Below are 72,089 nucleotides of genomic sequence, written 5' to 3' on the forward strand. Positions count from 1 at the left end.
GATAGTTATAATTAAAAGGGGGCGAAACCTATAATGCAGTTTTAAATTGTTGACAATTGCAGATGATCTTCCACTTCTATTATAACATATCTTGCACAACTCTAAAACCATAAACCTTGACTGCACCCATTTAAGTATTTATTATTATTGGATAATATTAACATACATAATACGATTATCAAACCATCTCTTGCACGTCAAAAATTTTCTCCTTATACAAATCAAGGGCGTGGCTCCATTTGTGATTTCATTATTTAATTATTCCAAAAAAAAATCCTTATTTAAACATTGAAGTAATGAATAATTTTTACTTAACCAAACATAAAATTGATAAACTTAGAAAATGTTGAAAATAAAATGATACATACATGGATAATCGTTGCCTTCATTTTTTTATAGTAGTGATGAAATTAATAACCTTAACAATGTATGATTAGAGTTTTCTAAATTAAGATCTGACATATTATAAAGGAGTATTGTTTAAAGATGATTTTTAGTTATCAATTTTAAAGAGATTGATTTCTAGAAGATCAATCTCTCAAACTTTTTATCATATGGATTTTGAGAAAATCAATTTCTCAAGTTCTTTTAATACATTTTGAAATATTTGACTAAGATTTTACAAGAATTTTAAGAATCAACCAACTAGTTTGCGATTTTTTAAAACAGTTTTCAAAGTTTCGCATTATGAGAAAATATTTTCTCCTATAAAGATTTTTCTTTTGAATTGATTAGAAAAAAAAAACAAACTCTTTAAACATAATTATAAATCACTTTTTAAATAAAAAATATTATTTTTATTATTTATAGATAAAACACAGATGCGACAACATCCGTATATCTGATTTTTTATTTTTATATACACATATAATATATTTAATATTAAAAATTTATATATATTTATACTTTTTAATATATTATTACAAATTTATATTGAAATATTGTAATTTATCATAGACTTATGTATTTTTATTTTTTAAATATGTGAATCCATATTCTTAAACTTATTTATGTATACATATTATGAGATGTAATAATAAAAAAAATAAAAAATAAATTGTTATTATTATTGTTATTATTAATGGAGGAGACAAGAGAGGTACGACTCTGAGAAGAATGATTTATGATGAGATATTTGGTCAACCTTTGAACATCGTGCATGCTTCTTCTTTCTTCCATCTGTGCAAATTTCCACCGGCTAACTTCTACTAATTGCCAATTCGCCTAACATCGTAACACATGTTTTTCGATTTAAACAGGCCTTCCGGTCAAACAGTATGGATTAGAATATGAAAATAAAGTAAAAATAAAAAATAATTGAAATTAATACTTTATAAATAAAATCAAAATATTCATTATTTTTTTTAACTTTTAATCAGTTTTTATAATAGTTAAAACATAAATATTTTATTCATACTTATACAATTTACATAATAATTATATCAATATATATAATTAGAGTTGCATTTACCGATTTGGAATTTTAGATTGAAATTAAGATAAAAAATTATTTTATTTTATTTTTTCTAGTTTAATCAAACATTTTTAACTTCTAGCTCTCGTAATATAAATGATGCATTCAATTTATTTTGTAATATAGTTAATTCTAAATATGATTTAATAAACTTTAAATAAGAGAAAATATTACTTCATACCCATTCAGTGATTTCTTTATAAATAAGTAATTATCACAGGAAAATAAATGTAAAGAGTTTTATAAAATATTGTGTGCCTTGTTTTAAAAATGAATATTTTTTCTAATATTTTATGTTAATAAAATTATTAAAAAAATTCGGACCTTATAAAAATTTCGGGCTTAGAAAATTGTAATTGAATATACATTATTCTGCACAGTTAACTATGTCCCCTTGTAACCATTGTTATTTTGTAGTATGATTCATTTCAAATATGATTTAATAAATTTTAATTCCAAATTTTTTCTTTCAGCGATCAAGATAATCACATGTTATAAATATTTTTTAAACAGTGTATGTATTTGAAAAATAACCTCATTTTATTTTATTTTCATTTTTTCATCTATAAACCTATAATAAATCATTATTATTCTTATTTTCATTAAATAGAGATTATATAAATAAATCGATTTCTATAATTTTGATTATTTGTATTAAAAAAGGATTGCATGAAGGAATAAATAACTTCATATTTATACCCTCCAAAATCGTTTTATGATAACGTATCTTATTTGGAAGAATGATATAATTGTTTTATGATGTGTTTATACATATATCGATTTTGTTATATTTATATCATTCTTATTGATGTTTTGTAGAGTATGTTAGATCTCTAATTGGTTGGATGTTAAGAAGTTTGGTTTGAATTTTTTTATAAAGGTTGAGACACTCCTGAAATATCTTATTTTATTATATATATTTTTTATTGAAAAAAAAAACTCTCCAATCATTTTCTTGAAATTTTACTATTTTATTTTTCAATTCAAAGAGTGTGTAGGTGAAACATTTAAGTAATAAAATTGTAATATTTATTACTAATGAACTTTTATCTACATTATCAATTGAGTGAAATTCTCGTCAATTAAGTAGTAGGATTAATTAGTGTTGTAATCGAAATATTGAGATAAGTAATCATCAACATGTAATCATGATATTAAAATCTTACTTAGAATATTAACTCGACCCCAATATATTCTCAATTGTATATCCGTATATTAAGGATTTCTAAATATAATAAGGATGAAATAAAAATTTGAGCAAATAAAAAATATAAGTTAATCTAAAACATAAAATATAAGTTAAATTTTTTCTTACAAACGATTATATCACTGAATTAAGTTTTAAATGTCACAATATTACTCGCACAGCCGTTTTAAAAATGTTAAAATAAATATAACAAAATAATTACGCCTTCAAATAATTTAAAAAATATTTATAGTATTAAACATAAATAATCCTCTTTGTGTTTAATGATAGAAACAGAAACGCAATGTTTTCAGCCATATTCTAGATACAAAACACTATACATTAATAAACTGCTAATATTTATAATTTAAATATTGAGAGTTTGGTAATATTTTTCAAAGTTTGAGAAAAATACACAATGCTATTTAGTAAGATTACTGTGAGAAAATTTATTGATTGGGACTTAACATAATTCAAATATTTGTACACGAATTAATATAAAATATCTCTTTGTGTAGTATTATTGTTGACTTTTGAAACCTTTTTTACTTGTTTTAGCTTCTAAACAATTTCTATTTTTAGATTCTATCCCTTTCTGGCAACACAAAGTTTTGATAGTAAAAAATACATTTCATTGAGACATTTATTGAATTTGGAAAATGTGAATTAAAACAAAATTGGTGATAAATGCATCTTCATTGTTTACTATGTTAGGGAAACTAATAACTCGCGAAGCATGCTTAATTAATAAACTTTGAAAGTATAATTTCACAGAAGCGGGGATAGCTCAGTTGGGAGAGCGTCAGACAGAAGATCTGAAGGTCACGTGTTCGATCCACGTTCACCGCAATTCTTAATTTTTTTACTTATTAATATATTTTTGTTTAGAAATACAAACTTTATTTAATAATAAAACTTATGCAGTTATATCTTTTTATATTATTTACTATTTATTAAAAAAATCATCAGATAAAAAATTATAAACGATGAAGTTATTGAGTTGCAGATAATTTATTATTATTATTTAAAAATAAATAATTTTTTTAACTAGTTTTTATGAACAAAACTCTTAATAATTTTATATTAATATAATGTAGCTAGTGGTGGTGAGCGAAGAGAAGTTGAGCATCATGAAACTTTTATAAATAAAATTTGAATCCAAGAATTTTGACTCCTAATATTGGTCTCACAAATAGAAACACTATTCCAATGCATGAGAAATGGACATGGTTTGTTTTTTCTTTTTGATTTTTATGTACCAAAGATTAATACCATTCTCATTCTTTCTTATAACACTGCATCTTTGAATTGAGACCAGATGTTAAGTTCTTCCAATGCTTCCTTTGATTTCAAAATCAAAATGTATTCTAAGTGTTTTTTTCAACACGTGCGAAATTAATACTCTACGACCAAATAAAGACCTGGAATTTTGACGACCAAATTCCAATTCGTTGATCCATCAAACTATTTCTCCGCAAGATCCACTTAGACCGCAGCCATATTCTCAGTAAATGTTAATTAATGGGTCGAATTCATTAATAATTGTGGTGGTCAAAGTTTTTGAGGTGGTTTAAGAGAATTCCAACCAAACCTCTTACTTTGTTATTTAGCATGAATTTTTAGTAAATAATGGACTTTCTCACTTCCTGCACTCGTATGTATTTACGACATCACGGTCAAACCTTGATCTTGTCTCACCACACAGAACAAGTCACTTAAACAAAAAACATAGCAGCCACGGTGGCTGTAAAATCTACTCATATACTAAAATTAAAATAATTTAGTAAATTGTTTTATATAAAATATTTTATATGCTCATAAATTAATGTAAATATAGAATAATAATAATAATAATAATATACACTAATAGTTTTTTTTTTATCTCAAAGAACAAAAATTTTCGGCGTAATGTTTGGAGAAATTAAAATTTTAGAATAAAAGAAGTTTTGAAAAGGTCCATAATACAATTTCACTCATTTTAATTTTTTTGTTGTCTTTCTTCGTTTCATTTTCTATTTCTCTACTTTCCATCACATCATTTAAACAAAACATAAAGGAGTTGAAATTTCTTCTCCATCCTCACATCAAAACTTGTTTGAGTATTTTTTTTTTTTAAGCTTCCCAGGGTCAATGTCCCTGGAATTAACCTCGAATTAACAATCTTTAGGTTGAGTGATCAAACTATTAATAAGGTAATAAAAAATGAAAACAAAAGGTTAAATAAAATAAAAATGACAAACAACTAAAAAAATTAAATTATAAAATTACACGAGATAAAAGGTGAATATTTTTTAATAAAATAGTATTAGTTTGAGTTTCATGTTAATCAACTCTAATGAAAGGTATTCATCAAGTTCAATGATAATCAATCTCTGCCAAAACAAATTTACGGGCTTTTTAACCAATAAATAAGTGAAAAGTTTCATTAATTAAAATAACAAGTGACAGTGTAAATTTTGTGTGCTGAGAATGTGTATGAGAGTGAGAATTAAGCAAATAAATATTTAATTTTCATTTTTTGTTTCAGTGAACAATTTAATAAATTTTATGTTTTCTGTGACGTACCTGGACTTTTCATTCTAGTTTTAACATGGGAAACTGGAAGCAGTCCTCAGTAACAACGCAGACAACAATGTTGTAAAGGTTTTTGCATCCTGCACTCCCAGAATCACTAAGTGTACCCCGTACTAAGATTGAAAAGACTAAAATACCTTTTATCATCGCCATCTCCAAGTTGCACCTACAACTACGCTTTTATTCTCCGTTGTCATTGCACTCTTTTAGAGGAAGAAGAATACGAGAGATAGTTGTCATGGAAAACTAATGTGAGTTGATTAGGAGATGATTCATTAGTTGACACTTTAAAGAATTAGGATCAAGATTATCAAACAATTCAAGAACACAAAACTAAAGAGATATTCCGATTAAACCGAATAGAAACACCTTTTAAATAAAATGAACGGATTGAAATATCAAACAAACAATTCAAATTGAATAAAAACTCATTTTATGGAAGATGAACCGATTGAAACATCAAACAAACAATTCAAACTGAAGAGAAACAAACACAAACTACCGATTGAAATCAAGAACAAATGAACAAGACATGTTTATAATTTGTTATGAAATGGAAATAGAAGAAGAAGATGAAAGGTTGAAAAACTTATGTGGTTGAAGCAAGGGAAGAGGAACATGTCACTTGGAAGGTGAATAGTCTCCAAGATGAGTGAAGAATGACGCTACTTGAGAGTTCCCAAAGACTCACAAGATAAGACTAGGAAAAGAAGAACAAGTCTCACAAATTCTCACTCAATTCGAGAAAAGTAACTTTACTTCAAAATTCAATATGTCTTTACAAGAGCTAAACACAGGGCCGGTCATATATAAAGACAAAGGAGGCAAATGAAAAGGCATTTGAAATGCCGTCCCAAACAAATGTGTCTTTTTTACTACTTCTCATAAGTCCTTTTCTCCTATTCCTACTTCTCTTGTTCTATTTTAAATCTATTATAATTCTAAGTATATTACAAAAAGAGACATCAATAGATGTTCATCTCCTAACTCCTAGTAATTCTCTAAGGCATGGTGGAAAATGTAATCATAGGTTGGACTTGGGTCTCAGATTGATCTTAGATTTGTTGGACCTCAGACGTCCTCTATCATTGCTCTATGAAAATTTTATTTAAAAAATTTATGTTCCATAACACATCTCATATGTTATAAAAATTTATTATAGAAACATTGTTCTGAAAGCTCATTTAAAAAACATCTCATATATTTTGAAAAGTTTGTTGTAAAAATCTTATTCTGAATTTTTTTTTCTAAAGTATATTTCATATGTTTTGAAAATCTTATTCTGAGAGTGCAGAAAGAAAAAGCCGATTGTGTAAAGAGTGATATGGACCGAGAGAAGCCCATGAACCAACCGAGTGAGGCCCATGAACCAACCGAGTGAAGCCTAACCCATAACAAAAAAAACCGAAAACCCTGAGCGCGTAGTGGTTGGTAGGAGAGGCTTTGTCTGGGGTTTCTAAAGGAAAGCACTCGAAAGAGAAGAAGTGAAAGAAAAGAAGGTAGCAGCGGCAGTGTACGGTGGGAGCCATGGCGGCGCCCGAATCCCCTCTCTGTTACGTCGGTGTTGCCAGGCAATCCGCTGCTTTTCGCCTCATGAAGCAAATGGTGAACCCTCCGTCTCTGCTTCCACCTTTCAATTTATTCTATACTTTTCACATATATATTGAATTCAACTATATTATGTATAATGTTAGGGTTGGGAAGAAGGAGAAGGTCTCGGAAAAGATAAGCAGGGGATCAAAGGACACGTTCGAGTCCAAAACAAACAAGACACTACTGGTTTCTTCTTTCTCTTTATTCTTCAATTTTACATTTCCTTTCTATCTCTCTTGCAATCGTTATGCTTATTCGCTTCTAAATTCGATTACAGGTGTTGGCCTTGAGAAGCCAAACCAATGGGCCTTCGACACCACTCAATTTGATAATATACTCAAGAGATTGAAAGTTGTATGTTTCTTCCTCACTCTTTTTTTTTTTTTTTCGTGTTCGTTCAAATTTTTTTGCTCTTCGCTGAGATCTTTTTTTTTTTTCTCCGTGTGATGTGTATAGCAAGCGCCTCAATCCCATGACACAGGTATAATCATATCATATTCGTACCCGTCTGTGATTTTCCCACTTGATTGTGTTTGAGGTTTGTGTTTTGCGAACTTTGTTAGACATTGAGGATAACTCACCTAAGAAGGAAACCAAGGCTAATGTTCTTGTTGACAATGATGATTCTGTCTCCAAAACTACAAGGCCACAGGGAAGGTGTGTTTCTTTTTTTATTTGATTTTACTTATGTTGTTGTGTAGTTTTGATTTAGTTGTGCACGATTTTAATTTTACTTTGTTTCAGATACCAGAGAAGAGAGAGGGGGAAGCTTGTCTCGCAGTATTCCATGAAGGATCTCGAAGGAATTCTTGTTAGTTCCTACTCTCGATACTAAATACACCATTCGCTCTACATTTAACAACCTGAGTGGCGATGCTGAATTGAACGAATTTCTATCACTAAAATTGTGGGAATAGGATTGGGGTCTGATATTCTCTAGAGTATTTATCTATCCATGTTCGTTTGTGCATTTCTACTTTGTTATTTTAGTTTTTTTATTCTCTCAATATATTTGCTTTTTATGTTTTATTCGATGAACCTGGAACACCTATTACTACTAAAGATTTTTTTTTTTTGAATTGTAACTCCAATATTCGAGGAAGCTCAATTTTGTTCCATTATACTTAATTTAGACAGAGGCTAACCGTAGATTGCAATCTTCTCAAATTTCATTGCATGAATGGATGCTTGAATATTAGATGCCCCTGCGTTTCTTTTTTCTTTTTGAAAAGTCTTGATACTTTAAATCTTTAAAATTGATATATTAAGCTAATGGTGGTAGCATTTTCTATATTCTAGCTTCTTAAATGTGTTTTGCAGTTTTATTTCATCCAAGCTTGTTGTTTGTTTACTTCTATGATGTTGGTAATAGGTTAAAAAGGGAGACATATCTGGGGTTACTGATAACTCTGATGGTGAGCTGGACATGTCGAAGGCATCTGAAATTCAAATTGTTGAAGTTGAAGGTACACACTACCGAAATGTAGTTTGTGCTACTTATGTTGATTGGCATCATATATGATCTTTGGTTACTGCATTGGTACAGAAAGCAAATATCCTGCTATACCTCCAGACTGGTGGGGCTACAAGTATGGTTTTATCTCTGGTGGATTTCTTGGAGCTGAATTGAAGAAGAAAAAGTCTATTACATCTGAAACTGTAAGAAATAGGGCAGAGAGAACTGCTTTTCATGAAGAGGATCAAGAAAACCTTTATAATCTAGTCCAGGTATGTGACCTCTTTGCTATTCTACTTGTTATACATGTAATGGTAATATAGTCATTTCTGTTTATTTCATTTTGTCAAATGATAACAGTAGTATAGTCGCATGTGATGTTCAATCTTAAGAAGGTTTTGGTGATACTCGACTGATATTAGGGGTGTTAATGGTTAGGGTTGGGTTTGGTTGGGCTGGATTGTCACCTTTCTATCAAGTCCAAAATGTACCAACTTTCATCAATGGCAGATCGAGTTGGATTGGATCAATTGGTACGCAGAGAATAAAAAATGTTTTACAATTTAAAAAATACACTATTCTTTCTTTACCAATTCAGTTTTATACAAATTTCAAATATTTATATTATATATGTATTTTGTTTGACGTATAGATATGAGAAAACGTTACATCTTTTGTAGACTGTTCAAAATTTAGTTTGTAAACTATGAACTTGTTTTACATGACATTTGCTTTGGAGTTCGATAGTGTAAAAGAACTATTTATGTGAAAGATCATGTTCTTACAAATGAAAAAATTATTTTCCTTTTGTACAAAAACTATTAGTTTGAGAGAAAGTTATACTAATAGCGAGTTTATCATTGAAGTTAAAATTAGATGGAGTTCTTAAATATGGCATGGAAGACTAAGATTTGCAAAGAGTAGTTAAATAACCTATGGATGTTCTCTACTATAGATGCTCTAAGGAATGTTTGAGCAAGGAGAGTAGGACAAGAGAGAAAGAAAATGATGTTTAATATATGTGATTTATATCAATCTTTATTTTGTATATAAGTATACAAATATTAAATTAAAGTTAAGAATATTATATAATGATGGGTTGAATTGGGTTGGATCGGTTTGAGTTAATGGGACCCATGAACACTCCTAATCGATATCTTAAAACCCTTGGGCTATATTGTGGTAATAATTTCGTAGCCAAACCTGTAGGATGAAATAATTAATTATATAGCAGTATAGTTAACTATACAGTAATTGTTCTACCAGGAGAAAGCCACAACGGGGAAGCAGGGACTAGGTATCAAGGACAGACCCAAGAAAGTAGCTGGCTGCTATTATCAGGGGAAGAAGACATCCTTTGATGATAGTGATGAAGATTCTGCTGACATGGATTCCCTTGAAAAACAAGACCATGATGACTTGGTTAAAGTAGAAAAGATCGTTGAATGCAAAGTGAAGCTGAAAAAGTTGTGCAAAAAGATTTTACAGCAGGTGAGTACTATTTTTTGCGTTGCAAATATTTTTTCCCCTTGATAAATCCGTGATGGATCACTTCCTGCTTAACTACAGGTGCCTGGAGAATCGTTGAAACTGAAACAGCTCAAAGTTCTTATTGATGAACATTCACCTTCGGTTTTGTCTGACCTTTCTTCGAAAAAAGAGGGTATTGCTTACTTACGGCAAAAGGTAGTGCTACTGGCAACCTTTTCTTGATAGAGTCAAATGTTGTGCTAATGGCAACCTCTTTTTGACAGAAGAAATATATGATGCTTGAAATAATGTTGCACTCATCTAATAATTGTATATCTGGGATTTGGAATCATTAGATATTATTCTTGACATTCCATGCTTTGGTAATATCCATCATATTATTATTATTATTTCTTGCATCGTTCCCGTTTTGACCTGATTTGTTCCTTGATTGCAGCTGACAGGTAGTAGGAAGTTTTGTATTGAAGGGAAAAGAGTGCGATTGGCATCAAAGAAAAACTGAAATTTTGATACGTCTTTTTCTTGGCCTTTTCTAATTCATTATATTATTTAAAGGGTTTAGGTAACTTTTCATTTGTTAGCTTTACCAAGTATGTTGTATTAAGTCAATAGCATTTTATGAAATATAATTTACATTTTTTTGCAACCTGGATTGCAAAGTAAAATTGTGTGTGCTCATCAGAGTGATGGATGAACGTGGAAATGTCAACATAATTCGTACTTAATTTTTATTTCAGGAAGCTTGATACATATTCTTTTGAATGAAGATCAGGGAAGTTTTTTTCTTTCATGTCTACTCGTCCCTTAAATTAATTAGACCTACCATTGAATGCACTAGAAAACTTGTGCATGATTATTATTATTTTCTAAAATAGCATTTTTGTCATTTAGATTTAGTAATTTCCATTTTAGTCTATTTTTAAAATAATATATTTTAATATAGTTGCGGTTAGAACATTTCATTAATTTAAATGCAAATACTAGAATCTTTTTCCTTTTCAATTTTTAATATAGATGAAACCAACATAATGGGTTCCTGCACAGAAACAACTCTAGAAATAAAAACGCGGCACCACACCATTGCCAAAGTGAAGCCATTTTCAAAATTTTAGACTTCAATAAAGCAAAATTTCCAAATATTATGGTCTTTTAAAACCTTATTCTATTTATTCGCTGAGAATAGAGAAGGAATAAAGAATCAAGCTGAGGGGCATGACTCACGTTTGGAGAGGAGGTCGATAGAGTCGGTGATCAAGTGTGTAACGCTTTACGATGTCGTCTTGAGAAGAAGATTTTTGCCATTCAACTTTATCATTTTTTTTTCAACGTGACGACTTATTATTACTTTAAAAGAAATATCATTTTAAAAAAATTGGAAAAACAATATTTTATAAACTTGATGATTAGAAAAGTGCGTCAGGGTTAAAAAAGTTTGACAATCAAATACATGAAAAATAATATATTAAGAATGTCTAAACCAACACATCATAATAATCACAACTTAATAACATTATTGGCAGGGATGAGTACAAGACACGTCACAATAAATTTATCTTTATTCTTATTGACCCAAAATTGTTAGGATTATTAAATAAGACCTTTCATATATTAAGAAATATATTAAGAAGTGAGTCATAAAACTTATGGAAACCTACAACATTAAGATTGAGATTCAATTTTTTTTCCTTGTATTTTCATTAAATTTCAATTATTAATAAAGAGCATGTTCAATCAAATCTGCAAGAAAATGAATTGCTAACATTTCTCTTTAAATGTCATAACATTCAAATATAGTATCACTAAGCAATTATTCTATTATTCGAGACATGATTGAACCAATCTGTTAACTAGTTTCTAAATGTACGGACAACTAACTAACTGTGATTTAAATTATATTATCTCATTGTGCTGGTGAGATGAATGAGGAAGTGTATGAAGAAGACATTTAAGATTTAAAAATAACTTAAATATTTTGTTAATTTAAATTGATGAAAAAATATTTTGTTTTTTATTCTTTAAAAAACTTTATTGAAGCATAGAAAGCAGGGTGGTAGAGGGGAAGAAGTAATCCCATAAGATAATAAAAAATGTGTTGTGAAGAGAATAAGCAGAAGCAGTAAAGTCATAAAATTGGGCTATATGATGAAAATGTTACGTTTGATTTGATAGTTTTGAAGTGTACTAGACGGACCACTTTGCTCGTAAAAGTCCACATTTGCATGTACCACTTTCCCTGCGTTTTACGAAACAAAGAACGTTTCAGCTTTTAAGATGCTTCTTTTTTCTTTGCTCTACTTTGTCCTTCTCAATTTAACACTCTATTCAACACCACCCCCAATATTACAACTTGCAAAACCTATTTACTTTCTTTTACTATTAATTCATCAACCTATTTACTTCAAAACTTACTTCCCAATTAATTGCCAAAATTATATACTTTTTTATAAACACGTATAAAAGAATCCATTGAATTGGGAACATCTTAAAAGTGTAAAATGAAAAAAAAAAAGTGATTAAGTTGGGTTTTGCTAGATTCCTGGCTAGGATTTGTAGTATACGGTATAGTGAGGAGATGTGGTCTCAAATCTAAGGAAGGAGTGGAGCTACTTACAGTGACAACCCTAACATCCTATATCAAGAAAGAGCTAGAAACGTGTGCGTTATGTAACTAATTATTAGCCACTTCAACTCACTGCATCAAATATCACCAAATCAATTCCCTCTAACTCAAACGTAATCAAATAGACACCAACCTTTTTGGCTACAACAATACCACTCAGATATTACTTAGATTCAATCAAATTCATCTAGGACCAAACATCAAAATAAGAGGAATTTTTCTGTGATGTTAAAATATTTTGACTTATAATTGAAATTGTTCTAATATCAAATCAGCGTTAGGGTCAATCACCGCATCCGCATCCGAAGTATTGTCCGTTTTGGAAGTCGGTGTTCTGTCACAGTTTTGTCCTTAAAAGGTACATCGATTGATTGAAGGAGTATATAAACTGTCATTGACTTCAACTCCTGAGCAATATGAAACTATATTGACATACAGAAACAAACATGAATGTTCACGTTGAAAATTGTTTATGTAAAAAAAACTAATTATAATATATTTTTTTCTATAATTACTTAGAAGGTATAAAGTTTTAAGACAAAAATTATATATTCAATTTTCCATGTGAAAAATTTCCTTAGGTGTATAAGAATCACAGTATCACAATATTTATGATTTAGAAGATGAAGAAAAATAGGGAAAAAAATCAAATAAAAAAAGTGATTTTGAAAGAAAGTTCAAGTTTTTAACTAATATTTTGGCAATCATTATTTTGTAAATAGTTAATTGAAAACCTTATTATAATATTTAAAAACTACCTTGTTAATTTAGGTATATATTACTATAATTAGTTGTGAAATAAAAGTAATAAAAAATATCTAACTAAACTCACATGCACGCATGACGTAACATGATCTAATATCCCAGTGGAGTTTACATTATAACTTGTAGAATAAAAAATGGATAAACAGAGAAGAGAGATGAAAAGGTATTAAAATATAATGAATGTGAAGGAAGTGTTACATAAGATATTATATAAACATACTATATAAGTAATCCTAGCTAACTGCATTCATACCACCACCTTAATCACTTTCAGCCGTAAGAGAAAAACGGCCATGTGAAGACTTATAAAGCTTCATCCACATCTCTCTCTCTCCTCTCTCTCTCTCTCTATATATATATAAAATAATGTGTAAACTTGAAATTATTGGCCCTTCCAACCAAATTGCATGTATTGAATTGACTTAACCGCTAGCAAAGACTGATTCACTCGTCTACGAACACAAACAAAGGAAAGGTTGGGCAATATATTAATTGAATCAGCACCGAATTGCTGAAAAAAAATCCCTTCTACACATCCACTTGCTCTCATTTTGACTTTACAGTTAGTCAACCCCTTTGAAATACTATTGCTATTGCCAACCAACAACAAGAAGCAAGAACATCCATTTCATCTCTCTATATATAGCCAAACATTTCTTCAAACCCTCTTCACTTAGCAAAAAAAATTCTGACTTTCATTTCACCTTGAACTCTCACCGTCCAACAACCACTCTTTCTTTTCATTTCTTATACTTGGTACTTGGTTCATGGATGAATTTGCGTGCTTGAGGGATTGGGATTTGGAGGCTATTGTGAGAGGAAGCAGTGGTGAAGCCACCGCCATGGACGATCCAAATCCTCATTTTTCTTATTTCTTCTCTCACCAAGATGAGCTACTTGACAGCTTTCCAGAATTCTCAGAAACCACCAGGGTCCTTGATGATCTCGAAGATCTTTACAAACCTTTCTACCCAGTTTTGCACCCTCTTTCACCTCACACCATCGTCACAACTTCTCTCTCTATCCCCATAGAACCCCAACAAGTCAAAGAACTCAAAGCATCAGAAGAGAAGCTAGCTCTACAAGGCTTGAAAGTCCCCCCAACACCAAAGTGTAAAAAAGGGTATGTTTATTTGCAATCAATCAAACGCAAAATTTCACTTTTGTTTAAAATGAGTTTAGACAGATGATGTTTTTGTTTTGTTGAACTGGTGTTTGTACAAGAGTTGTATCAGTAAAGTGGTTCATATTTTTTTTTTTCGTTTCTGAATGATGATACTAAAACTCTTATTTACTTTTTTAGGATAGAGTAGAATTTGTGTATTTTGTTTACATAATAGAGTTAAAATTGTGTGACGTTTTTTGAAGGGGGTGTGGTAGGGCATAGTGAATAACGATGTGAGTGTTGTTGCAGGAAGAAGAACCAGAACAAGAGTGTGGTGAAGCAGGTAACAACAGCAGAAGGTCTTGACGATGCATGGGCATGGCGTAAATATGGACAGAAACCAATAAAGGGTTCTCCCTATCCAAGAAGCTACTATAGGTGCAGCAGTTCGAAAGGGTGTTTGGCGAGGAAACAGGTTGAAAGGAGCCACTTAGATCCTGCAGTTTTTCTGGTTACCTACACTGCTGAACACAGCCATCCCCACCCAACTCGAAGAAACTCTCTTGCTGGGACCACTAGAAAGAACAATTCCCTCATTCCCCCTCCAACCACTTCTTGTTCCTCAAGGACACCTTTGGTGGTGCAATCCATTCAAGATAAACTTGTAACAAGTGACTTGAAGAAAGAGGAAGATTTTCTTGAGTGGTTGGATGATAGTGCTCAATTTGGTGATGGTTGGATTCCAAGCTCAGATCTAGAGAAGCTTATTGGATTTGAGTGCCAACATTTTGCACTAGATGGAGGTTTCACTGATGCTTATGCACACTCTTGATTACTTCCTTTATCAAACTAATACCCCAAATTTCAGATTTTGATGTAGATCCAGGCCTTCCATCACCCTCCTCACTTTCCTGGGTGTTTTAAATTCTAGTTATGTTTATATACCACCATTTTACATTGCCTTTCATACACTCTAATCTTGCAATAGCAATTATGGTGTAGATATGGCGACTTCAAACAATCTTTTCCCTTTCTTTTCTTTTTCTCATTTCCATCTTTAATTAGTCAATCTTTCATTCTTCATCCCAGATCTGATTAAGGTTTTTGGGCTATCTTTAGATTTTTTTGAAGGTTCCTCTTGTGATATTTGTTTGTCATCTTCTAACTATTTGCCCTTATTGACTTGAAATATACTCAGGCTAGGTTTTTAGTTTGTAACAAATTGATAAAATATTTAGGTTTTTAACATACAATGAGACAAAAAAAATAAAATTAATCAACTGTATTTACTGATTTAGAAATTAAAAAATTATTTATATTTAATGTGATTTCTATTATTAATAAAATATTATAAAATAATTTTAAAATGGATATCTAAATTAACTACCAAGGTTTTAGCTACTAATATTTTAGATTTTAATTAGCATCTATAGAACTAATAAAAATTAATTTAGAACATAAGTACTTAAGACTAATAGAGACTAATTTAAACCACAAGTAGTTAGTAGCTACTTGGTAGCTAATAGTTAGATATCAATTTAGAAACTATTTTATAAATTTTTATTAATAATAGAAACTATTTTAGATACTAATAAATTTTTAAGTTTATAACATGTCTCTAATTTAGTTAATATAGTGACTAATTTGCTACCAAATTTAGAAACTAAATAATTGGTAGTTAAAATCTTTGTTGCTAATTAGATACCAATTTAGAAACTGTTTAACAATAATATAAACTAATTTAGAAACCAATTTTTTTTTAGTTTCTAAAATGATCTCTAATTTAATTACTATTGCAACTAATTATTTTGGTTTCTAAAAATTGATTTCTAGTTCATGATTTGATTGTAGTGTTCACTAATATTTGTTTTTAATAAAATTTAGTTTTGAACTAAATATTTTTAACAACTTGTTCTAGTATGCAAGTTTCTTCTTTTTACACTTTGATAGGATTCCGGCCATTATCGTCATTCTCACTCTTGTTTTTCATGTAAAACTCATTTTTTGGTTTCTCTTTGCTCTTTTTGTAGATGTTTTGGGTAAGATTGGAGCTTGTATTCAACAGTCACCTTAAATGGCTTCACCGAATATTTGAGGGTAAAGTTCCTTTCATCATATATCACCTTCAGAAGTGTGTCAACAACAAAAGAATATTTACAGTGAGTATTGGAAGAATTTTCATATAGTATTTTAGTTTTTAGAGATTATATACCTTTTTTTTTATCGTCCCTCATGATATATATATATATATATATATATATATATATATATATATATATATATATATATATATATTTATATACAATTTAAAGTTTGTCTTTTAGGCTGTGGTCCCACTTAGACTATATGCTTCTGTATGAAACTATAATAAAAGAGATAATAGATCCTTTTCAAAGAACAATTACATAATATAAAGATCTAAATAATTTATCCGATAATTAAGCAAATGTATTCATTGTTAAATTTTAGTTACTAATGAGTTTGGACTATTAAGGAGAATCAGTACTTTTAAAAGAAATATTTTAATTAACTAATAATCAAGATAATCAATAGTTTAATTGTTAGAAGAGAAAATAAAGAATTATGTACTCGGAACCCATAAAAAGGAAGAATATAAATACTTTATCTTAAAGTCTTTGTATCTTTTGATTAGAAGATATTGAATTCATATATTTTATGGGTATTTTAAGCTATCATAAATTTCATTGAAATATTGTAATTTATGTGTCATTTTTTCATACTCATTTGTAATATTCAGTAGACTTACTAAATTAAAAGAGAATACTTACTAAATTGAAAGAAAACAAATATAATAAGTAAGTTTTGATTTATGTTTTTGCTAGGTACAGAATTTTGTTTTAGGTTCATTTTAAATTATAAAAATACATTTTCATTTCACATTAAAAGGAATAGAATAAAAAAGAATATTGGAATAAAATAAGTTGTTGAATTTTATTCTACTCGTACGCCAAAAGTTACCAATATTTCCCCAAGCCACGCACACGGGGCAATTCATACTAGATTTCATTTCACTGTGTTTAGATTAAAGGAAATTAAAAAAAAAAACAGAAAAAAATAATATATAAACCGTGGTTATTTGGACTAAAAAAAGTAAGAGAAAATAAATAAATAAATTGTAATTAATTTGATTATTGTAATAGAATAATTTTTTTATATTAATATAATTAAATATATATGTAAAATAAATATTTAGAAATAATTTGATGTAAAAATAATTTAAAAAATATAAATTAGATTTAAAATAAAGTTCAATTAAAATGAATTTTTTTTTATAAAATTTAACAAATAAAAATTATATTTAAAATAATAATATATTAAAATAAATTACTTTACAAATTGCTGAAATTTAAATTAATTAATTTTATTTCATTTACTATTTAAATATTTTATTTTAATTATTTATATAAAAATTAATTATTAAAAAATAATAAGTATATAATTAATTAGAGTTTTTTATTCCTATCCTTCCCTATAAATCTTCCAATTTAGTGAAAGAGGATATTTTTTCATTTAATTGGGTAATATAGTAAATTACAAAATTTAAATAAAAATTAATATAAATTAAAATTGAAAGATGATTATTATAAATTAAATAATTTATAAAATTAATAATATTTAAATTTTTTATGTTAATAACATTTCATAAAATTACATTGATTTAAAGAATAATACATTTTTAATATAATTTTATACTTCTATATAAATTTAATTATTTTATTAATATTTATTTACAAGGAATAAAAAATCCCTAATATTTAATTAAACTTAATTTTGTTTCAATTTAAATAAAAAAACGGTTAAAATAACAATGAATAAACATATTAATTATTGTGACCATTTGAGTTATTCATCAATATAACTTTTTCAATTTATTTATCATATTTAATTTACCTTTTAGTTTGTGATATTTTTTATTTAAATTCAAAATAAATATAAACTAACTTTTCTAAGAAAAAAATTAAATAATTAAGAATCACATTCATAATTAAATTAATTACGTTTGACCGTATTTAATATTATATAGAATGAGGTACATAATCAATCATGTGTTTCTGTTTGAACATAATTGAGACTGGAAGACATAATCCATATTGTTTCCCATTCTTAAGTATTAATGGCATACACTTATAAAATACAATTAATTTAATTAAGGAATGTAATTAATTTTTCCCAGTTTTTCAAATTTTAGTTCAATTCATAGTTACTCACATTCAAATTCTAAGATTAAATTCTATTTCAGAATTATAACTGGCTTTCATCCCATAACTAAAATAATGTAACATTTTCAATTTTTAATTTAAATTTTGTCAAATAATATATGTTGGAAAACAATTTTTAGATTTAATTGATGAACTTAATGTTTTATACCAATTGTTTGGAGTATTAACTAATTTTAAAACTTTTCTTTATAACTAAAATTATTTTTTTTTATCTTTTAAAAGTTAAATATCTTGTCTTGAATTGAGTATACATATTTAAATTGGAGAATAGTAAATTTATATTTTCAATAGAAAATAGTTATTTACACTGATGTTGAATATACATTGTTTGGGGGAAACTTACTTTTCTTTTTCATTCATGGTGGTTGAAGGTAAAAAACCTCATATCCCCTTCTTTTTCTATAAACAGTAAATTAAGGAAAACAAACGCAGTATTAGAGAAACACATTTTGTATTTGAAGATATATCTAAAAGGATTAAGTATGTTTTGATTTGACACCAGTTGTTGTGAATGATGTCAGAACCATATGTCTAAGAAATTGAGGTTATCTTGTAAGATTAGTAATTGTCAATGTTATTTGCTCTGTTTTTCACTATTTGATTTTAGTATTGGAAATATTGTTTTCAAATTATTTTATTTATCCACTCAGTAGTAGTTTATTTTTCTGTATTTGTTGAACGAAGATTCACAATTTAAGTTAAAAATAACAGTAGTTTTTATTTTAAAAAATCATTAAAATGTTATAAGTAATGGTAAAGTTAATAGTTATAAAAAAGTGATATGCCTTTTATATATTATTATAAACTATCTTTCAATTGGTGAAAAGAGGTATTACATCCACAAAACTATTACACATTCATATTTTTATATTTTTTTTCTTCTACCCATTATCCCCACATTCTATTTTATTCATATTTAATTATAAGTTCTATCCAAACTCAATGTAGGCAGTAAGAAACATTCAATCTCAATCCTTGGATAAGTAGAAATAGCACCAGTTGATGTGTGTTCCTGCTAAGTAATTTAATATAAAAGGTTAAACAAATTACAATTAAATTGTAGGTTGTAGGAGAGATCTCTCTGGTTATAATCATTTGCACTTGTAATAATTGTGTTGTAGAAGGTTGATTTGAAGAAAAAATCATTCAAAAGGGTATAGCTTTATAGGTATAGTTTTCACAAAAGTTAAGAGTAGGTGACATTTTATTAAAATGAGAAAGAACAGGTAAACAATTCCATGTTACAACCATGCCTTTCAGTGACAAGCCATAACAGCGGGATGTTGACTTAAAAGGTTTTTTTTAAAACTAAATATCACAGAAATCACGGTTGAACAAAGACCATTGACTTTACCCTTGGGTTTTCCAAAAGGAACTATTGGACTTTTGAATTGGCCATTAGGCTATAGCCACATAACAGTCCGCAACAGTTCATCCCTTGTTTCTGTACATAACTAAAAACTATATCATTGAGATTCATCTATGATGAATTACTAATATGTAAAATAATACTTCTTGGTATCTCCTTTTCTCACTATTCTTGGACAATTCTGCATGTTCAAGCAGTTCCTCTTAAAAGTGTCTCACCTGAAATCTCACAGAATTCTTGTATTCAATCACGGTGGAGTTCATCATTCTTTCACTCTTTCATTATAGTAATTCAACTTGTCCAACTGAAGGAGGTATAAATAAAGCTACACTACATTGATATATAATAATCTTGTTATTTTTACATATAATATAACTAGCACACGGAACCTTGGTCTTCTTGTCTTATTTGCTTTCCTTTCGTTTAATCAAATATTACGTGAGCATGATCAAATCAATGTGATCCTCAGAAAAAGAAAAAAAAAAACTCAAATAAACTGCATCATGAGAAGCCAGAGATCTATACAAAATTTAAGGGGATGCTCTCTGAACAATTGGGGACAGATTAACGTAATTTCTGTCCACATATATATAAAGATTACACAATCTGTGAAGACCTTTTTACAGATTATTCTTCGGGGACTTCAGAAACTACTTAACTTATTCATAGATAGAGACCAAATAGTCAACCATAATGGTTATTCCTTCCCTAACTGCAAATAATTTCGTAGTTACTATGTTGTATGGCTTACTTCTTCCTTTTCCCGGTATTTCATCTAAAAGATAGCCAAAGTATCTCAACTCATACTAACACCATCCAATTGGCTCCTTGTAGTGGTATCATCAAGTCAAGCTTACATTAAAAATTCCTCAAAAAATGCGGTGTCTCAAATTATAAGAGCTCCGTTGAATAACTTTTCAATTTGTATGGAAGTATGAGCTAATAAAAAATCTTCTGTTGCTAGCTTGGGCTGGCTATAGAACCTAAAGTGTCGTTTCATGAGAGCCTCAACTAAATATGGAATCAATGAATTCTCAGCAAGAATTTCAAAGAATAGGCACTAGTAGACGCTTATAACTGAAAAGTGCCCAATTCATGACCGTGTCTTGTAAGAAGTACTTTCCGCCCCTCAACCCATTCAAGTCTATAGGAGAGATCCAAATTATGAAGCAATTGTCTTGGACTGTCCCCGTGATTTGAATCCTTCGCATTATCCTACAAAAGGAAATATAGGTGGCATTTCTCAATATAAGAAATAAATTTGCTCACATAGTAGATGACTTAATTAATTAGTGACCTTATGACTCCTAATAAAGATGGTGAAATGTAGAAACATTTTCATCCGATCTATTTACCATTTATATTCGTGCATCTCAACCAATTATGTATTTTAGTATGCTTTCAACCAACTTTTTATTATGTTTTCATCATGTACTTAGTTAAACTAATTACTAATAAGGAGTATCCACCTTAGCGGTTGAATTTTCCTGCTAATTATAACTTTATACAACTCATTGTATCTTCCCCTCAGGTATCGGTTTCAGTTCGAGACTGATTCTAGGCTCATTCGCTGGATGTAAATAGCTTCAGTAAAAAAAAAGAAAAAAAAGATATATAAAGATTACCTGAAAGTTCAGCAACCTATCAGTTTCCAAAATATTGGCCATTATGCTTGATCTTGAAAAATTAGGTGAAAATCCTTCCCAAGGAGGAACAAATATTAGTTTGGTGCACTGGACAGGAACAAAGTTCCGGCTTAGTTTCTCCCACCAGAAAGATCCCAGTGACCACCATCTAATCAGTAGCCCATTATCAGAAAAAGCCACCAGCCCCTATCAGTGAAGAATATTTGGGGTATAGGAGGGAAAGAAATATCAGTTTGAGATACTTACACTAAGTACCAATCTTGAAGCAAATAATCGATAAAGAAGAAACACTATTTGGCATAAAATGGGGTCATGCAGAAATTAAAAGTGGTATTGAATAATCAGGAAAAAGAAATACTAGCAGCACATTCTCTTCTGGACACACTACTCATTGATATTTATTGAAAATCGAATTATTTTGAGGGTTTTACTTCTTATTTAACAAATTCAGCTCCTGATTTTGTAGGCAATAATAGGAAGTGTAGCACTCGTTAGGAATCCTTTTATTTGTCCAGAAGGATAAGAACTAAAGAATTTATCCCTTTCTTGATCATTACTTCCAAAAAGTTCACAAATATCTCTTTCTCCAATAGAAAGAGTATGGATGTTCGTGTGATCCTAATCCTGATCCTTGCAGAGTGAAACAGAGACTAAAGCAAACCTTTATAAACTTCCTAATAATATCCATACAGGACTTGTTTTTGGAAAGATTTGGAAATTATTACACCTAAATTCTGGAGCATGGTACACATACTCCGATGCATTTCTCCTTCTGCATAAAAAATAAACAAGTTTTCAAACATTTTCTATTAAATTCAAAGTGTATGTTCCAGCAGAAAACAACAATCCAGCCTTTCCTCACCAGAATGGGTCAACTCCATGGATCAAGTGATTTATGACGCTATAATGTTCTGTCATGAAACATTTCTATATATCTAAATTCTTTTGAATGGTTTTGCCTATAGTTTTTTCTGAGTTTAATTCTATCTCTAGCAATTTGGTTACTCTTTTAGACCAGAAATAAAAAAAAATAAGTACAAGTTTGAATGGAAATGACAACTTCATTATCTTACTAAGAGAGGAGAAATATACTGATTATTGTTAGAGATCTCACATCGATTAGAGATTAGAGACTTTCATTGTATATAAGTGGGTGCAAACCTCACCTCATGAGCCGGTTTTATGGGGTTGAGTTAGGCTTAAAGTTCACTCTCTAATATGGTATCAGAGCCATTTCGAGCCTATTCTAGCTAGTGTTTGTGTTGGGCCTATCGTGCCACCCGCTATCGAGCCGCTATCGGACCACCCATAATATATAGTCCCACGCACGAGTTGGCAGTCTCGGCGTGAGGGGGGTGTGTTGGAGATCCCACATCGATTAGATATTAGAGCCTTTCATTGTATATAAGTGGGTGCAAACCTCACCTCATGAGCCGGTTTTATAGGGTTGAGTTAGGCTTAAAGTCCACTCTCTAATAATTATATAGCGATATTCTGAACCAATTTCAAAGTAAGGAGGACAGGAGAGGGGGAAGAGAAACCCAACTGTTTTATGAGTAATACTTGCGTGAGCTGATTTCCTAAAGGCAAATCAATCAAAAGTTCAAAATCTATCAAAATAATAATAATTCTGATAAAATCTATGGAAATTATGCGCATACAAGTTGATTGTACCTATAGGCACTATGACCATACAAGATTGCTTTCTCTGGTTAACACCACACTCAGATTTTGGGAAAAGAATACATGTGAAAGAAAGGTTTTCGTCTTATTTAAATAGGTCGAATCAAGTATAGTGAAGTGAACCAATGTGAAAAGCTTACTTAAATCATAAAAAACAATATAGTGAACAAAATTGGGTGGGAGCCACAAGGAAGTCTGTCAGGAAGTTAAGTTGTGAGGATTCCCTGTTAGTCTTTTGAGCAGTCTAACTAATTCCCAACTGATTTTATTAATCACATTATCATAGTAACATATGATCTGAAGCCAGTAGCAGCGCATATTTCAGTCACAGATATATCAGAGTTTATAGTTCGTTTAATATAATTAAGATTCTGAATAAGATCAACTCTTTATATATAATTATTTGGTTAGCTAATCCAAAACCTACCAACTAAATCATATCATGAAACACCATGTAGTCAAGGTTTTTATCAGCAAAATTTGTCAGTACCTCTCCATCTGGTGAAAAGCTCAGTGCTGAAATAGCAGTGGTCAACATTGTTCCTGATGATGATGCTGGGAGTAGAGTAGGAAGTCCAGGAGGCCCACTTGCATCCAAAACCTTTATCATTGTCACACTGCATAAAAAAACGAAGGCTCTCCATTTAGGAAATTTTTATCTCTTCAGATTTCTGAGAGAAGAAACACATGACAACATTTCGAATTAGGAAAAAGGGAACCACAGAAGGGCAAGAGCAAGAAAGAAAGAAAGAAATAAATGTTATTACAGTATAAACTGGGGACGTAGGTTAGGTCCATAATAAATTTCTAATTCATTTCATCAAACCTTTAAAGTTCTTAAAAAATTGTCTATCTCATCATACATAGCTTAACCATGGTAACGACGGTACAACTTATTAAATGATAATTTTAGTCACAAATTATTTGAAAATGGAAACTAAAACCATGTTTTGTTGAAGTGATTTTCTCCATCATTTTCTGATATGATCTTGAAGAATACCATCACAGCAAAGAAAAATACCAGTCAGCTGCTTAGGAAGATATAATCAGGGGGGTAAGACTAAGAAGTCAGTATAGACCCCCAAAACCTCTCTTTCCCCCCTTAAATATACTATTATTGTTATTCTTTCCTTTCAAAATTTTAATTAATTCTACTTGGTACTTCTAATGGTTTTTATTGCTTTGACCTTCCCACCCAGCATATAATATATAAATGACACAAAATCAAGCGCACTTTCCTCAAGTACAAGAGAGACAGAAATTGGAGGATATTTCAACATTTCGGCCTGAATCCATTCTGAACTAATAATTATAATCTATCTCTGAATCCTAATACCTTTGCATATCATAAACCCTGATGTTTGCGGTGTTAATTTCTCCAATCACATCTCCAACTGCTAGTTTGGTCCATGAATCATTGACAGCCACCATGGGATATACACGTACAAGTTCCTTGAAAGTTGTCATTGAACTCTGGAAGCATGCCTTCCGCATGACTGAGTTGCTAGGATCTATAGTCTGTAAAATGAAGTTGACCACCTGCAGATCTGACAAACTGTCACAAAAATTCATGTTTCAATGTTTCAAAACAAATAAGCGGTATGGATTTAAATCTTAAGGAGAAGACAGAAATACTAGCAGATCTTATGTTGCACATGTTTCAGTACAAAAATATGATAGCCTCTCTAAATAGAGAATCAATCCACTCCCAACCATCAGGAATAGAAAAGAACAGAAATAAGTAATGAAAGAGATAATAATAGGAAATTCATTATAAGAAAGTACACAAAAACCCATATGAAACAAACGTATATCTAAAATGAAGAACTGAGAGATACCGATAAGATTCAGTTTGCACAGCATAAATACCAAATAGTTCTAGCTGTCAAAATTAGTATATAAGTAAGAAAACAACACCCAAGGTTTATCCCGCTAGTGAGCTTAGTTACATGGACCAAAGGATGCCCTAATGTTTTGTCATAAATCATGCCTGTTTATTATTAACGTTTAAATCTTTCTTAATAATTTTGCCTATAACTTTTTCAGTGTCTCCCTTTACCACAGCAATAAAACATATGATATCAAAATGTTAAAGATATTTTATTTTCTAAAAAGTAAAATTCACATTTAAATAATAAAGTATCATTATTGAAAAGCAAATGCTCCTTGGATATAATTCTCTCCAAATAATAGTCATTCTCTGAAGGAGTATATGCTAAAATGTTTAATTTCAAGGATTCACATCTAGCAAACGGAAATTGAACAATAATAAAACAAGAAAAGAAATAGACTTAACGACTTTTGGTCCCCATAGATATGCAAAGATGCAAATTTTGGTCCCTATAAAATTTAATTGCACATTTAGTCCTCTAATTTTTCCAAATTAAGCAATTTTGCTCCACCACTGAATGTAATTCAAGTGCTAACAGAAAAATGTTGGTCTGTCCGGTTATGATAACATTGTTAGCTATTTATTCACGCATAATATTAATAGCAAGGTTTAATGACAAGTGTTAACACCTAATATCACTAACAGACACATTAGTGTTTTTTGTTAGCGATTGAATGACATATTAGTAAGGGACCAAAATTAATTTTTTATAGGGTCCAAAATTTGCAAAGTCGCAAAACAATGAGGATCAAAGGTGGATATAAGCCAAAAAAAATAAATATAAATGAACACCCTGAGGTAGATATTGAACCAAAAACATGAAGTCAGGTGAAAAATCAACCCAGAATTAGAAGCAGTAAGATTTCTACCCGAAAGAATTATAAAAATAAGGTTAGTCTTAGCAACAAGTATTTTCACAAACCTTGTCAAGGTATTGAGCCAAATGCTTTGGAGAACCATGCATGATCCTTATAAGAGTCAACAACGACACCATATGGACAGGTGAATCAGATGCAGTAGACCAAATTTGACTTTCAATCACAGCCAAAAAGCCTGCTATATCAGCCATAGCTAAACTTGGAAGAAGAACCTCCACCAAAGTCTTTTTAATAGAAAAAGATGCATCTGAAATTTCTTTCACTGACTTGGAAGATGGGCCACTCAACTCTACTTGAAAAAAAATATCCCCAATCAGACGTGGAATCTCAGAGACAATGCATTCTTTCCATGTACTCTCCATGCCCTCTGCAAGGAGCTCAGCAGCAGTGGAGCTATACTTCTCATTCATAGCCATAGCCAACTTCATTAACGGATGAACAACTAACCTGGCAAGACCTGGCTTTATAAGACTAGGATACCAGATAGCCAGTGCACCAGCAACAGTAATGTGAGATGTCATTGCATCCTGACTAGTTCCACCAACACAAGAAATCCAATCATGCACTTCAAATGATTCTAGCCAAGCAAGTATCTTGGATTCCTCATCTTGGGAAATTCCTTGTTTTTCTACCTTAGGAGATATACTATCTTCCCTCATATTTCCTAGATTATGCTCGTCTATACTTCCAGTATGAAAACTCATATTGTGTGACTCGGTAGGTTTCAAATTGCGTAGAGGTAGAGGAATAACATGAGAGGCAGCACAATGAAATATAGAGCGTGCAGCCATACGCACATGTTCACTTTCATCTTGCCAAAAAGCCACCAAGAGCTGCAAAAAGAGGAGATAGCCTTCAGAAGGTGATATCAAGTAATTGGGAAGTTTTTAATAACCCAATGCATGGGCACTGTCCACCACCCATAATGACAAACTACAAACAATACTAATCAACATTGGAATTGATCATCCTAGTAATATCATCTTATGGAACAAATATATAAATAAAAATAGCTTTCGTAAAATGTTATGCTGCAGCATAGAGAATGGGCTAGACTGCCAGATTTTAAGCTATCTCAAGAACACAAGAAACATGGACAAAGCTCCTCTAAATTTGTTTCTTAAGTGAGAAAGTAAATCTCCCTTTAGAGGAGCTTATTATAAAAAACATAATGGACAACGTTCAATGGCCAATTAGTTATTTGAAACCAAAATTTGTCCTCGAAAGGAAATTTTAGACAAGCAAGAAAGAGGAATGATCACACTATGAAGGCAAAACAATTGAGGATTTTCTCCTTGCTTTAATCTATTTCCTCCAACTACCTAATTTTTTTTGTTTTAGAGAATATTGCAGCATAATGATGCAATTTTTATGAGGAGTGTAGGAGGAGAGGATTATAACTTGTGTTCCAGTCAGTTGTACCCTTAAAAGTACCAAACATATATATGGTACTATTTCTGCAATACTCGTTCCTCACGGCTAGGGCAGTTAAAAAATTGAACTGAATTACAATTGTTTTGAAAAAAGCTGAACTATTATTTTAATTTAGTTTTTTAAAAAACTGAATTACTTCTAAATCGAACTGCTTGAGCTAAACTGAATTGTAACTCTTTTCCTCTTTGAGAAATGAATTTACAAGATACATTTGTGAAGATGTGCAGCACTATGCCAAAAAATTGACTAAAAAGAATGCAAATTAAAGAAAATAGAAATAACAGATATTGCAAAAGAAATAAAAGATAAGATTCTAAAACAGAACAAAGGCTAAGGATTCACAAGAACTAAAAGGAATAGGAAAGAAAGAGAAAGGTAGAAAGATTAATATCGGTATTCAAAGTGTAGAATACAAGAGGAAGAATCCTTGGCACTCCCTTCTCCCACTGAAAATCTTAGTTTTGGTTATTTACCAAAAAGATACATTCGTATTACAATTTGCCAAATTTAACTACGTAACCTCCTTTGCCCCTGAAACCACCTAAACATAACCACTAGTCTCCTATTATTTATTTCGTTTGAAATATTCCTCCAAATCTTATTCTCTTATTAAGAGTTGGCTCATGTCTAATGCAGTGTGATGCATCCCAAGTTATTATATATTCTACACAAATCACACCACAAATAACATAGGACATGCATAAAATCAATTGCAAATAAAATTATAAAGCTATAAAGCACATTTACATATTACAACCTGTAATGAAGGTGGCTTCACATCTGGAAAATTTTCCAGGAAATTCCGAGTATAAAAGGCTGCTAAACCACTGCATGCATATGATACTACCAATCATCAGCACATTTTTTTGAACTGAGTACATTTTTAGAAAATAATTTAAGAATAATTATCTAATAAATTAAAGAATTCGGCTTTTTAAAAAGGGAAAAACACATTACAAACTGCAACAAAACACCATTACCCAAACAGTAAAAGTCAAATTAGTAAGAGGGCAAAAATATATGATAATAGCAAACCAGAGGACAGAATCTTAGCAAGCATCATGAAAACAGCATTTAAAACCTACTATTATTTATGCTACACGTAATGAATACTTTCTATTCAGAATATTACAAACATATCAAACTTGTCTGGCTGATTGACCAGCAGACTGATAAGCAAATGTAGGATCAAAAATATCTTGTTGGCCATGATAATCTGGGCATTTTTCTTTCTTCTTATTATTTTCATGTTGCAAGAAAAACTTCAAGAAGATGATAAGTTTCTAATAATACCAAGAATCCATCTGTAGCACGAGATCCACAACACGTGGAACTATTTAAGTAAATGGATGGTTATTCCAGTTTGTGAAGAACATCTAATAGGATTTGGAAACTTTGTAGCGTTTAAAAAAACATCTCATGTGGTTTGTAAATTTTAAATTTAAAGTACATTTCTAAGAAAAGTTCAGTTTAGGAAAAAAGGGTTTCCTCCGTGGAAAAAATTATCAAAAGCTGTAATTAAAAGATTTATTAAAAACTAAAGAAAATGTACAAGTAGAAATAACTGGATTTGTGCAGGGTGTTTTCCTTTCCTATTAATGTAACTGACACTATACCTGCTGGCTGCTGAACCAGAGTGAGACAAGCTAATCAAACGTTGGGCAAGGGACACCATTGTCAATGATCTCATTGCACAAAACTCGGATGATGATTTCCAGAGCTGAAATGAAATTTTTAATGTCTCAGGAATGACTGAAAACAGAGATAGAAGAAATATGTCCCAACATAATGTCCAAAATATTACCTCAGGAGTAGCACTCTGAGCAGGAAATGTCAATGTCAATGACCCTTTATCCCCCTGCAGACCAGAACCTACTATGAAATTTTCTGGTCTCTTCAGCTTCATGTCACTTATCAACAAATTATCAAGCTCTATGTCTACACTCCATGAATGTAGATATGACAAGCTATATCGAAGTAAGTATTCTTCAAATAGGTTAACCAAGTCATGCCCCTCTAAAGTTTCTGAATTATGGTAGCTGGTATTTTTCTCCTGGACTCCCTGCTGCTTCAAATTGATATTCACTGGCTTGCCACCACCATTTTTGGTGGACTCATTCTTTTGAAATAATAACATCAAGGATGAAAGATCAAAACACAGCGACACAATCCCTGGGAAAGGGCAAGCGCATTTGATAGGAAGCTTGCTACTCAAAAGACCAATCAGAGAGGATGAATCTGGCTTCACTGAAATTTCTTTACCTGCATTTGTTTTGGAAGAATTCAGCTCAGTCATATTTGAAATATTTGGTGACGACCTTGATGATGTAAGCAAGTTGTCTGAACGATTTAAGTGAGAGTTAGAGAACCTTGCATCATCAACTATCGGAAGGAGTAAGGAAGAGACTGATGTGTTTCCATTCAGCAATGTGCCAGATATGGAATTCATGCTGATGCTTTTACAAAAATGGTCAAACATTGAATGTGCAGCTGTCCCACGTAAGACTCGTTCACGTGAGCCTGTCTTTACATCCCAAATGTATAATACATCAGTAGCATCAGAAGTTCCATAATGTGTTGGACAGAGACAAGAAATATAACCTCTTGCTCCATCCCATAAAACTTTAGAAGGATAGTTAATGTGTCCAGGAAAGATTCTCTCCACTCTCAGAGTCTCTAGAGAAACAAGAGCAACACACGCATCCTCTCCTACTGAAAGGAAGCAATTACTCCAAGGATGCACAGTCAAAGATGGAGGAAGAATAATTTGACGCACAGGAGCCACATGATGATGCATTACCATGATAAGGCTGCCAGTGTCAAGATCCCATATTCGAATCGTGCAATCCATACTTCCAGACACCAAAACCTGCTTAAAAGTCCAGCTTTTGGCACTACCCATCATTTGATGAGCTGCCAAACAAAGTACAGCATTTGTATGTCCTGAGAAGAACTGTTTGCATGCAGTTGGCTTTTCATCAGGATTGGAACCTGCATCTTCCAAGCTAATCCCTTGAAACAGATCAAACCTTACAACCTCTATTTCTCCACTTAAAAAACCGTATACAACAGCATAAGGAGTAAAAAGGTTCTCAGAGATGATCATGGAGGAAGTAACGACCTTCCCATTGTATGCATAATAACTACTTCCAGTATCAACAAGTTCGTTGTCTACATTATCAGAACTTGGACTAACACCAAAAGTAGTAGTCTCAAGACCATCCAGCCCCTTGAGCTGAGTCGATTTCTCAAACCATTCGGTGAACGATACACCATAACCGATCATTCTGCATTGACGATACAATCTACCAGGTTCATCACCAAAATCATGCAATGACCAGATTGTGGCAAGTGGTCTCCAAAGTAAAGGCTCCTCATAATTAAAGCAAATTGACTTGATGCATACAAGATACTGATTTACTTGTTGAAAAAAAACAGATAATCTCATATCAGGTTGATAACGAGTACCAGGAATCTCAGAAAGAGGTTCACATTGGAAAACATCATTCTGATACAACACATTATATATAACTGCATAACCTACATTATTCCACACAACAAATTGTACTGTAATCGAGTTTCCATATTCATTGCCATTGCACACATTCCCCACATCATCATTTTCAAGAAAAATGCCACCAATGGCATGTGTTTGAGTAGAACCCTGATCCAAACTGAATAAGCTATCGACAAAAGAAACTTCTCCAATCACACTATGATTCAGCAACCTGAAGACACACCGATCTTCCAATATTGAAGCAACAACATTCCCATACGTTACAACCGAAACAATCTGCTCCACATCACTCAATCCCTCATCGCAAAAAGAGGTCTCCAATTGACCTTTATCTCCAAGTGAACCCGCCAAGCTCTCCCCTCGATCCTCTGATATCGGAACCATCTGCTGCCTCCCAGCCGAATCAGCCACAAACACGGAGTTTCTCTTCTCGTCATCACCCAACACCAGTGCCATAAACTTAATTGGACCAATGGATAGACTTCCATGAAACACAGTTTGAGTAATGGAAAGCGAATACGAGTCCACAATAAGGATAGTGCACTTAGGAGGCTTCCTAGGCTGAGTCTCTCTATCAATTAATCCTTCGTTCCCCTCTACAGAACACGCTATACACACATATCTCGGTGTCGAAGGCAAGGTTCTAATTAAGCGAGGAGTGCCAACCCAAGGCGGCAATTTCCTCCGGCACCGGCAATGGCCACTGTTTTTGCTCCACACACAGAGAAAACCATCACAACACGCACTTATCAACGCACTGAACTTACTTGCACTCGAAGTATAACCGTTTCCTGCATCAGCAATGGGCCTACAGACAGCGAGATCGGTAACCGGTGCGCCGTGACCGCACAACACGCCGACCGCCTTAACTTGCTGCAAAATCGACACTGCTCTTAGCGATTGAAGGAGAAATAGTTGTTATAATTATTTGATAATTCAAAAAGGAGAACAGGAAAATTGGAAATACCGGTGTGGAAGTGGAACTGGAGAGGGTCCACCAGATGATGGAGCCATCCGATCCGGCTGTGTAAAAGGTCGGCGTCGGTGGTTCCGCCAAAGCGGCGACGGCGGTGACGCGGTGAGGGAACGGCGTGCCGGACCATATGCATGCCACCGATCTGCACTTCATCGATAATCGAATTTCTCACTTCATTGTTTTTTCTTGGATAACGATTACACAACGCATTTGATGATTACTCTATCACTCCATTCGCCACTTTTGGTTTGAAATTAAGGGGTTTGGTTTGGACACTTGATTTGAACTCGATCACTATTCGCTGTTGCTTCTTTCTTAGATTAGATTCACGTTTTTTATTTTACTACAGTTAATGCACAACACAGTTTATTTAATCCCCAAAGCAACCTATTTATTTTTTGGGTCTAAATATACATCTCTTTGTGCCATTTATTTATGGAATGTTTATTTATGGAAAATTTAAAGTAACGCATTTTTCAATTTTGTATTTGCGCGTGTTCACATCTTTCCATTAATTTTAAAGTTTTGGGATACATAGACTTTCCTCTTGGACAAATTTGTTTCACCAAATAATGCTACATTTTCAAAGATGATAGTTTCAAAAATATTATTATGATGAAGACGGTTATTCTTGGATATATTTAAAAAGAATTGGGTTAAATTTTATTATTTCTAAAAATATTTTGTTTATCAATTAAAAAACAAGACAAGGTTAATGTTAAAAAAATATGTTTGTTTTGATATAATTTTTTTCCAATGTTATTAACTCAAACTAATTTTGTTTGATTAAGTTCGCAATATTTTAATTGTCACCGATTCAACGAGAATTTGTATATGATAAGAATTAAAGATCATTTTTCTGTCACATAGATAGTCTTTGTAGGAGTGAATGCAAAATATTTAACTAATATATTAAATCATCATACTATGACTTTTAGTTTAATGGTTTTTTTTAAGATAACATAAAAATCAAGATATTTTAATCTCCTATAACATTATTCAAGTTACTAACCGATTGCATGCTTATTAAACTATTTCTAATGTTTACATATATTTAAAATATTGTATTGCCTGGCGACATATATTTTGCTTTTGTTTGGGTTGTCACACTCAGTATGGAGCCCTACTCCTTTATTTAATCACAACATTAAAAACTTACATTTCAATTCATAAAAACATCGCCTGGTTCAAAATAATTCTTTAATAGTACCAAAATTATAACAATAACATTTTTTTATGTAAAAATCAATACAAATGATATGTAAAACACAGGGAACTAAAGTGTAAATTTCATTAGTAATGACTAAAATATAAAATGTAAATTTTTTAAGCAAGGAGAAATGAATTTAACCTAAATTAAAACTTCCCGCAACAAAATAAGATATCCGGATTTCTCCTTACAAGGTTTGAATTTCCATTGTACATCAAAAAAACTATGAGAAAGAAGAAAGAAAGGAAAGGGGGTCAATTAGTCGCACAATGAAGAGCCTTGTTCCTTGCCGCTGTCTTTAGTTTTGTTGCCAAGGAAGGAAGGCACCATGCTTTATATATATGTTGTGAATCACTCCAGGCAACAGAACGATAAGCCTTTGACCTAAACGAAGAGTGAAAGCCTCCATTCAGCTCACCGACCTTTGTATGGATCGGAAATGTTAATTCTTCCCACCCTGATGCAAAAGGGTAAAGATAGATCAGAATTCGGTAGTATATTTTAAAAAATATAGGTAGCATATGATAGAATGAAAAGGCAGCTAGCAAACTTTCCCAAGTTTTTCAAGCCACAATTAATAGATGTTGAAGTAATTTAGCAAAATCAAAAGTCCACTTTTCGCCTTTTATTCATCCTGTCTCACATTGATGGGCTTGCAAAAGAAAAACAAAAGGGAAATCAACATTGGTAGACAACTACACGAATTTGGATATCCACAAACATGAGACTCCTTGACCACGTGAAGGAGGTACAAAACCTCGTTAAGGGAAATTGCCCCAAAGAGCAAGCAGCTCAAGCCCCTCACAACACAACACGGGCTCTGCACTATAGGTCATTATTTGACTTGAGGCTCAAGCCCCCAAATAGAACGTAGCTAATCCAGAAAATTGATTTTTTGGTATAAAAGTCTAAGATAATTGTGAACAGTGTTTATGGGTAAAGCCCCGCGAGGCTTGGATCTCTTTTGAACAGGTTAAATCCACACTAATTTATTCATATGTACAATAACCAACTTAAGTAATGGACATAGATCATGTTTGTTAATACATAGACCTAGAAGTTATGATACAGTCGCCTTCTTGATTAAAACTCAAGTTTGCCACATACTTACATTAAAACATACAAATAGCTATCCACATACATAAACATAAATAGTAAATATTAATAAACAAGAAAATGTCTTAAAAGAATTTCAATCTTCTTACCTTATGAGGTGGAGTTCCCGGTCTTGATGTGTTGTTGCCAGATCCACCTTTCCCTTTCTTTTCAGAAGATTTAAGTATTTGGAAAGAGCATGTCAAGGTGTCATCCACACTCATCATAGCACCAGCATTATCAAATTCACCACAGTAATTAGGGGCGGAGAATATAGTCACCAGCTGACGCTTGGCAAAAAACTCATATCCATCCTCTACAACCTGAAACACGGCCCAAAATTTTAAAAGGAAAACATCAAAACCAGATTCACCAATATTTTAATAGACAGATTCACCAATTCGTCAAAAAGAATAAAGACTGAAGAGCCAAACAAATGTCCAATAAATCAGAATAGACAGACAGAGACACAATGCAGTAAAAGTACATTATAAAAAATTGGAATTAAAGAAACGATCAATCAAACACAATCAGATATTTACAAGGTGTCAAAATGGTAAAGAAAAGAAAGAGAAAAACTCAACTGGTACTAGAAAATCACGGATTAAAATATTAAACATAATAATTTTTATTACAATACTCAATGCATGAGGTCAAAACCCAAATTAATCGTATTCTCATGCATTCTGTCTCTTTTTCCCCCTCCGATTCTCAGTCAGTCGTAAAAAATAATGAATCTACTCAATGCATGTGATTATTTTTCATTTCACATTAACAAGATGAGTGGTAAATTGCAAACGTATACGTCATGCATGCCAAACGGTAGAGAAATGGACAAAACAAAACTATAGGTTTTCTTTACCTGGTGAGCTCTGCAAATTAGATCAAGATCATGTTGTTCAAGAAATTCAACAACCTTGTCAGCCCCAAATGTAAATGACACACCTCGATCATTTTCGCCCCACCCATCAAGATCTTTATCAGGATCAGCCCATAGAAGGTCACAAAGAAGACCATGATCTGGCACATCAATAGGACGAGCAATATTCCGTATCTGATCCAAATGTTTAAGATCAGGTGATAGTCCACCGTGCATGCAAAGAATCTTCTCATCTATCAGGGCAGCAACTGGTAGACAATTAAAGCATTCAGTAAATGTCTTCCAGATGCGAACATTAAACCTCCTCTTACACTCATCATAGAAACCATATATACGGTTGATGGAGGCACATTCATGGTTGCCCCTGAGAAGAAAGAAGTTCTCCTTGTATTTGACCTTGTATGCAAGGAGTAAACATATTGTCTCTATGCTCTGCTTACCACGATCAACATAATCTCCAAGAAATAAATAATTTGCTTCAGGTGGGTATCCCCCGTATTCAAACAGCCTTAAAAGATCTGAGTATTGGCCATGAACATCTCCTGCAAATGAATCGTTTAACACAGATGCCATCTACTATTTAACATATATGCATAACACAGTGGTCAAATGCAGGGGAAGACAACCTATAGGTTCTAGGGCTTCTACCGCCTCAAACCAAAAAGGTGCCAAAAATTAAAAACCTGAAGCAGCGAGGCATTAAAATTTGAACAAGAAAACAGTAAAAAGTTTAACCAATTTAACATAAATCAACTTCTCAAACATGACATTACTACTTAAAACAGAAAAGATGTTCTAGTGCAAAGCACAATAATAAATACAGCAACCAACACATCGACCCTAAAATTTAAATTCATGACAAAGAAAATTAGATGGGTAGGCTTTGGGAGTTGTCACAATTATTGGCCATTTAAACTAAGTACCATGGAAAAGTCATAAAGGCAAGCAACTTGGTCGAACCAGGAAAACATCACAAGGCAGCAGAAGCCTGACAGAAGGGGCACCTTGTCTACAATACCAAAGCCATCCCTTCTGTTTTTCCACCCTTGGTCCCCCTTATCGGTCCATAACAGCTATATACGTCACAACGACAGATGCACAACAAACTTACAGAAAACCAGTTCATGCGTGTGGTAATGCACCTATTGGGGTATAGAACTTTAGAAGTCATAAATTCTATTCAAGAAAACATCAAAACAATTCTTCATTTACGCAGACTCCTCAACACACAATTTCACACAAATGAAGTGTTAATAATTGTGCAAAAGTAGCTGATTATCTCAGAAATGCAGTAGCTGTCACCACTGATCCTAGACTTCCCTTTGCTCCCTCCCACTTCCTCACCTGTTCACTAAACAGCCGCAAGAAAACCAAACAAAAGAGTGAGCAGCAATCCCATCTTCAACCCACACCAACCTAAAAGGCCCATAGCAAATTCAATGCACCAAAAGAGATTCGAAAGAGGCATGACGCCGTAACCTAAGACCTCCATATTCACGCCAAATCCTAATCCTTCCATAATTCCAATTCCATGCAAACAACGATAATCCCAACAAATAAACAGAATCAAATGCAAGTTTCACAAACGTTTTCCATTCAATTACAGAAAAATTATCACAAAACAAAAACCAACAAAACAACAAGCAATATGATAAATTATAATTAACCAATCAACTAATTACAGAAAAATATAGATACATATATATACCACAAATCTTAATCGGAGCCTCAAGTTCGAGAAGATTGGGTTGACTGAGAAAGATCTCTTTAGAGGAAGCGCAGAGTTGTCGAATTTCCGCCTCCGTAAGCTGCACCTGCTTGGTGGTTCTACCGTTCTTCGCCGCAACGAGCCGGCGGATAATATCGTCGAGCAAGTTCTCGTCCATCTCGCGAAAATTTGAAAAGCGGAGGATCGGGTTATGGAGAAGGAGAAGAAAAGGGTTCTCGCTTTGGCTTAAAGATAAAGCCGAAGAAGGTAAAAGAGATAGAGAGAAGGCAAAGCAAAGGGTTTAACGAATGAATCCAAAACGCAAAACGGGGGAAGGAACGAAACGACGATGGAGTGATTGGAAAGGCGCCGTTTCCCCGCTTCCAGAACGGAAATGAGAAACGGAGTTGTTTAGAGAAGCATCGACGTCGCCAATAGTTTGGTTACTCTTTGGGTTTGGCGGAGGGAGTAGCCACTGGTACCAACCCTACCCTAGTTCTACTTCCTTGTGACAAGGACAAATAATAATACACCTTCATATTCATTCTCTTTTTATTTATTTATTTATTTTGTATAGCCAAATTGCAAAAGGAATAATATTAATAAATTAATTTATAACAAATTATAAATATTAATATTGATAAATCACATGTCTTTTACCCATACCATCTCGTAAATAAGCCTTTAAATTTGAATTTTGTTTTGAGAAAAAATGGTGATAACACTAATAAGATGATTAAAAAGTAATAAAGAAATTAAAATTTGATACCTTACTTTGCCTCCCCTATGTCTGAAACCCTATCTCAAGCGTTTGAGGAAGTGGGACCCCAGTCCTCGCACGTGCAATGTGTCGCCAAGTCATCTCTTCTTCCTCTCCTGTGCCATAGGTTTTTATTTCAGTGCTCCAATTGATCACCACACCATCATCATCATCCTATGATCATAATCAAGATCTTATATCAATCACTGTTCTTCACATGGGATTCATGTGATCAGTCTCCTGATCTTTAATACGTTTTATGTAAAAATTATCCTGGTTGATTTTTGCAAAAGAAATATATATTTTTTAATGGTTGAATTTGTAATTATGAAAATTACAACGGACTTTCTCTGCACAATATATTTTTATTTTGTTTATTTTCTAGTTTTTATTTACAAACTAATCTTAATTTTAGAAATATTTGTTTCCTCAAACAATAATTTCAAATTACTTATATTAAAATAAATGGTATATAATTTATTTAATTTTAATTATATTATATATATTTTTATTAGAAATGAGTTGAAATCGTCTGAAGTAAATATTTGAGTTGGATGACTTCTTCGTATTGAGCTTTAAAGATAAAATAGAAAAAAGTCCAATTATTAGATATTATTATTATTATTATTTCAACTATAAAATTTTATTCAATGCTCAAGTAATTAGAAATTTAGAAACATGTGAATAATAGAGTGAGTAAAGAATGTATCTAATAGTATTTATAAAAAAATTTACCTATGTAGTGACAAGACTGTTATGCAAATCCTACATGTGATTGATTCTCATTACTGCAAGTTATTATTATCAGTATTTTTCAATACTGAGTACTACAAATATGTATTATTTATAATTTTTTCCAATGTTTTTATTTTTTAATTATATTTTTTTTAATAACAAAATTACAATTTACTTATAAGTTTATGATTTAATTTCAATATATGATTACATTTTTTATTCATTTCAGCATAATTCATTTTTAATATATTAAAAACATTAATCTCTACATCAAAGAAAAAATATTATTATAAAATATAATACAATTTTAATATATTAGAAGTAACTTTGTAATAGTATATTAAATATACTTTTGTATTAATCATTCTTTGAGTATAAAATGATAAATACATTATTTAAAAATAATAATATAAAATATATTGGTCACAGCATTAAAATTAAAGAATAGAAGTAATTATCGTATGTATATAAAATAATAAAGTATGAATTATACACCATGATTAAATTATATTAATTTCATACTTCATTATTAAATTTTTTAATCTTAACCAATCTTTTCTATTTTTAATATCAAATAAAATATTATAAAAGGTAAGAAATTAAACAACACTATAAAAATATTAAGATCTCTTACAGATAAAAAAAATTATGAGAACAACAATTTAGAAAGATGACATTTGTAAGATGTTAAAACATATGTAAACATTGAATTAATCATATAAATTATTTATTTTTTTCAAATTGGTTTTCGTTATTTTTAAACTATTAAATTAATTACAATCGAGAAGTCCGGAATTTGTTTTCCATCTGAATTAATGTTAGAGCTCAATTAACTTTTTAAATTTCCATGTAATTTATTTTATTTTTTATGATATTGTTTATAATTATTAAGTGTCTTACTTGATTTAATTACATCTATTATATAATTTGTATCCATTGTAAATAACAAAGTAATTATAAATACGATCGAAAACCAACGTCCTGGCATTTTTATGAAACATTCACATTTTAATTATCTATAACATTATAAACTGATAGAGTATTTTTTTTTTAATCTTCATTATCTAAATTAAATTTTAATATTAATTAGTAAAACTAATAAAAAAATGAGATGAATAAATAAATATTAAAGTGAAAAAATGTTAATGTGAACGAGAAAAGTAATTGTATGGTCTCACATTACATGTCTTATTTTTCAAATGAGCGGTTGTTGAGTGATGTAGTTATCTCTCCTTATTATTCTTTCATTAAATCAATTTTTTAAGTTTGTTATCTGATTATATAAAAAGTGTAAACAAACTGAAAACGTTAAATAAGAATGAGAAAATGATGTCTACATCACTCTATTATTAGTAGAATTATTATTATTATTATTATTATTATTATTATTATTATTATTATTATTATTATTATTATTATTTCTCTCATATATGTAAGTAGATAGTATGAGTGGTTCTGCTTTGGGAGGTTTAGTGTGTACTTGTGAAAATGTTTTAAAAAATTGGTTGAGTTTGAGTTTTGAATGACCCTTTTTATTACAAAGAATTTCCTTTTTTTTTCATATTAGTGATTTATAATGTATTACGTGATTGAGATGAATGAATAATTATGTTTATGTTTATTAATTTTATTTTCTTAAAAATGGTATTTCCATATAAGAATTTGATATTGGAAATTCAATAAGTATGATGTTTTTACTTAGTTGATTTGAAGTTAGAGGACTTTGTATTATTGAAAAAAAAAATTGATTTATAATAAGAAATTAACTTTAAGTTTAATTCAATCTGACCAAACTGTATAAGGTGACACTTATTTATAGACTATGAAATGTCATTTTATAGTCAACGTGAAATTTCCAACAATTTGAATAATAGAATCACATCAAAACCATGCATTTTCATCGTCTTTTAATAGAATACTCTTTTATGTTTATGCACTTTCAATTTTTTGTAAACAATGTTTTTAGATTATTGTTATTGATAATTTTGTTCCTCCGAATTAATAGTTCCATGAATACACGGGAAAGATATTCAATATTAATGAGTTACGAGTCAACCCATACAAGAACCCACCTTTAATCCAAAACTTTAAAGCAATGAATTTGTTGATTTTCTTCTTTATGTTGCTTAAGTTTTTCATTTTTACTCAATATGAGATACAATCTCACATCTAGATTTCATAATATTTTCTCACTCTATCTCTTTCAAGTATAAGTTTCTTCCACATTAGTACATTTTCCCTTAAGTGGAAATATTTTTATTCACGACTAACTTATTAATAACCCTTACTTGTACCTTTGTTTACCACGATGAAGTCATGTTTCTCTAAAATCCCCTATTTAAAAAATTTGATTTTCAATACAATGAATCCACAACATAGGATTCTTCACCCAAGTACTAGTTTGAATCTATTACCTAGTGCTAAAGCACATTAATATTACTCGTGAAGGAATAAAGGAAATAAACCATAAAGCTTGGAAACAAAACTTATTAATAGAGTTAATTATTGATATACAAATTTTGAAAAAAAATAGTCTAAAAAATGAGTTATAAGTCGTGAAAACTTAAAATGACTATGAACATTGAGTATGACTTGAGAAAATTTAAAATCTCAATAATCTTATGAAAAGAAAAATTATGTCAATATACGAGAAACAATTATTGAATAAAGCGATTCGAAAAGCAATTATAAAAACATTATGAATTGACGAAGGAATGTGCCACATGTAGATAATAGTTGAGCAATATGAACATGAAGTAGAAAGTTATGAAAGATATTATTTTATTATCAAAACGTTATTAACTACTAAATTGTTGTATTATAAATAAGAGATCACTGACATATGTCAGACAAAAATATATTTTAATATAAATTATATTTGTAATACACCATTGTTTTTAAAAAAATGAACAAAATTACTTATTTTCCTATATATTTCTCCAACATTCTCTCATTTATCTCATCTCTCACAAAATTACTTATTTTCCTTTAAGATTTTCTCTCCTTTCAAGGTAATTTTTATATTTTAGAATAATTATAACTATAAAATGTATAAATAAATTTAATTATTATTTTTTATTAGAAAAAATTAAACACAGAAGATTATATCAACTGACCCATGATTCCCTTAGCATATAATTTAATAACCATACATTTAGTCAACTTTAAGAATTTAACAGGTAATTAACCTGATTGAAAATCCCTTACATACAATTTATTTTATTTTGTTAGAGAAAATATTCGAGTTTAATTAGCTAAGTAGTTTGACCAATGCATGATTTTGATATCGCCACGTATATCCCGTTCACACCCTGTCCGTTCGATGATTTGTCAATAAGGATTTTTCTATGTACAGATCCTGGTTTCACATATTCTGTAACAAGAATAAATTTTTAACATAATTATTAATAATAAACAAGTAATATAAAAATTACAAAGTTAAGTTGGAATGTTTTTTTATTGACCAATTTAGGTGCTGATTTATTTTACTTTGAATATTTTTGGTGCATTATTTTTAATACAACAAAAAAAATTAAAATAATAAAGGATAAATTAACTCTAATGCATTTCATTGTCATAACTCTTAACTTAACTCAAATTCACACTTATAATACCTTTTTTTCCACTTGATTTGTAGGGTAATTCTTTTAGTTCATATTTTAATGTACCTTTTCAGTTTTCTTTTTAGTATCATTTAATTACAAACAGAAGCATTTTTTTTTTTTGTAAAATAAGATTTTGATTATTTATTTTGAAATATAATCGTTGTATAATTATTACAACACTACATATGCTGCTAAAAAAATGACAACACTATATAACATGTAATTAACAAATAATAACCAAATATGTGTAGGAACAATTTTTTTTGAAATGATACATAGAATGAGATGTTTTTGAGTAAGATAAAGACTAAAGAAAGATAAAGATTTTGTAATTATAAAAATAAATGAGCAATTAAAATTTATTTATATCTTTAATAAATGCCTGTTACACTTATAAACATGCACCAATGTGTATTATTGAGCTGAGGGACGAAGAAAATGGATAATGCCACGTCAAGGAGGTTAAAAAACAGCCTCAAAGAAGATAAAAGGGCGTGTTATAAAAATATTGTGGAATTGCCCTCATCGGAATATTCCCCACCGACGAAACGCTTCAGACCATTTCCCGAAAACTATATATAGCGATCTTTGAGTCCCAAAATTTGCCCTAGAATTTCTGCAACAGCCGCAACATGCTCCTTCGTACCAAACACTCACTTTCTCTCTCCTCACTCCCCACTCGCCAAGGCCTTCACCAGATTCGCGAAGGGGTTTAGGGTTCCGTCGATGGACGCCGTGGAATTGCCGTTACCACTTGACTTGGCACCCGTACCTAAATTGATGGGATCCGAGGGTTTCTCGCTAGTTCAAAACGGTTGCTCTCTCATTATCCTTTCCATAATCTTTTCCCATTTCTTTTGTTTTCTTTTCTTCTCTATGTTACTATTTTGTACCCTTATTGTTGTTTTTTTTTGTTATTGCTGTATGTGTATGTGTTGTCGGCGTTGGGGATTTTGTGAGTTGATCTGTGATATTATGGTGTTTGTTTGCTGGTGGTTTTGACTATTATGCAATAATGCAAATTTGAAAGCTGGAAAAATGTAATTTAGATCACTTATGCGTTTTTGTGCTGTTTTTGACCTGAATATTGATAAATTTCATATCATTACGGCTGGAAATAAACCTAGGGACAAGCGCTGTGCTCTGACTATGGCTGCGGCAGTGTAACTCTTACACTTGTCAGTAATATTCCATAAATAAGGGAAGGTTGAACTTGATGATGGGATGTCTTGGTATTTTTCTTTTGTTCATTTGTTGGAGTGTGGATTTGACGGTGCCATATATATATATATGTGTGTGTTAGTTAAGTGTAAGAAGTTGGGAGAAAATGTCTAGTGGGGGAGAATCTGGAGATGCTCACTTTCTTTGCTTAATGCTTGGATTTGAGTCACCCCCAAATATGGTGTCAGATTAAACCAATGTGGCTTTTTCACACTTTGCAGTTGCTTAACTTCCTGTCATTACTATCTGACGCTATCTGATATCTGCATTGTGAACACATGTGGTATTGGTGAAGTTGTTCCTCTTTAGGTTTTGCCAATTGATTTCTTTCCTATCCATAATCTCATCATCTTTTTGTTTTTGTTTTCATTATTACATGGTTTAATTGACTCACTGTTATTGTGCCAGATGTTGCTAGTATAAAAACAGCAGCTGAGTTTGCCTCCTGCAACAAATTTGCAGAAACTCAACTTTCTAAGAATTCTAGTCAGCTGCCCCATCTCAAGGGTGAAGAGGCATCCAAAAATTCCCCTAGTGGTAACGGAAAAAGTTGTCCTGTGATTAGTTCCAGAGTGGAAGGTGTAACGTTACAAAGAAGAGCTGCAAAATCAAGCAGGAGTAATAGTTCATGTTCAAAGAGGCCCCGGATATCCCAACCGGAAGATTCTTCGAGCCCTATTGGAATTGAGGAGTCAAAGGATATTTCGGATAAACTTGGGTCAAATAATTCAAACTGTACTTCTCCAGGTATATTCCCCCCAAACAAGCTATCTGTGGCTTTCCTATCTATATCCCCTTACCTTTTTGTTCCTTGATTTTCTTTTGGTATAGAGAAAAGTCAATTACCAAAGCAAAAGAGCAATGCTAGCAAACGTGGTGATAAGAGGAATTTTAAAGTGCCTTCTGCAAAGGCTAAATTTGAATCATCCTCGATGAAGATGGGTGCATCAATGTTCAGTTCTACTAGTGGGGGGAACAACTTTTTTGGTATGTAATGTAATTACTAGGCCTATTGTTCTTCTTCTTCTTCGTAAATATCCTGTAATTTCCCTTTCTTCATGAACTTTTCCCCCATATATTTGTCTACTGTGCACCTTGGACATTGTGATCGAAGATTAATCTGTTTGTTATTTAAGTTATCTAACCATTCAGGTCATTCCATTTAACATTTGCCCGTCTGAAGTTGTCTACTTTAGTATGCTAGGTCATTCCATTTAACATTTGAGAAATCCCGTCTGAAGTTGTCTACTTTAGTATGCTAGGTCATTCCATTTAACATTTGAGAAATCCTGTCTGAAGTTGTCTACTTAACTATGATATATGTATTCTTTCATAAACCCAATTATAACACAACTGATGTTTTTTTACCACTGTGGTTATAATGATATTGAAGCCAGAAGCAGGTCAATTTTGATTATGTGCTTATCCAGCTTAAAGGCAGTCAAACATGTTATGTTGCTCATAACAGATATTCTTAAATCGCAGTCTTCTTACAATAATGCCCTTGATTTCTCAAGAATTGCACCTTTTTGCATTCTTCTTGAATCTTGAACACGATATCATTTTGGTTGGTTATACTCTCTGCCACTATGGAGGCAGTTTATTAATGTTCAATTCTTTTCAGTTGTAGAGGTTTAGAGTATTATTTATTCTTTTTTAATTATGATTTTTGATATTTATTTCTGAGCCATATCTTTATGCGAACATATGAAATTTTTTGCTTCCATAAATGTGATTTTGCATCAGTTTGCTATATGTCTGATAATTAGTATCTAACCCACATGTAACGATATCAGCAAATTATATATGGTCTAACACTGTTCATCTAAAATTTCAAGCAACTAATATAAGCTGTTTAATTAATACTTAACGAGTTTAATAAAGCCTAGCTTCTTTACCAGAATAATTTGTTTGGGTTCTTTTATGCTTTAAAGCTGTGATTACTGTGTGAAACTTAAAACAAATTTCAATGGATTTTTCTTTTGGAAATTGTTGCCAGGGCTGTATGGTCTGAAACATGATTTTCATGATGTCACAAAGTTTATGAATGAACCACTGTTAGATGAGCTCCTTAGGGGCACTTTTGACTGCCCCATTTTAAGCAAAGATAAAGGGAAGAAAACATCAAATACGAGTGTAAGTTTTTTGAATTCGGTTAGAAAGGCGTGCTCTATCCTTCAGCTCCCGAAATCTGTCCAGTCCCAAAATATGTCTGAGGTGGATTACTCCTCCAACATGAAAGTGTCCACTTGCCAATTGAGTTCAGTTTGTGCAGCAGAAAGTGTTGGTAATGGGGATAAAGAGCAGTCATTAGATATGTCCTCATGTCAGAAGGTTAGTATTATTTTTTTTGAGTATCCATTCATTTTTGGCTTTAAAGAACTAACGGACCCTGTGCCAAATGCTCATGACAATGCAAAAGTACGTGGGAGGGTCATTGTACACAGTCTTATTCCTGTATACGCAAAGAGACTGTTGTGCCAGGGCTCATTTTTGGCTTTGATAAAATAAAATTTTAATTTGAATGAGTTGTGTTATGTATAAAGGCTACCTCTTCATATTTGGCTTCTCCAGTCACTAAAGCATGTTGCTTTTGCTTGGTCATGCATGCCTATTCTAATTTACTTTTCCATTGATAATAAAACTATATATAATATTAATATCATTTTGAACTCACTAGCTCTTGACATCCAGGATCATTGTAGTGAAAATGAAAGTTCAACTAGTCCGCTTGACTTCCCATTACACCAACCTAAGGATGTTTTGGAACGACTTGCAGTCCATCCATTCCAGGAATTGGAGTCTTTGCTGCATGATGTGTCCAAGCCTGCTGCTACGACAAAGAATAGTAATAATGACCAACGTTCAGGCAAGCAGGTGTCTCGTCGGCCTAGCCTTCCTGCCTTTCCATGGTCACATGCTTTTGGTGGTCATTCTAGAACTAATTCTGATGCAGTTAAGTCATCAACGAGTAGAAGCATGTGCCAAGGTAAATGGTCGAGGATAGGTGTCATTGCTGGCCCTACAAATACTGATCGTAGTTCCTTCACAAACCTTGATTCATTCAGTTATGATCAGAGCCTTGTTCCTTCGTCTGGTAGTTCAGAAAAAAAGAATTTCTCATCTTTATTTGCTAACCTTCCTTTCCATCAGTTGGATTCTTCATCTTCTGTTTCTTGTTCAGAAAACTCTCAGGCTAAAGCAGGTAAAAGATTTTCTTAGGCTACCTGAATAAGTTACTGTTTATCTCTAGTTTCTTTCTATCTTCTGATTCCTCTCTTCTCCCCTTCCCTCTCTCTCTGAATAATCTAACTGATTGATGTCTGAAAATACAGAATTTGGAGGCCAAGTGGATACTAAAGAAAATGGTACGTTGTTATTTAGAATAACACATTTTTTGCATGAGTACACTTGTTTAACTATTTTGTAAATATGTTTCCTATTAAACCTAAAAGTTTTACTGTAGTATGGCAAGATCTCCTGTTTAACATTTTTCTTTGTGACAGATGAGCGTTGTCCAAGAATATTATCTGCTGCACAAACTCTCTGTGAAATTGCAACTCACTCACCAAGGCAGAGCTCGGATGGAATTTTAAGATGGCAAAGGAAAACTTCACAAAAAGCCATGAAAGCTTGCCACTATAAATCAAATGGGAAACTTGAAGAGATGTCTTCCAGATCAATTTCAACGATTGGATCTGAAATGGTGGCCAGAAGTGTGGAGCAGATAATTCCCTCAAAGAAGCCAAGGTTTTCCATAGTTGAGAACAAGAACAGTAGCCACTACAATAATGATGCTAAGAAAGGACATTTTGTGTGGCCTATTTCGAAGTCAAGTAGATCATTACCTAGTAAACAAGTTAGAGACTCGTTGGTGGAAAACAAACGTACGAATGCCAGCATTTTGAAGCAACATTGTATGATGCCCCCACCCGCAAGGGATTTAAATAAGGTTCATGATGGTCAGCAGCAGGTTGGAAAATTAGTCGTGATGGATTGGAAAAGGGGAAGAGACAACACAGATTGATCAAACAATTATTGACTGTAGACACATCAGTAGCTGGCAGCTGTTGTGTGATTAGCAAGTGTTAGGTTAGTAAAAGGCTACTTTGTACATATTGTTATGTTCTGGCTGCAAGCCTGCGATGCATTTGTTGCTAGTGTTGATGTTCAGAGGCAAACAGGATTCAAATGTTGTAACATTAAAACAGGTGTATAAAACAGCAGAATTCTTTGCTTACCGCAGTGTAGGATATGCATTAGTGAGATTAAGTTCTCTCGTTTCTTTCTTGGTGTGTATCTTTCATGTATTGCATGCAACTATCATTCTGTACCATGCTTCGTATACTGGTTTTCTTCTGGGGTAATTGCCAAATTTGTAATGCTAGGTTCGCAGTTTCGGATCCACATCCTTCTGGCCTCTCCTTTGACACTTCTCTCTCTCTCTGCAATCTCAAGCATCCATTATATTCTCTTTTCCAATTTCTGTGTAATAACAAGTTTAAAGGTTTAGATGTTGCTTGCATGATGGCCGCAGGAGGGAAGGGAGTCGGATACAACAGTGTCCGTTTGCAAATAGCCTTGTTTTTAAAATATGGTCAAATGAGTTCCTAACTCATTTGTTACGTGCTCCTGGATGATGCTTGTGCTCTTCACACGTTGTTTATTTATTGAATAAAATAAGTTTTCTTTCTATTTAACTTTTAAGGCATTTATTTATAGCGAGGACGAAGTCTGGAGATTTGAACTGTTTGCATACTCAGTCTCTTGTGAAGCATAAGAAGCGAATTCCCATTCCTAAGATATAATTTGACAGGTTAAGCCATATTTGATTCCACGATGTGAATGTACGTGACAGCGGTTTTCCACCTCAAACGAAATAAAACGTGAACGCTACTCTGTCTAGCTTTTTGCTTGACGTGCGTTCATTGTTCCTAGAAACGAAATCAAACAAACACACTATAAATAGTTGACTACTTCAATTGTTTTTTCATTTTTCAAATATCTCTTCTAATTTACAGTTCCTTTGGAGTAAAATGGTAATCAGACATAGAAACAAGAAATATGAGAGTATTAGGAAAACATTTGATCCAGTAGTAAAACGAGTGCCATGGCAAAGCTAGGATCAAAGCCAGGGTGAACAACCAATTGAAAAATCTCGATCCCGAAAGAGACGTCTTTGCTATTGGCCTCCTTTCTCTTGATTTCAGCCACGACCTTTCTGTACTCATCAAACACTTTACATGTCCTATGTGCATAAGAACCTTCAACTGTAAACGCTGCATGTCGTTTATCTGAGTCCGATGCTACGCGATACACGAAGGCCTGAACCTTGGGTTTGCCGTCTAAAAGATTCACACGCTTCCTTACACAACAAACTGCACTGTTTTTCGATTTACACCACTTACTCCTCGGACTCTGCGTCCCCGTTTCCCCTTCATACACAAACCAGCTATCCACCAATCCCAGCTTCTGCAATCAAATAAAATCAACATCTCATCTACAATACCATTTTAAAGTGTTCAATTCTTAATGGCATCAACTATCAACCAATCAGCATGTCATCAAACGTACCATTCAAAATCATAATTGATGTTTACACTTCTAATTAATCAGAAATCACTTTAAACAGGTCTGTGATTAGACGTGTGCAAAACAAATTTGTACTGATAGTACATTTTAACTAAATTCATTTACAAACCACAAAGAGCATTTTATATAATTAACCGACAAAGTACACCGTCCACATAGTAGTTAGTGCAAACAGTGCAATGATGGTCGTATCCCATTTCTTTATAAAGAGATTTTCCCAGTTACAAAATTGCCATTTTATCATTTCTTCATCAAGTCTTGTACAGAAAAATTGATCAACTTATGCATGAAAGCATAGAAAGAAAGATGAAGAGGATGACGTACATACCCTGGAGCGGTGCAGGGTGAGGACAGAGTTTCCTGAAGCGTCCATAAGAATGACTTCTTTGGGGTGCCCGATGTAATTGTCAACCCTATAAGCCAAGTTTCCATATGAATCAATCACCGTGAACCCTTTACAACTAATCACGAGGGATTTTTTCCAAACTGTTAGCGTTAAGGAGGTGCACAAGCTTCCATCCGTTAAAGGGTACTTGTTTCTCTCCCCATCATGCTCACCCTCTTGTTCCTCGTGCACTGCTCTTGACAGAAACTTCAACCTAGGAAACACCCTCATGATCTTGCTCCAACTCTTTCTACTTCTACTTCTATTTCCTTCAGTACGAGGTTAACACTGTCAGAAATTACTACTACTTAGTAAGCTAACAAAGATGGTTCGGCGGAATATACGTAAACTCTTAGGTGTTGTATTATTTATATAGCTACAACAAGGTGTTCTACGTGTTGACACGACTTCGAATTTGTACACGTTTTGAAACAATAAAATAGGTGATGGAGTTGGTCTACAATTGTGCTTCTAGTGCAAAGCCAAGGGCGACAATACGGGCTAACTAGCACTCAGAACACAGCAACCTTTTGGAGGCTAGTGTGGGACGAGAATGTTGATGTGTCTTTATGAAAAGTTCCACGCTCTAGGACCCAATGCATTGTTTTCTCCACTTCTTTCATTTCTTTTTTCACTTTTATGGGTGCAATTTGAAATATTAAAGAGACCACTTGGTAAACACCTCACTTGCATTCACACCAGCACTTTGGCAAATTCCAAATTCTACAGGAATGTGAAAAAAAGGAGATAAATTCGAAATTTGAATCTTGGAAAATAAAGGTATAGATCGGTTTGACTGATACGTGCAGGAACAGGATAAGTGTGTAAAACAAATTTGATCTTATCATTCATGTAGAGAGACGTGTAATGAAATGAAAAATCAGTTCCAGGGGTCAATTATAGAAGTTTTAGTATAATATATGAACATTTTAGTCCACTAAAAAAATAAGCAACACCACCATACGATGCTCTTTCTTACATCATGCGAACTTGGTCCCCATATGATATTTTTTGGTCCTGAATGATAATCAACACTATACTTTGTCCACTCAACAATAATGTTTTTTCTTTAAATATAAAAAAATGTTGTATTCTATGAATGATTTTAGCTATCCACCGTCCTTTTGCGTACCCTGAATTATACACACACATATTTTTATTTTATTTTTTTGGATAAGAAGAGATATTTGGAAGAAACTGTTGATGATGAAATCATTGGCGAGGGGTGTTGGAGAATGGCGACACGTGTGCCGGCAAGGTTGCATCGTACACTCACAAATCTCATATCCTGTTTTCAATTTTTCAAAGGTTGAGTGCTTGAAAATTGTTTGTGTTTGTTGGCTACGTATGGGTTTGCGAAAGATACGGAAAAGGAAACTGGGAAGTGATTGAAGTTGTGGAGAGAGGATTCATCCCTACTGAGCTATAGAGTGATCAAAGAAAATTTGTAATTTTTCCAATAACTTTTTGACTAAATATTTTTGTGCCAATTCTCTCTTTTGTTTTTCATTATAGTAAGAGAACAAAGCAAAGGACATGCGCAATGGGTCTACCATTTGCAAAGTGCACGTGATATATTCTACCAATAATTAAAGCAGATGGAACATTGTTGCTTCTTCCTTCCTTGTTGCTGTAAATTAATAAAGACAGCAACGACGATGAAACTAAAGCTCCATTTTTTTAAGTTTTTTCTTTATTAGATAGTAATTACTTTTCAGAAAAGTCATGGTTTTTGCTACTTATAATTTTTTTAAAGTAATTTGGAATGGAAAAAAAAAAACAGAAACGCGATTACAATTTAAAATAAATATGAAGATAGGCATTAAAAATAATGAAGTGGAACAAATATTCTTTAAATTAATGAAAGATGTTGATGTGCCCTGTACCTAAGTTATAACGGACAATTATGTAGTACTTGTTTAAAATAACAACTCTTTTCCAAATTCTGAATCTCGCAAGAAAAGCTCCTACAAATACATAAGTTGGAATTAATTAAGATAGTTGATGAGGTGAGAGGTTAGAAAACTTTATGTATTTCGTCTGTTTCAGATTTATAAGCAAATCTATTACCTTCTAAAGTAGCAGAATGGTGAATCACACAAAGATTGTTGTTATTTTTTCCTTTTCTTTTCTTACTTTCTTTATCTTTCTTCTTGCTTGTTTATTCTCTGTTTCTGGTAAATGATTTTATAAAAAGCTGATACGATAATGACAAATCAATTCCAACGGTCCCTTGTTGGTAAGTTCTTAAGATAAAATATCTTTTTACTTTGCAGCTATTGTAAGTTCTTAAGATATATATATATTGTTTTATTATCACTATTTTTCATATGAGGAGAATGAGTAAACAGAATTGATGTTCCCAGTAAATTATTGCAGTCTTTGGGGGGATTTTTTCCAAAGAAATTAAAAAAGAAAGTGAAGTCATGCATTTGAAATTTGGAAGTGACAGACGTAACTATTCTACTGCATGCAAATATTACTAATGTAGTGTAACAGCACTCAAAGAAAGATATATAGGAAAATGTTACATCTTAATCTTATCATGTTCTTAAAATCATGGAAACTAAGAAAGCCATGTTCAAAATACTATGTGGCTCTGTCGGCAAATTTAACCCATGTGTGTGAATATCATATAGCTAGATCCAGAATTTAGAAGGAATATGGTGGATTTCATCTCAACCTCTTCTTATGCCAAACTATAATTTAAAGGATTTTAGTGAATTTTGTGTGTGTTTATAATCTAATTATTAATAAAATATTGTTAATATATAATTGCTTCAAACATATTTAGTGTGATCAAAGTGTACTCCTAATTAGTGTGTGAATACTTTTTTTTTTCTTTATTAGTTTGTGTTTTCTTCTTTCTGTATCGAATGTTATGAGTGACTTAATTCTATGATAAAGACTAATTATTTGAAATCTCTTAATTTATACAAATTTGGTACTAGATTTGTCAAATATTAACATTAATAGACAAATATATTAACATTAATAGACATTTTTGTGTATATACAAGATCGGAGTTTATCTATAATGCTAAAGTCTCCTAACTTTAGACGTAACTCAATGAGTCCTAACCTTAAACGTAATTTAATAAACTAAAAATCAAGTTTACTAGACAATGCTACAATAATATTTGGAACAGTAAACATGTCCCAACATCAATAAGCCTAGTCTAAGAGCCTATGATGGTAGAATGATAAAATAAACAATGTTGTAGATGATGATACAATCTTAAGAAAAATGTGAAATAAGGAGAAACAAAAGAATGAATTAAACACAAAAATTGGTAAATATCATAAGTAATAATGTGGTATGATAAAAAGAAGAAAGAAAAACAAATTATACATTATGAGAATAAATATGTTTACTTATTCAGACAATAATGAAAGAGAGAAAAATATAGGTGTCCTATTTATATAATATGAAAAGAAAAGAAAAAGAAAGAAATGAAATAATTTAATGATTGAATAATACCGTAAACCAATTTGACATTATCAACGAACTATTTACTTTTTTGTATTAATCAAATTTATGAATTGTCATCAAAAATTATTTTCGTCACCATTACATGATACGTAGTGTTTAAAGTAAAAAAAGAAATTGTTATTAGAAACCATGTTATGCACTTAAAATAGAAATCATGTTAAATAGTCTTCTCATTCAATAATAATAATATTATAATAAATAAATAAATCTTCAATATACATTAACTCAGGAATCATGCTTCGAAATTACATAAAAGTCTTATTTAAAAAATAAATATTTTAAAGCATCTCCGTATTCTCCGGAAATCAATTTTTAATCCAGATATTAAAGCACTAAAAAATTGTTTTTAAAATGATTATTTAAAAAAAAAGTTGAAACCCTATAATCGGAAGGGAAATTTCATAATTTAATTTATATAACATTCAAACACATTTGATTTAAATTAATCTCATTTTAAATTATCTATTTTTAAATTTCTTTTACATTAAGTATTTCAATTATTATTAAATGTAAAAAGTTATTATTATTTTTTTAGTCAATAATGGATGATATTATTTCGTGGTGAAATTGAAGCAATTGAGTAGAATTTAATGAAAAGACCTAAACTTTTTCTGTGATGCATTAGGGTACAGTTTATGGCTATAAGCAACTATTCCTCCACATGCATGTGATAAACCTCATATATAAGTGTCTGCATCATCATAATCTTTATGCTTATTTCTTCAAACACGTTTCTACTTACAGTTTCTGCATTAGCCTGCATTGCCACAGTGTTTTGTTCTCCCCAAATGGATGGATAACTTCTTCACTGTTTCAGTGTTTTCACTCTTCTATTATCCAACTTAATGCTTTACACATTTTCAACCATAATATCATAAGAGACACATTCTAGTCAATCTATTCAATCATTCTTGAATTATTGATTTTAGTTTTGAAAAGTTCAGTTATTTAATAACACATATCCCTTCACAATAACATCTACAAAACTTGAAGATTCCTTTTTGTTTGGTTTAGGCCATATTCCAAAAGCTTGTGACCTATTCACAATCATCAAAGGCCATCTTAATCACATTTTATTTTATCTTACAAAGTTTGGATGAGAAATGAAGTGGAATTTATGTGAGTTCCACTAAGAAAAAAAATTAGCAAGTGGGTTTCAATAACTTTCTAAAACCTGCAATTTGTTTCTGGAGGAAATCTCCACACTTTTTCTTTCCTATATAAGACTATGGATGGCTATGCAAACTAGCTAATTAGGTTTAAATGTTACCAACCGAACACATAGATTCCTCGTAAAACAACAAGGTAAATTCCAAACTCAAAATAGTGGTCAATTCTAAACTGGTTATGTGTTTTATACGTATGAACTACTTTTGTATATTATTGTGTATATTCCATTTTTGACATTTCATCTGTGCTTAAAGTTTGTCACTGTGATTCGGTAAAAGATGAAAAAAAAAAATACTGGAACTTTATTTGGATGTCAAAATTTCAGAGATATATATTGAGTAACAGATGATCGATCATAGAATCTTTATAAACTATTTAGTATAAAAGAGATATAATTTAGGTTAAAAATTTATCAATTCTTTTCGTAGAGTAATATTTACATCTCCTTTTCATTTTTACACAACATTGAAGTAAAAAAAAAGTAAATTGCTAAATAAAAACCAAGGGAATAAGTGTAAAAGAAGCTAAATATTTGAAGTAATAAAATGAACCCTTATATTAGAGGCAGATTCAGTGCCAGTAGGAAGGAGAGTAGAAGTCTGCACATGGTTAAAGTGGGATACTATAACAAAGCCACGTGGAAAACTCATTTGGGAAAATATGAGGGTGTCATTTTAAATTAAAGATACAATATAGGAGTGCAAATAGCAAGAGTTATTCCTTTTATTTTTGTATAAAGTGTTTCTCTTTTAACTGGCTGATTTACAAACAATACTTCTTGGGCTTCTTCTTCCTGCACCTCCATACCTTTTTGTGCCACCCTATATGTTTTTTATATTCCAAAAATACCATTTTTTTAATATTCCATATTACATAATCCGAAAGTCTTTTTCTAGATCCAGAATTAGCTTCTGGATTATAATCCAGAAGCTATTTGTGATTAGCTTCCGGATTACATAATCTGAAAGTTTTTTCTATACATAAGATTAACTTTCGGATTATGTAATCTGGAAGTCTTTTTTTCATATGTGTGATTAGCTTTCGGATTACATAATCCATAATTCTTTTCTAAATATGAGATTGACTTCTGGATTATGTAATCCGCAATATATCCAAATTACATAATCTATAGGCTTATTTCAAATGCATAAAAGAGTTCTGGATTTTATAAATCTCAAGAACACTTCCGGATCCAAAAACAGCTTTCGGATTTTGTATGGAGGTGGCACAAAAAAGGAGAAAACGGTATTTTTACATTTAGTATGGGGGTGGCAGAAGAAGGTATGGAGGTGTAGGAAGAAAGAGTTATGCGTTGATTGCTCAATTTCTCCCCTGAGTGGGAGGCATATCTAGAAAATGGAAATCATGAATAATTCCACTAGGAAATCAAAATACCCAATTTAGGCCCATCAAGCCATAGAGAGTGCCATTGTATTCTGCACCCCCTCTATATTCATGTTCCACTACATAAAAATTGAATTTTACTTTATAGAAATATGTATTTTGGATGGTATATTTTAAAATACAAAATGATGTATTTTAGATTGTGAATTTCAGAATATAAAATATATATGCCTGATTATGCATTCTAAAATACAAGTATTTTTTAATCCATAATGCATAATTCATATTTTATATTTTATACCTATTTTGTATTTTGGAATGCATAATTTACAATACAGTTATCTATTTAAATTTTTTGATTTTTATTTTTTAATTTGTGTAATACAAAATTAATTTTCTCTAATACAAAATATATTTTTTAACATAGAAATTAATTTTTAAATGATTTTTTTTAATATAAAATAATATTTATTATTAATACTAATAATCTCATAAATTAACAATAGGAATATTGTCATCAAATTAAGGATAATATTTTCATAAATTAAAATTTATATATAATATAATTTTAAATTTAAGAATGAAAAATCTAAATATGTATTTACACGATTTTTTTTAAAAAAAAATGGTACTAATAAAAACCGATTTATTTATCTTGATAGTTTTTTTTTTAGTTTTTTTTTTAATTTAAAAATATTAAAAATGAATTAGATTAGTATTTGTATTAGTAAGCATATTTGTATTAGTAAACAAAATTTAATTTGTTAAAAAATTAAAATTAGTTTTATCTTCATATAATTATTTTTAATTTATTAAAAAATATTTATTTTTGCTTCTTATTACATTAAAAAAATCCTATAAATATTGATTATATAAACTTTGTGAAGAGTAATATTTTATCTTAAGTTTAAATTTGTGTTTTTAGCTATGTTAAATATTTAAAAAGAACTTTTTATTGTCTTTAATGATCTTATTGATCTTAAACGCGGCAAGTACTTGTGATATATAAAAAAAATTGGTATATATTGAATTCGAATCAATTAAACCGATTCAGTTAATCGCATTATTTTCCAGCTTATTTACCTACCAATTGCATTGGTCGTAGGTCTAATAATAATAAAATTTAAAATTCATAACAAAATTAAATCAATTATGGAGAAACTTGAAAAATATAATAAAATATGCATAAATGAATGAAATAATAAAATCAAATGAAGCATACAAATCATAACATTTTTAACATCTTCCATCAATAAATAATAAATACTCAAATACTAAAAAGATCAAAATATACTGATTCTGTAACGAGTAATAGTCATTTAAATGTGACATTGGTTAAGGTCAACCAATGCTGGTATAAGAGTATATTCTTTAATGAACAGAAATAAAACAGAAGAGGCTTTGAAAGAGTAAAAAATAATAATATATATGTGTAAAGTTTGTTTTGATAATAAATTGAAGCTAACTACTTAAGCTGATTATTTTTTATAATTTTTAAGAATATGTAATTATTTATATATTTTACATTTTATGTTTTATTTTTCCGAGTACTGTTAGTTTCTGCTTCACTAGTACATGTGTTTTTGCGGTATAAGAACAGTAAATTTTGTTCTTCTTGGTGGTGTGTAAAGAAAAAGAGATTATAGGAAGTAAAAGGAGGGAGTGCTCTGAAAATTCAGACATTCAGATCCATAAATATTGGGCCTATTCAGACAAACCCATCATGGCACTTTCTCCCTGCATCTCCATGCTTTTTTCCTACACGAAAATTTATTTTTTATTTTTTTTTATCTTTTTTTTATTATTCTAAAATTTTGAATAATTTTGTATTCTAAATTTTAGAATTTAAAAGATATTTTTTTTTTCAAAAATACCTTAGAAATTCTTAAATTCAAATAGTAAAAGTTATATTTCAAATTTTAGTGTTCAAAATGGATTTTTTTGAATTTGAAAAATATTTTTTCAAACTTTAGAATTCAGAATTTACAATACAATTTTGTATAAATAGTAAGTATAGATTATACAATTTGAAATAGAAAAAAAAATTAACACTTTTCGTTACGAGATAGTTTTTGAATAAAATATTTATGGAGAAACAAAGCTACGGAGGTGGAGGATGAAATTGTCACTCATCATCTAGTTCACTTCTTAATCTATCAAGCCCTAAAGTTCATTTGGATAACTTTTTCAATGATGCAAAAAGTTTATTGTGGGTATTATTAAATTTAAATAAAATTTATAAATAAAATATAGATGCAATTAATGTTTTTATCATTAATAAAAAAATATTTTATTTAATTAGATCAAAATAAAGTAGAGATAATTAATCTATTGCTAAGCTGAGGATCAAAATCCTTTCCCTATTAATTCATTTTTAACATTTTTCTGTCCCTTCTAGGCAGGGAAAAAAATATTAGAAAAGTTCAATAATACTAACTAAGCGCAATATAAAGAAAGATGGAACAAGAGTTCAATGCACTTTTAAAGAAACTTGAAGAAAAAACAACGATAATGTTGTTTCTACTTCAGGATAATTTGGGAGCAGGACTGTTTCAAGTTTCAACTTGAGAGAAATAATTGTTCTTTAAAGTTGATCAAGTAGTTCACTAGTGGTATAAGTTGCAATTAGGTTTCTACAATTTTCTTTGCCTATAAGAGCATCGGATTAGGTAAATGCTGCAATATGCAATATTATGAGTAGGCTAATTCGGATGTAATCATAATTTACTTTGCTTATTTAACAACTCAATTTATTGAAGTTTTTTAAAAAATGTCATTTAAAAAAATGTCATTGTACAAAATAAATGGTCATAGTTAAAATATTATTAATAAACAAAAAGAAAGAATTGATGGTTTAAAAAATGGATGACTCATATGGTCTGCCCCGCATTGTCATTCTTATGTGTAAAAATGGTATTTGTATTAGTAAACATTTTAAAAAATTAATTTGTTAAAAATATTAAAATTAGTTTTAACTGGGTTAACAAAGTAACTGTGTTTTTTCATGAATTTTGTGCCTCATGAGTTTAAAGTAAAAAAAGTAACACTTTGAAAAAATAAAAGAAAATAGTTATTATTATATACAATTATTGTACAATATTGTACACAAGTATATGCAATTAATTTAATAAGGATACAATCTCATAATTAGTGGATCCTACCTTATAATTTGGAGGAAAGTGTTCGTACACTTCTATATATATTTCCTTTACGACGAAGGAGACATTACCAGCTACAGCAGAGGAAGAAGTCGCGGTTACCATGGAGGAAGAAGTCACCGTTCCAGTGGAGCAAAATGTAGTCGAGAAGAAATGGTGGAAAGAATCAAAAGACATAATTATAGGTTGGATGACAGCGAATGATAAATGGTTCTTTTTACTCTATTAAGAAAATAATAATTGTCAAATTATACATAATTATTATATACAATTATTGTACGATATTGTACACACGTATATGCAATTAATTTAATAAGGATACAATCTCATAATTAGTGGATCCTACCTTATAATTTGGAGGAAAGTGTTCGTACACTTCTATATATATTTTCTTTTTTTAATTTAAATCTTATGTCCGTTAAACTGTTGTGTCATGTTTACTCCACATGGTTGTGTTTTGCAGGCTACAATAACGTACACGACAGTATGCATGTCCTACTTCGGCGATGCTGGCTCACATGGTCTGCCCCGCATTGTCATTCTTATGTGTAAAAATAGTATTTGTATTAGTAAGAATATTTATATTAGTAAACATTTAAAAAAATAATTTGTTAAAAACATTAAAATTAGTTTTAGCTGGATTAACAAAGTTGTTGGAAAGTTGACTTTATTACTTTTTGTATAGCCTTCTGAAGTTTACCCACTTAGCCATCCTTTTGATTCTCAAAATCTGATTTCTGTGCAAAAGCTTCAACTTTGACACATTTGTGTAAACCATCCACTTTCCTCCCCCTTTCTTCTTATACCTGCTCTGCAGGTTTATGCTCCAACTTTGCCATATTTGTTTTAGAATCGTATCGGTTTTTGGAGACATCATGACAGAATGTGCGGGGAACCATTGGGCAGAAGAATTTGAAATTTTATATAAACCTATGTTAAAAGCATATAACCCTAGGTTTTTAAATCCTTCATCTTCTTCCTCTCTTCTCTCGACAAATCTTCATCCACACCAACAATGGAACCAGCTATAACCGAGGAGATATTACCAGCGGAGGAAGACTTCACGACGGAGGAGACATTACCAGCTACAGCAGAGGAAGAAGTCGCGGTTACCATGGAGGAAGAAGTCACCGTTCCAGTGGAGCAAAATGTAGTCGAGAAGAAATGGTGGAAAGAATCAAAAGACATAATTATAGGTTGGATGACAGCGAATGATAAATGGCTCTTTTTACTCTATTAAGAAAATAATAATTGTCAAATTATACATAATTATTATATACAATTATTGTACGATATTCTACACAAGTATATGTAATTAATTTAATAAGGATACAATCTCATAATCAGTGGATCCTACATTATAATTTGGAGGAAAGTGTTCGTACACTTCTATATATATTTCCTTTTTTTAATTTAAATCTTATGTCCGTTAAACTGTTATGTCATTTTTACGTTGTGTTTTGCAGGCTACAATAACGTACACGACAGTATGCATGTCCAGGAAGGACCTTGCATCACCTACTTCGGCGAGGCTGGCTCACATGGTCTGCCCCGCATTGTCAATGTGTAAAAATAGTATTTGTATTAGTAAGAATATTTATATTAGTAAACATTTAAAAAAATAATTTGTTAAAAACATTAAAATTAGTTTTAGCTGGGTTAACAAAGTTGTTGGAAAGTTGACTTTATTCCTTTTTGTATAGCCTTCTGAAGTTTACCCACTTAGCCACCCTTTTGATTCTCAAAATCTGATTTCTGTGCAAAAGCTTCAACTTTGACACATTTGTGTAAACCATCCACTTTCCTCCACCCTTTCTTCTTATACCTGCTCTGCAGGTTTATGCTTCAACTTTGCCATATTTGTGTTAGAATCGTATCGGTTTTTGGAGACATCATGACAGAATGTGCGGGGAACCATTGGGCAGAAGAATTTGAAATTTTATATAAACCTATGTTAAAAGCATATAACCCTAGGTTTTTCCAATCCTTCATCTTCTTCCTCTCTTCTCTCGGCAAATCTTCATCCACACCAACAATGGAACCAGCTATAACCGAGGAGATATTACCAGCGGAGGAAGACTTCACGACGGAGGAGACATTACCAGCTACAGCAGAGGAAGAAGTCGCAGTTACCATGGAAGAAGAAGTCACCGTTCCAGTGGAGCAAAATGTAGTCAAGAAATGGTGGAAAGAATCAAAAGACATAATTATAGGTTGGATGATAGCGAATGATAAATGGCTCTTTTTACTCTATTAAGAAAATAATAATTGTCAAATTATACATAATTATTATATACAATACGATATTGTACACAAGTATATGCAATTAATTTAATAAGGATACAATCTCATAATTAGTGGATCCTACCTTATAATTTGGAGGAAAGTGTTTGTACACTTCTATATATATTTCCTTTTTTTAATTTAAATCTTATGTCCATTAAACTGTTGTGTCATTTTTACTCCACATGGTTGTGTTTTGCAGGCTACAATAACGTACACGACTGTATGCATGTCCTACTTCGGCGATGCTGGCTCACATGGTCTGCCCCGCATTGTCATTCTTATGTGTAAAAATAGTATTTGTATTAGTAAGAATATTTATATTAGTAAACATTTAAAAAAATAATTTGTTAAAAACATTAAAATTAGTTTTAGCTAGATTAACAAAGTTGTTAGAAAGTTGACTTTATTCCTTTTTGTATAGCCTTATGAAGTTTACCCACTTAGCCACCCTTTTGATTCTCAAAATCTGATTTCTGTGCAAAAGCTTCAACTTTGACACATTTGTGTAAACCATCCACTTTCCTCCACCCTTTCTTCTTATACCTGCTCTGCAGGTTTATGCTTCAACTTTGCCATATTTGTGTTAGAATCGTATCGGTTTTTGGAGACATCATGACAGAATGTGCGGGGAACCATTGGGCAAAAGAATTTGAAATTTTATATAAACCTATGTTAAAAGCATATAACCCTAGGTTTTTCAATCCTTCATCTTCTTCCTCTCTTCTCTCGGCAAATCTTCATCCACACCAACAATTTTTACTCTATTAAGAAAATAATAATTGTCAAATTATACATAATTATTATATACAATACGATATTGTACACAAGTATATGCAATTAATTTAATAAGGATACAATCTCATAATTAGTGGATCTACTTCGGCGAGGCTGACTCACATGGTCTGCCCCACATTGTCATTCTTATGTGTAAAAATAGTATTTGTAGTAGTAAGAATATTTATATTAGTAAACATTTAAAAAAAATAATTTGTTAAAAACATTAAAATGTTTGCTACTCTTATAGCAACCATTAGCTTTCAAAATATTGTCAATCCACCAGGTGGTGTCCATCCACCAGGTGATATTAGAGCAGGTCAATCTGTTGTAGTCGAAAAATTGAGGGATGATTATATCTTGTTCCTTACATTAAACATTCTATGTTTAATTTCATCCCTATCTGTGCTACTCCTTCTTTGCATGATAGCATGTGCTTGATATTAATCACCCTCTCTTTAACCTACATTGTTGTTCTAGATATGGTCACACCTAATCATATTTGGGATTCAACCAAAACTGTATTTTTTAGAATCCTTTACGTTTGGATTGCACTGATAGGAGTAGTGATGTGTAGGTTTTTTTGCCGTGTAGTTGTTTGGGTTGTCCATATATTTATGAAACATTGACATAGTGTTTGTGTTGAGCCGGTTTTATGGGGTTGAGCCTATCCTAGCGAGTATTTGTTGGGCTTATCAGACCACCCGCTATCGGGCCGCTATCGGACCACCCAAAATATATAGTCTCACGCACGAGTTGGCAGTCTCGGCGTGAGGGGGTGTGTTGGAGATCCCACATCGACTAGAGATAAGGACCTTTCATTGTATATAAGTGAGTGCAAACCAGTAACTGTATTTTTTCATGAACTTTGTGCCTCATGAATTTAAAGTAAAAAAGTGAAATCACTGTGAATGTTTTTAAAGAGGATGGTGAAGAGTTTTTAGTGGATAAGATTTTGGACAAGACAGGATGAAGGGGACGGGTAATGTACGGTCCAAAAAGTTTTGGAAATACATATTGAGTGGTTGACAATAAACTAATTGTGAAGTACTTATGTCAATTAACTATGTTTGAATACATCTAATATATATAAAGAAAAAAATGTTAATAATGTCAATAAGGTCAATAAACCATCATGCTTTTCTCCTTGTTTATTGTGAAAATATAATCATATTTTATTTTGTACAATGACCATATTGATTGAACCATAAATCTTAATTATATATTTATTTTATATTTTCCGATAAAATTTTTGATTTGAAATTAGATTATAATGGATGAGGAATGTATTAACAATAGCATACCAATAATGTTTTTTTTTTTCAAATTAGACTAACCATCATTTGTTTCTCCCTGTTTATTGTGGAAATATGATCATATTTTATTTTGTATGATGAACATATTGGTTAAACTATTTAATTTCAATTTACCCGGTTGAAAACATGAAAACATGACCTTGTACTATCATTGCTTATCAAAATAAAATCTGATTAGAATAAGCATTGAATATTATTAAAATAGAAGAAAATTAATATTTTTGAATTGACTATGTTTATTGAAGAGTGTGATTGTTTGATGTTTGGATATGTTTTGAAAATGAATAATATTTTAAAGTCCATTTATTTCTATTATGTTTATTTGAATCCATCACACGCTTTTTAAGCTAACATCAAATCTATATTTATTTTAAAGTAACGGATTCTTTTTTCAAATTCATTTCCCTTATATTTTATTTATAATTTTGTTTTCTATTGCATTATTCACACCTTTTTTTTTCTATATTTATTTTTTTCATACTCATCTAAGATCCTACGAATGAGTATAAAAATATTACTTATTTTTTAAAATTTCCATTATTTTCTTTTTTACCTTTTATTTTACTGTATTGGACTAAAATTTTACACAATATTTTTCCCATATTCACATTTTAAATTCTATTTTATATGAATATTTACATATTATAGCCATGATTTTGCTTTACTTATACAGTCTAAGAGATGTTATTATAAATATGCAAATTAAGCCTTTGGTTATTTTAGTATATATATTTTTGTGAGATCATTCAAACTTGTATCTGAGAATAATTATGAAAACTAAAAAATTAATAAAACAAAACCGAAACTTATCTTAAATGAAATTATTTAAATACTCTAAGTCAAAGTTGTTCTCACCCTAGGTCAAAGTTATCACTACTTTCAAAACTTTAAATCTAAGGTTCAATTGAGACACACGCAAAAAAAACAATTGAATTCAGACATTGCCAAAATAATGAAAGAATTCATATAATAGCTCCCACTTAAAGATAAAATGTGTAGAGTATGATGTGATCATGAGAAAAATACATACCAACGCTTTTTTGAAACTTTCAACAAATAAACCGTTGTTACTATCACTGATATATTTCACTCAATCTTACAAAATAATTTTTTTTTTAAATTATTATATTTTATTTATATCATAAGTTGATTTTGTTTGTATTCGATATTAAATTTATCATTTCAGAAAAGCTGTTGATCCTTTTCTTTGAATTTTTAGTATATAAAAATACAAAAAAAATCTTAAAAAAATAAGATGTTTACAAATGCATTCATGAGCAAAATAATAAAGAAAGATTATAGGAACTCAAATGCTAAATTTACTTAAAGCCCAATCCAACTGTCGCGGAGCTTGATGAAATAATTGAAAGAGTGAAATTTCCAAAAATAAATCAATTTATTTATTAGCACTTCATAATTATATATAATTTCACTTGGTACTTTTTTAACTGTCGATTTTCTTTAAAACAACTCCATCATATGATAATTTTATATCAATATTTCCCCCTGTTATATAATACTAAGCTAAAATATGATATTCGTTTTTATTTTTCCCTCCAATTTCATATTTTATTATATATTTTCAAATAAGACAACAACTTATAAGTATTTATGTAGCAACATATTCAAATATTTTAAAATTATGTAAGCACTTATTAATATATATATATATATATTAAAAAGTAAATAATTTATTGAATTTAAATACTTATAATACAAGCTTTTATATGATAAGAATTCATCAAAAAAATATTAATTAAACTACTTTTCAAAAAAATATTATTTAATTAGTCCGACCATTATTACAGACTAAAATACGTTCCATTAAAACCGCTTATAAAATAATAAATTCTGCGAGGTAATATATATATATATATATATATATATATATATATATATATATATTGTCTAGAGCTAAAAATATCTAATTTATATTAATTAAAAATGTAAGTTAAATTTATTTAATTTAATAAACTTTATATGAAAAAGTTACCATCTTAAAACTACTCCTAATTTTATTTTATTTTTTAAATTAACTTGACAGTGTTTTGAAATTACGATATAAAATATTGTTGAACTAATTAAAATGTATATATATTTGATATGTGAAACTTACAATTTTTTTTATATACACTAAAAATACAGGCGTGGTAGTATATGTGTAGACACAAAGAGAACATGAAAACTATATTATTTGCTTTCAAGAGATTTAAGGAAAAAGAAAGATAAAGTAAGAAAGAACAAATAGAGAAAAAAAATGATAAAATTTCAAAAATATAAATTAAAAAACAGTAAAAATGGAGAAATAAAGATATATTTTAGAAAATTCAGTTAAAAAAATTGTTCTACATTCAAAATTATTTCTGATAATTATTTTAATATGTTTTTAAAAAAATAGAAAATAACACAATATTCATAATACTAGAAAAAAATTTGAAAGCAATTAAATTCTCTTTTATATGTATAGATACTTTTGAAATTGAAGTATATATTGTAAAAAATGAAAATTTGTAAGTGTTATTCCATTTTATTTGGAAGGTAAGAGCCTTTTATCAAACGCGGGTTCACATTGAAGACAAAACTTTTGTAGTGATGACAAATTTGTTTTTATTATCTTTGACTTTGTGAGACCCTTGGAAGAACACAGGTCTTGCTTCATGCAAATCTTTACAAATTCACCTCCACAATGCTTCCACAAAAACGCGTAGACTAGGTTTAAACATGGACCACTTCAAACTTTCCAAAGTCTTAATATTGTTTTATATTCATTCTCCAATACCTGCATCAGTTAACATCAAGGCAAATATTTTTTTAACACCACATATCTCATACCTGCATCAGTTAACATCAAGGAAAATGGTTTTATAATGTTGAATTTAATATTTTTTTTATTGGTAAACAATATCTCATCTTCAATGTATTTGTATATTTGTTGTTTTTTTTCGGTTTTCAATATGTTTTATTATTAAATATATACTTTGATATTGGTATATATATATATATATATATATATATATATATTTTGATAAATTAACATGAATATCATATGTTCTTGTGTAAAGGTAAGGTCTCAGAGAACTATTGAGAGGATTCGTCTTCTTTCTTTCTGTCGATCGATCGTACTGTTCTTCAACTTCCTTCCTTGTTCTTTCCTAACATCGACTCTCTGTCTCCTAGTGATTTCATAATGGGGTACCTGCAGAAACCACTCCAACGCTCAAGTCATCAAAAGGGTTCAGCACTCGACTGTCAGGTACTGCAGATAATGACGTATCTGATTATTGAAATATGTGTTATTTATATTACCTTTGGTGGGTTTTCCTTATTGGATCAAGTTAAAGAGTTGGACGGTACTCAGGACTGCATTACCTAGCTATTAATCACGGATTAACTTTGTTGACCTTAGTTTAGCATAATTGGACTTGAGTTATCGATCGGCCCAACAGTCGTGAGTCTTGCCTATATTCGGTCGGCCTAATGATAGAATCTAAGACGTTACATTAGTCGATAATTAGTTTTTGTATTGATCTCATATTAAATACATAAAATAAAATAAACATGTTCTAATTTTAGGTTGTGTTCTTGAAGCTAGTAGTTGAGACAATACTTGCCTATATATCCTAAAACATCTCAATGATATTTGATACATATCTTCTAGGCCATCTCAACCACATGTAATACAAATTTGTTCATAACATCTATCTCTAACATTTGAAATAAAAATTGGTGTAAATTTGCGAAATTTTTAGATCTACATCCTCTTAACAATTGAAAGTATTACTTAGAAATTGTAGAGATTATTCTACACGGGTTCTCACTTCATTTTACAGAGCGTATTTGCTTTACCAACTTTCCAAAGGAAAACATAAACATTGCAATTTAGTTAGTATTGGAACCTCAATGCTAGCCTTAAGTGGGTACTTTTGTAGATTATGGTGCCCCAATAATGGTTTTCACGGTTCACTTTTGAACACAACGTTTTGCGACTTGAATATTTAATGTGTCCATTAACTTCCCACTGAATCGTGTAACAATGACATGTGTGCTTTATGGTTCATTAATCAAATGATTTTGGAAAGGGCTTAGGAATTAATGGTTCAAGATTTTCCATCGTCTGCATAAACATAGTTATAAATTTGTATAACCAAACAATGATTGATTTCGATATAAAGGTAAGAAAGAGAGCTTCATTCCCTACGAAAGAACCAAACTCCACTATTTAACCATCTTGGGCTCATTAGTTTATTCACAAGACAAACTTTATTATAATAATAATAATGCTTGAAAAATAACAAAGAGAATGTCCTAAAGTTACCTTAATAAACATATATAAAAAGAGGTTAACGTATTAACAAGGTTTAGTCTCTATAAAAACCGTAAAGTTGTTCAAATGTCGGTTAAGAAATTAAGGTTTAGTCTCTACAAAAATGTATTTTATAAGCTCTTATAAAAAAATATATGTTTGAGAATAAAAATGCTATAATAATTGGCAGACAAACTGAATTTTATATAAGTTATACATTTCTTTCTTCATAACTTCTCAAACTAATAAAATAAATACATTATTTCATTCATATACAAGAAACTGTTTTTTTTTTATATAAAATGGAAACTTCATAAAAAAATCTCCACTACAACTTGGTGAAACATTTGTTTTCATGAATGTCTCCCCTATGTCAGGGGGTTCATAAAATATTTATGTGTAATTTTAGAATTCATATCATAGATTTGACTTAAAGAACTCAAATAGTTTGAAATTTGAGTTCAACTAGACAGTTAAAATTTTGATCTAAATTACCAGTTTATTCATTTGACTTAAAATTTAAATGATTAGTTTTTGCTATTATTGTCTGATCCTTGTGTATTTTAGAATGTCGATATTTGTATATTTAATGTGCATCTGGTAAGATAAGATTTGGTTAAACATGGTTGACTTGAATCAAATTTACTAGATTACATTTTTGTAAATTGAATTTATTGGATTAGTTTTTAGTCGATCAAATTTAGTGTGATTTGGATTTTAGAGGGTATTTAGTCCTTAAGCCTCAAACCTGAACAATTCAAGGTAAAAGCCCAAACATGAAGAGAAAAAACAAATTTAGTCAATCCAATTTTGGTAAATTAAATTTTATGAATTTTTATTACATTAAATTGAGTGTGGATCTAATCCAAAAGGGTATACAAAGTCATTGAAAATTACTTGAAATTATATATTATATGAAAAATGCGTTTTAAAAAATATTATTGTAACATTTAATTATTTAAAAAACACATTATAATCTTATATGGAGAGTAGATGTAAAGGTTAAAAAAAACAAGTATTATATATCAAAATCTATACTTTTTTAAGAGGTGTAATTCATTCCAATAACAATTTCATTTATTATTTTAGATAATAGTGGAGATTTAATAAAAATAAGATGAATATAATATATAAGTGAGTGTAAATTTTATTTTATAAATAAATTTTATAAGATTAAATTAAAAAATTCATCTTAAAAATATATGAGACTTATTAATAACTTAACTTACTTACTATAGCAAGAATTTGTTAAATTTATTATATTATTTATTTATGATATTATTTATAAATATATAGAAATAATATAATTGGTAAATCTAGACGTAAAAAATATTTATTAGAAAAAATAAAGTGAGAAAAAAAACTATAACATGATTTTGTGACTGACTGAATTTTAAATTTAAAGTTATGATTAGAGTGATGATAATTAATTTAAGGATGGAATGATTATTAGTGTTTAGTTGCACGTGGTACGAAGAGAATCCAGAGGACAATGGAGAAATGGAAAGTTAGGGAAAAGGACTGAAAGGCAATTAAGTGGAAATGAATGCAAACCACTTGAGCTTTACAGCACATTATTAATTTCTTCATAATTCATTAAAGAAGGAAGAAGTTATATGTCATGTGTGAGAAAGTGAAGTATAGCAAATAATTGGAGACTTCAATAACCATTAACAACATTAAAAAGCAGCATTAGTTTCTTCATTTATGTGTATAAGCAATAACCATTTTCTTTTGGAAATATGGGAGTTGGTGAGCATTGACTTCCAGCCTTTTCATGGCCCACTTCCCTATATGGGCCTTTTACGTAAGCCTCTTCTAGAAGCCCACCTATCCCCAAATACTGCATCTCTCTTTTTTTCTTTCCAAAATAAATTATCTCCTTAATCACATCACCACCACTTCAATTTCTAACATCAAATATTAACACCCTATTTAGCACAATAGGATATGTACAATGACACGTGGATATAGATACGGAAATACGTATAATAGAACACATATAATAAAATACAGGGACACATATTTATATATTATATAATTTTATATAAATTAAAAATAAATATTTATGTGCAAAAGTATGTTTCAGATTTTTTGAGAGCAGTAAGATATTTTGTATGAATGGTTCAAAAGAATTTTTTCTTTATTTTTATAATCATAATAAATATTTATACAATAAATTTGTGTTTTTAGAAAATTATTATATTTATACCTTTTAAAATTATGTTAGAACTGTGCTGAAATTTTAAAAACTCCAATAAATATTTTTTAAATTGAACACTTCACCAATAAATGTCTTACGAGTGTCGACACCGATACGTATGTCCGACACGGATACGTCCGTTAAAGATAAGTATCTTAGCGTAATAGTTATCACCACATTATTAAATACATTTTATTATTAATTAAAATTATTAAATACAAAGTTTGGCGCATTTCATTTAGTGGATCTGACATGAAATTTATTTAATAAGTAAAGTGTTTTATCAGGCTTTCTAGTGCATGTATTAGATAATATATATTATTAAAAGCAAAATAGAAAAGTATTTCATGCAAACACTGATAATTTCGTTGTATATTATTACAGATAAAAGAAGTTTTCAACTCTTTTTAAAACTTAATTAGTTAAGTATCATTAAACATTTCCTTTTAAAGAGGAAGAATAATTGCATCAATTAAACAAAAGTGAAGAAGGTTATGATCACAATTATATTTGATATGTAATTATTTCTCTTAAGGGAAAATTTCATTAATTACTACAAAAAGAAGACTTTTATGATTTTTCGTTTGAGACTTTCTGCCTCTGTACGTTCAATATCTAATGATACTAGTAAGAAAAATTTGCAATCCTCTGTTATTAATTTCAGAACTTGGTTAGCCATTTTTACATTGATCCTGCAAAAGAATCTTGTTCATAACATAAATTTTTGTCATTCTTATTTAAATTATCTTCAGACAGAATTCTCCAGAGTCAACAGAACTCATTACTGATGCAGATGAGAAATGGAGTTTGATTGGTAGAGAAATCGGTGAGTGATTTCACATTTATGTTTCTTCTTTTCTCATCTCTTATTTAACCTTAAAAATTTGCAAAACAATATAATTTCCCGTATAATGTGTTTAGCTTAAAAATAATGAGAACATGAATAATTTATTTATTTATTTTTTACATCCTTCCCTTTGTAATCTGTAACATTATTTCCTATATCTGTTCAGATAATTATTCCATTGGATGTTGTCCGACAAATTTATTGAAATAAATAATATATAATCAACTTTGCAAAAATTAATATTAAGAGTGAACTTTAAGTAAAAAATAACTTATAAAATAAAATTTGTATTTATTTATATATCGTAAAATATCTTAATTTTTTTTATTAATGTGAGATTTCTAATAATTAAAACTTAATTTTATTTAAATCAATAATATATAATTAATTAATCACGCAAATGTAACTTATTAAATAAAAAAATAATTAGATCAATTATATAGAGATTTTAATCTTAACATCTTCGAGAAACATCTATTAATTAAGATCAAGAAATTTAATTACGTAATTAATAAATATAGTATATAGAATAACTCATAAATAATAATTAAGAGAATACTTCTTTCAATATTTTTACCTAATCTAACCATCAATATAGGTAGGGTTTTGGATTCAACATTATTATTATAAATAAATAAACATTCTAATGTAGAAAGTAATAAATTTTTAACCTTTATTATTATATTCTTAAATATGATAAAAAAATAGCAAGAGTATCAAAGTATAATCATAAATGAAGATCAGACTTAAAACTAAATATTGAAAATCGAGCAAGAGAAGCTAGATGTAAAAGATTAAAAAAAATAGAAAATGTAATTATATAAATTGTGATTCTGATTATTTTTTTTAATTCATGAAATGATTCAATTTGAATTATTTTTCTAGTTAATTTGAATTATGGCTAAAGGGGACATGTGGACAGATAATATAGGGTGGAACATTAATTTTATTATCGAAGCAATAATTATAAATTCTCATTTAAATACATTTTCTAATGTTTAAAAAAATTACCAATGTAACATATTGAAAAATGAAATTGATTCGTCCCTGCCGTGGTAAAGATGAAAATTAGTGGGAAAAAGAATGATTAAAGTCTCTATCAAGCACATGTGAACATTTTAAAAGTGCAAATCACGAAATATAGCCGCATTTTGAAAGTTATAAATTGAGATAAAAAAACACTTTCTCATTAAAAAAAAAATCTCAAACTTTTAATATTTTATAATTCTCAATTTTTTTTATTCTTCTATATATCTCTAGTTAAATACAGTAGTTATTTTCTTGTGTTGTAGCATGGGCTAATAATTAAAAATGAAAATATTAAATAAAGATATTTTATATATAATTTATAAACAATATTAATTATTTCTTAATATTATACTATAACCTTAAACATAAAATAAATAATAAAAAAAAAATTGGTATAAAGTCCCCGCCACCTGAAAATGAATGTATGGTCTCTTTTCTTTCACGCCATTGCGTTTTTTCACTTATGATTGACTTCATCACGTTTGACCACCATTGTTTTAGTCTAAAAGACTTTTCCAATAGACTTCAACAAAATTATTCTATATAGAATAATTGTAATGACTGTATCATAGAATTACTTGCAAACTCCGTAATTTACACGGTAAAAAAATAATTCCAATTTTTTTTATTGCTGTTATTATTTTCAAACACTTACATTATATTTCTACACCATAGAATTACTTGCAAACTCCGTAATTTACACGGTAAAAAAATAATTCCAATTTTTTTTATTGCTGTTATTATTTTCAAACACTTACATTATATTTCTACACCATTTTTTCCCTTCCCTTAAGTTCAACACAAAAGACCAAGTCCTCACATAAGGATTCAGACATACCACTATTTTACTTGTATATACCAGTGCACCTAAATTTGTAAGAATTTACAATTAAATGTAAATTAAAAAATATATATTGTGAGATAATGGATTAATTGAGCTTAATTATAAAGTGAAAATGCTGATTTTTTAAAATAATAATTTTATTTATTTAAATGGGATTGGAAAGCGGATAGAATATTTTTTGATATAAAATGAAAAGAATATAAACTATGTACTTATAATTTATATATATATAT

At 30.4% G+C, this 72,089-nt stretch overlaps 6 protein-coding genes and 1 non-coding gene across 8 annotated transcripts; 4 read left to right on the forward strand and 3 right to left on the reverse strand.

Moving 5' to 3' along the window:
* The first annotated feature begins 3,436 nt into the window (after positions 1–3,436).
* On the forward strand, positions 3,437–3,509 carry TRNAF-GAA (transfer RNA phenylalanine (anticodon GAA)). Its single transcript has one exon. It is a non-coding gene; the product is annotated as a tRNA-Phe (tRNA).
* A 3,136-nt stretch (positions 3,510–6,645) lies between these two features.
* On the forward strand, positions 6,646–10,559 carry LOC137812678 (G-patch domain-containing protein 1). Its single transcript, XM_068614829.1, has 11 exons — positions 6,646–6,839; positions 6,929–7,013; positions 7,105–7,181; positions 7,284–7,308; positions 7,391–7,484; positions 7,572–7,638; positions 8,200–8,293; positions 8,374–8,555; positions 9,550–9,774; positions 9,853–9,969; positions 10,211–10,559. Exons 1-11 carry the CDS (start codon positions 6,762–6,764, stop codon positions 10,274–10,276), a joined length of 1,110 nt encoding a protein of 369 aa, XP_068470930.1. The 5' UTR covers positions 6,646–6,761; the 3' UTR covers positions 10,277–10,559.
* A 2,851-nt stretch (positions 10,560–13,410) lies between these two features.
* LOC137812679 (probable WRKY transcription factor 29) lies at positions 13,411–15,285 on the forward strand. The gene is made up of 2 exons (XM_068614831.1): positions 13,411–14,282; positions 14,574–15,285. The coding sequence occupies exons 1-2, from the start codon at positions 13,927–13,929 to the stop codon at positions 15,094–15,096; spliced, it is 879 nt and encodes a 292-aa protein (XP_068470932.1). The 5' UTR covers positions 13,411–13,926; the 3' UTR covers positions 15,097–15,285.
* Positions 15,286–20,394: 5,109 nt separating this feature from the next.
* On the reverse strand, positions 20,395–32,271 carry LOC137812684 (uncharacterized). Of its 2 annotated transcripts, none has more exons than XR_011081273.1 (9): positions 31,891–32,262; positions 29,211–31,796; positions 29,023–29,126; positions 28,164–28,233; positions 26,017–26,805; positions 24,540–24,758; positions 23,694–23,820; positions 21,500–21,706; positions 20,395–21,089 (listed from the first exon to the last, which is right to left on the reverse strand). XR_011081273.1 is itself a non-coding variant. In XM_068614836.1 (9 exons), the coding sequence occupies exons 1-9, from the start codon at positions 32,050–32,052 to the stop codon at positions 20,946–20,948; spliced, it is 4,392 nt and encodes a 1,463-aa protein (XP_068470937.1). In that variant the 5' UTR covers positions 32,053–32,271; the 3' UTR covers positions 20,395–20,945. The 2 variants fall into 2 exon arrangements, 1 of the variants encoding a protein (XP_068470937.1); XM_068614836.1 differs by having other exon boundaries at positions 24,540–24,742; positions 31,891–32,271.
* An 890-nt stretch (positions 32,272–33,161) lies between these two features.
* LOC137812685 (serine/threonine-protein phosphatase PP1) lies at positions 33,162–37,335 on the reverse strand. The gene is made up of 4 exons (XM_068614838.1): positions 36,793–37,335; positions 35,067–35,626; positions 34,315–34,527; positions 33,162–33,566 (listed from the first exon to the last, which is right to left on the reverse strand). The coding sequence occupies exons 1-4, from the start codon at positions 36,968–36,970 to the stop codon at positions 33,552–33,554; spliced, it is 966 nt and encodes a 321-aa protein (XP_068470939.1). The 5' UTR covers positions 36,971–37,335; the 3' UTR covers positions 33,162–33,551.
* Positions 37,336–42,316: 4,981 nt separating this feature from the next.
* Positions 42,317–47,353, forward strand: LOC137812680 (uncharacterized). The gene is made up of 7 exons (XM_068614832.1): positions 42,317–42,706; positions 43,522–43,860; positions 43,945–44,100; positions 45,113–45,447; positions 45,808–46,318; positions 46,449–46,481; positions 46,620–47,353. Exons 1-7 carry the CDS (start codon positions 42,619–42,621, stop codon positions 47,138–47,140), a joined length of 1,983 nt encoding a protein of 660 aa, XP_068470933.1. The 5' UTR covers positions 42,317–42,618; the 3' UTR covers positions 47,141–47,353.
* Positions 47,354–48,082: 729 nt separating this feature from the next.
* LOC137812681 (protein LURP-one-related 17-like) lies at positions 48,083–49,823 on the reverse strand. The gene is made up of 2 exons (XM_068614833.1): positions 49,034–49,823; positions 48,083–48,585 (listed from the first exon to the last, which is right to left on the reverse strand). Exons 1-2 carry the CDS (start codon positions 49,319–49,321, stop codon positions 48,187–48,189), a joined length of 687 nt encoding a protein of 228 aa, XP_068470934.1. The 5' UTR covers positions 49,322–49,823; the 3' UTR covers positions 48,083–48,186.
* Positions 49,824–72,089: the final 22,266 nt, after the last annotated feature.

The sequence above is a fragment of the Phaseolus vulgaris genome, chromosome 2 (genome assembly GCF_000499845.2).
Source record: "Phaseolus vulgaris cultivar G19833 chromosome 2, P. vulgaris v2.0, whole genome shotgun sequence".
In the NCBI taxonomy this organism is placed as follows: Eukaryota; Viridiplantae; Streptophyta; class Magnoliopsida; order Fabales; family Fabaceae; genus Phaseolus; species Phaseolus vulgaris.

Excerpts from the sequence above, each read along its gene's own strand:
- LOC137812678 (XM_068614829.1), top strand. The coding sequence starts at position 6,762 with ATGGCGGCGCCCGAATCCCCTCTCTGTTACGTCGGTGTTGCCAGGCAA. Across the intron at positions 8,556-9,549 it reads ACCTTTATAATCTAGTCCAG|GAGAAAGCCACAACGGGGAA; the intron begins GTATGTGACCTC and ends TTGTTCTACCAG. Across the intron at positions 9,775-9,852 it reads GCAAAAAGATTTTACAGCAG|GTGCCTGGAGAATCGTTGAA; the intron begins GTGAGTACTATT and ends GCTTAACTACAG.
- LOC137812679 (XM_068614831.1), top strand. The coding sequence starts at position 13,927 with ATGGATGAATTTGCGTGCTTGAGGGATTGGGATTTGGAGGCTATTGTG. Across the intron at positions 14,283-14,573 it reads ACACCAAAGTGTAAAAAAGG|GAAGAAGAACCAGAACAAGA; the intron begins GTATGTTTATTT and ends GTGTTGTTGCAG.
- LOC137812684 (XM_068614836.1), bottom strand. The coding sequence starts at position 32,052 with ATGAAGTGCAGATCGGTGGCATGCATATGGTCCGGCACGCCGTTCCCT. Across the intron at positions 21,707-23,693 it reads GCTTTTCACCAGATGGAGAG|GGGCTGGTGGCTTTTTCTGA; the intron begins GTACTGACAAAT and ends CTTCACTGATAG. Across the intron at positions 21,090-21,499 it reads ATAGGTTGCTGAACTTTCAG|GATAATGCGAAGGATTCAAA; the intron begins GTAATCTTTATA and ends TTCCTTTTGTAG.
- LOC137812685 (XM_068614838.1), bottom strand. The coding sequence starts at position 36,970 with ATGGACGAGAACTTGCTCGACGATATTATCCGCCGGCTCGTTGCGGCG. Across the intron at positions 35,627-36,792 it reads GGCTCCGATTAAGATTTGTG|GAGATGTTCATGGCCAATAC; the intron begins GTATATATATGT and ends ATTCATTTGCAG. Across the intron at positions 34,528-35,066 it reads TAATTTGCAGAGCTCACCAG|GTTGTAGAGGATGGATATGA; the intron begins GTAAAGAAAACC and ends GCCGTGTTTCAG.
- LOC137812680 (XM_068614832.1), top strand. The coding sequence starts at position 42,619 with ATGGACGCCGTGGAATTGCCGTTACCACTTGACTTGGCACCCGTACCT. Across the intron at positions 42,707-43,521 it reads TTTCTCGCTAGTTCAAAACG|ATGTTGCTAGTATAAAAACA; the intron begins GTTGCTCTCTCA and ends TTATTGTGCCAG. Across the intron at positions 45,448-45,807 it reads ATATGTCCTCATGTCAGAAG|GATCATTGTAGTGAAAATGA; the intron begins GTTAGTATTATT and ends CTTGACATCCAG.
- LOC137812681 (XM_068614833.1), bottom strand. The coding sequence starts at position 49,321 with ATGAGGGTGTTTCCTAGGTTGAAGTTTCTGTCAAGAGCAGTGCACGAG. Across the intron at positions 48,586-49,033 it reads TCACCCTGCACCGCTCCAGG|AAGCTGGGATTGGTGGATAG; the intron begins GTATGTACGTCA and ends ATTTGATTGCAG.